A 72,089-nucleotide genomic window follows, 5' to 3' on the forward strand; every position below is an offset into this window, starting at 1 on the left:
ACCTTAATCTAATTCGAGCAGTGGAGGTCGACCGATCGATGCAGCCGTACTTGAACTAGACAAGGGTCGATAACTAGCTTATACTAGAGCTCGCAGTGGAGGTCGAACTTAACCGATGCAGCCGTACAAACCAAAGTATAAGCCATGACGGTACTTACAGACAAGCCGGAGGTCGGCCGGACCGATGTAGCCCTACTTGTTGAAGAACTCGCCGAGATCTACTCTACTCCTACTCCTAAGGGTTGGCACGGAGCTGAAAAAAAGTAACTTGTATTGATTGATTGGATGTCTATTACAATGGTCGAAGGTTTATATTTATACCCCGGGTGGATAAGAGTCCTGAAGGGACTTGTCTAACAAGATATATCTAAAACAAAGGAAAATATTTAAGATATAATGACTCTATTTCCCTTTTTGTAGAGTTCTTGCTAATAAAGTTTTCTTTGGCCGACGTGTCTTCTCTTGTTTAATTCAACCGGCAAAGATCCTCTATGCAAACACCTTGCCGAGCATGTATATGAATATGAAACCTAGCCGGCCATGTACATGCACATACATGATATACGTGTCCTTGTTCGTTAAGCAAACGGGACATAATATTTCCAAATCTTCCACAGTATATTTCTTGATTTTCTCTCCCAGGCAAATAAGTTGCACGTAAGATTATTCTCCTTGTACTTGCCTTCCATCTGCTTCCATATTCCTTTAACATCTGATCTTGCATGCACGTGATTTGTATACGAATGTGACATCAAGCTAGCCAATATATACACATACACGTATATGATAGTGTCTTGGCTTGCTTTATTGTTGATATGCACCTAGACGCTATGTTTATCCCGGGCTTCCTTCAATCTTCTTTACGCACGTACAAGCCAACTCTCAATATGGCTGGCTTTCCTTTTCTTCATGCACGTACACCATCAAGATTTAGGTAATTAACGTGATATGCATGGAATTTGGAGACCTGTTCCCTTTTCAATTGATGAATATGCTGGACTCCTTCCTAGCCTGGCCTGTACGGAACCAATCCATTGCACAGCCTGGCATATCCCAAGTGCATGAAACCAGCAAGTATCCTACCTGGACTCCAACTCCATTGTCCATAACCGATGTCCTCCCATGTTTCAGAACCTCCAGCTACCAAGCAAGTCATACGTGATGCACCTCAAAATATATCAAAGAATATATTTGGGTCGATGAGAAACTCCCCGATGTCATGTATCTCCAAATATTTTAAAGAATATTCCTCGGCCGACTCGTAAATATACCTTGATTAGGAGATTTTTCTTAATTTCAACATCATCGGCCGATCTCTTCTTTTCCAGAGTAAGCTTACCAAATTTTGGTGTCAACACCGGTCATCAACTTCTCTACACACCTATGACCGGTGAAATAAAATGCCCTAGGTTATATCTTTGTCTTGCGCATTCCATTCCATTTCCTCCAATGTCGATGCAACACATGCACCAATACCTTCAGCTATGATATGATCAACTTCATACCATCATGTGATCATATTGTCTCATTGATCTTGACTTCACTTGCTTTTCACCGTTGCCTTCGTCCATCGGTGCCAAGTGTTGCTCAAGCTTCACCACCACGCGGTCCATTGCTCCAAAGCCTTCGACTTGCCCTTCACGCTTGCAACCGGTCCATCAAGCCAAGTCATGTTTTGATCTTCTCCACCTTGATCACATGACTCCATGTCATGTCTCATGTGCAACGAGCTCCTCCATCATCACATGTGTGAGCTTTGCAACATCTCCGAGCCATTTTCTTCTTCATGGTATATGTTGCTCACACACATGTACCTATGGACTAATCACCTGTGTATCTCACATAAACACAATTAGTCCACCTAGGTTGTCACTCAATTACCAAAACCACACAAGGACCTTGCAGCAGCCACCACGACTCCATTCGGCGTGTGCCCCAAGTCTTCCCCGGCCATAAATAGCAGCCACACCGTGCCACCTCCAACCAACCCTAGAGCAAGCTTTGTCTCATCCTGCATCGCTGCGCCGCCGCGAAACCCTAGTGCCGTAGTCGAGACGTCGCGCCGCCGTGCACCGCGCCGCCTTTGTTCGCTCCGCACCACGGTAAACTGCCTTAGTGAGTTCGCCGTTTCTTTCTCTTTCTCCCGGTGCCCGCGGTTCGTCCAATCATAGCTCATAGGTCATGTTCTACGTGCACTACCGTCTGCGGCCATGGCGCCACCATCGGAGCTCACCGTCGACCACGCCGGCGTCTCTCTCCCCCTCCTGTCTGATCTGCGTTGTCGATCTTAGATCCAACGGCCGATATCACGCCATACCGATTTGGCCGGCCATTTTGCAAAAGAGCCCTGCAATTTTCTAAGTTCAAACTCATGGTCCAAAGCGTATTCCTAGACTACATTTTCTTTTTCAGAAAACGTAGTTTCTTCGGTTAGATCTAAAATACGCTTTCATCTATTTACAGTTTTGCCACTAGTCTTATTTAGGCCATAAAATTTTTGTTTTCACTCTGATTTGATCCGTTCAAGTTGTGTTAGATTCGTAATTGCGTAATCTACATATTTGTACTACTGTTAGGTATGTTTTCCACTTTTAAAATTCGAGGTTAGATTTAATCTATTATTTTACTAAAGGAAATCTTGTTTAATTCATAACTTCTTCGTTTTAGCTCTAATTTTTGTGATCTTAGAGTCTGTGTGTTCGTAGCAAGACGTAGATTTGTTTTACAAACTTTTCATCTTGATTTTATGCTGAAACAGGTAATATGTGTAAGGGATAAGTTCATGGGGGGACCCCCGTGTAAACGTTTTTGTGTATTTATGAATACATCAGTTTCATTTTTGTGATGGAATCACTTCGTAAGGGGGAGCATGTCCCATCCGTTCTTTGTTTTTACCCTAGCATAGTTCTGTTTTTATCCTTTCTTCTTCGCACCTGCCCGTTTGACCCATAGGCTACAACCTTAAGAACCCGAGCGTGGCCCGCGAGGCTCAGCTGCTCGTAACCGTAGGTCATGGCGGGGTGTGATCGGTCGGGAGTTTAAGATAAAGTTACGTAGGGTAATTTAAAGGAATGGACTATCCTTTCATTCAGATAAAAAAGTATTTACTATATGATAGTAAAAAAGAGGTGGTATCGCACCCTCGTGGAGCCCCCAAGCGACCCAGGCCAAAAGTGTTCGGGCCAGGGTGCTTGTAGGAGCAAACGTTGAATGAAAGTAAGCGGTAAGACAAAATTTTTAGGGGAAGAAACGATGTAAATGTTCGATGTTCCAAGTGTGGGTGAGAACATTGCCATTGTGATCCTTTAGTTGGTAGGCGGCCGGTCGGATCACCTCGGTCACCGTATTGGGTCCTTCCCATGGTGGAGAGAGTTTATGTTTCTCCTTGGTCGATTGTGTTCTCCGGAGTACGAGGTCTTCGACCTTGAGGATCCTCCCTCTGATTTTCCTTTCGTGGTACCCGTGGAGAGTCTACTAGTAGCAAGCAGAGCAGATGATGGTCGACTCACAGGCCTCCTCAAGTAGGTCGACTGTGTCTTGCTGAGCCTCCGCGGCTCGTTCACGGTCGAAGGCCTTCACTCTTGGGGTGCCATGATCGAGGTCGGAGGGCAGCACTGCTTTAGCTCCATAGGCCAGGAAGAAGGGTGTGAACCCTATGGATCAGTTTGGGGTCGTTCTTAGGCTCCAGAGGATCGTTGGGACCTCTGCAACCCATCACCCGGCGTACTAATTGAGTCGGTGAAAAATGCGTGGCTTGAGTCCTTAGAGGACCATGCCATTGGCCCGTTCGACCTGACCGTTAGTACATGGGTGTCCGACTGAGGCCTAGTCGATCCTGATGTCGTATCCATCACAGAAGTCTAGGAACCTCTTCCCAGTGAAGTTCATTACGTGGTCAGTGATGATACAGTTAGGAACGCTGAACCAGTAGATCATGTCAAGGAAGAACTTGATCGCCTCTTCTGAGCGAATGTTAGTGATGGGCTTCGCCTCTATCCACTTGGTGAATTTGTCAACCACTACGAGTAGGTGAGTGAAACCGCCTAGGCCCTTTTTTAGGGATCCTACCATGTTGAGGCCCCAGACCATGAACGGCTAGGTGATGGGGATGGTTTGAAGCTCCTGTGCTGGCAAATGAGTTTGCCAAGCGTAGAACTGGCATCCCAATCACCTGTGGATGACCTCCTCTGCATCTTGTAGCGCGGTGGGCCAGAAAAAAAACTTGGCAAAAGGCTTTTCTGACCAGTGACCTTGGGCCACGTGATGTCTGTAGATTTTAGCATGGACCTCGAGGAGCTGCTTGCCTTGGTTGGTAGGGATGCACTTCATGAGATCTCCCAACGGACTTCATTTGTAAAGTTCGTTACCGAATGTGACGAACGTCTTGGCACGTCGAACGATCCATCGTGCTTTAGTTCTTTTAGGTGGGAAAACCTCCTTGAGGAGATAGGTGAGCAGTGGTGTTCTCTAGTCGGTCGGATCGAGTGCCACTACAGCGACATCGGCAGGTGATGTCATCATGGGGGCACCAGGGTTAGAGCCCCTGAGCGCCGGGTCGGTGTTGGAGTGTGTCCGGATCGGACCTTCCAGGATGCAGGTGGACGGCTTGTGAAGGTCGTTGATGAAGACCCCATATGGAGACAGAACTCGCCTAGCGGCCAATTTCACAAGAAAATCAGCGGCATCGTTGTCTGTTCGGGGGACATGATGTAGTTCAATCCTGTGGAATTTGTCCTCGAGCTTGCATGCCTCCAAGCAGTATGCTGCCATGAGGGGGCTTTTGCAAGAGGACTCCTTCATGACTTGGTCGATGACCAACTCTGAGTCACCGTGGATGTAGAGTCACGTAGCGCCAAGCTCGATGGCGATGCGTTGTTCGTTGATGAGGGCCTCATATTCCACGGCGTTGTTTGAGGCCAAAAAACGGAGGCGGATCATGTAGCGGAGCCTATTCCCATCTAGGGAGATCATAACCACTCCAGCCTCTGAGCCAGGCGCCATCACGGACCCATTGAAGTACATCGTCCAGTACTCATGGGTGATGTCTGGGGTTGAGAGCTAGACGTCCGTCCATTTGTCCACAAAGTCCATGAGAGCTTGAGACTTAATAGCGGTGCGGGGGACATACCAGATGTCGTGGCCCATTAGTTCGAGTGCCCACTTGGAGATCCATCCCGTGGCGCCCGCGGCGTCGTGCTTGCAGACGATGTCTCCGAGTGGGAATGAAGTGAAGACCGTGACTTCATGGTCGGTGAAGTAGTGCAGGAGCTTCCGGGTCACCATCAGCACTGCGTACAGAAGTTTCTACACCTGGGGGTATCGAACCTTGGTGTTGGTGAGTACCTCGCCAACAAAGTATATGGGTCATTGGACCTTGAGGTGGTGTCCCGGCTCCTCCCTTTCGACGACTAGGGCAGCGCTCACCATATGGTTGCTTGCCGTGACATAGAGGAGGAGGGGTTCTCCCCGTTCGGGAGTGATGAGGATTAGGGTCGACGTCAGTGATGCTTTGAGGCTTTCTTGAGCCAGGTATGCCTCCTCAGTCCAGACAAACATGTCTATCTTTTTGAGAAGCTTGTAGAGAGGCATCCCCTGTTCGCCTAGCCAGGAGATGAACCGGCTCGGGGCGGCCAGTCATCCGGTGACCCTTTGTACGCCCTTGACGTTGCGTATAGGACCCATGTAGGAGACGACCGTAATTTTTTTGAGGTTGGCTTCAATACCACGTTCAGACATGATGGATCCAAGCAACTTCCCCTTCGGAACCCCGAAAACACATTTTTTGGGATTCGATCTAATGTTGAACCTTCAGAGGTTTGCAAACATTGTGGCCAAGTTCGCAATTAGGTCACAAGCTTGAGCCATTTTGACCACTATGTCATCAACATAGACGGCGATCGTTGGTTTTGGCCGCATGACTTGGTCAAGCTAGTCGAGTGGGTCAATTTGATCAGCGAAGCATTGCTGCATGCACCATTGATAGGTGGCACCAGCATTCTTCAAACCGAAAGGCATGGTTACATAGTAGTACGAACCTATGGGGTGATAAATGAAGTCACGAGCTGGTCGGACTCTTTCATCGCGATCTGGTGGTAGCCTGAGTAGGCATCTAGAAAGGAGAGGATTTCGCATCCTGAGGTGGAGTTGACTATCTGGTCTATGCGTGGCAAAGGAAAATGGTCCTTCAGACACGCTTTGTTGAGGCCAGTATAATCAACGCACATTCTCTATTTTCTGGTCTTCTTTTTGACAAGAACAGGATTGGCAAGCTAGTCAGAGTGGTATACCTCTTTGATGAATCCGGCTGCTAGGAGTTTAGCGACCTCCTCGCATATGGCCCAGCGCCTCTCATCATCAAAGTGACGTAGGCATTGCTTGGTGGGCTTCGAGCCCGAGACAAAGCGTAAAGCGTGCTCGGTGACCTCCCATGGTATGCCTGGCATGTCAGAAGGTTTCCATGCGAAGACTTCACAATTAGCGCATAGAAAGTGGGTGAGCTCACATTCCTATTTGGCCGGGAGCTGGGTCCTAATCCGCACTGTCTTGGTGGGTCAGTGGGGTCAATCCCCACCACCTTTGTTTCCTCAAGTGGGTGGAAGGCAGCCGAGGAGGTTGACTTGTTGTAGTCCAGGACTGCTGGGGTCGATGATTCTTCGAGCTGAGGGAGCTCGACAGAGTTGATGACGGCAGTGGTGAGCTCAAAATGCTCGTGGTTGCATGTGTAGGCGTGCAAAAAGGTGCTACCCATAGTGATGATGCCATTCGGTCCTGGCATCTTTAGCTTCAGGTAGGTGTAGCTAGGGATCACCATGAACTTGGCATAGCATGGGCGCTCCAAGATGGCGTGGTAGGACCCTAGGAAGTCCACCACCTCGAAGGTGAGGATCTCTGAGCGGAAGTTGGCTCGGTCGCCAAACATGACAGGTAGGTCGATCTGCCCGAGCGAGTACGCCTGTGTCCCTGGGATCACGTCGTTGAAGGGAGAGCTCACTAAGCGAAGCTCAAATCAGGGGATGCACATGGCATCGAGGGTGACGACGTAGAGGATGTTGAAGCCACTGCCTCCATCCATTAGCACCATGGTGAGGCGCTTCTTGCGGACGATGGGGTCAACAATGAGCGGGTAGCGGCCTGGTCTGGCGATGTGGGAGGGATGGTCCCTCTGATCAAAGGTGATCAGAGATTCTGACCAGCTAAGGAAAGAGGGGACAGCTGTTTTGGCGATGCATGCCACTCTGTAGCGCACTTTATGCTGGCACTTGGAGTAGATGCCATCAGATCCCCCAAAGATCATGATGCATTCCTCTGGATCGGGAAAGGCATCCCCGTCCTTACCCACCGTGCCTCCTTTCTTGGCTGCTGCCTCCTTGCCCTTTCCTTTTTTGGCCCACCGACCTATCGTAGGAAGCGCTTGAGGAGCTCACAGTCCTTGCAGAGGTGCTTGATGGGGTAGGCGTGGTTGGTGCATGGGCTATCCATGAGCTTGTCGAAGTGATCAGGCTGGCCCTGCTAGAGCTGCTTGCCCACGTGATCGGCCACGGCGACCAATGCGGAGTTGGCCAGTCAGCGCCGATCCTTCTTGTTCTTTTTGCCCCTCTGTGTGGAGGGGCCCTTGTCTTGGTCCTCGTGCTTGGCCTTGCCTTTGTCCTGGCCTCCACTGAAGACCGCTCCAACCGCCTCCTCGCCGAAGGCATGGTTTGTGGCGACATCGAGCAGGTCGCGCATGGTTCGGGGCTTTAGACAGCCAAGCTTGTGGATTAGGGACTCGCATGTTGTCCTAGAAAGGAATGCATTGATCATGTCTGTGTCGATGACATCAGGAAGGGAGTTGCATCATTTTGAGAACCTACGGATGTAATCCCGTAGGGACTCATTGGGATCCTACAGGCAGCTCTTGAGGTCCTAGGAGTTCCTAGGGCGGACATACGTCCCCTGGAAATTCCTAACGAAGATCCTCTTGAGGTCCCCCAAGTCGCGGATGCTGTCATGCAGGAGGAATTCGAGCCACGCTCGAACATGTTCCCCCACATAGATGGGGAGGTATTGAATGATGAAGTGGTCATCATCGACTCCTTCGGCTCGGTAGGTGAGCCAGAAGTCTTCGAGCCATATACCAGGATTCGTCTCCCTAGTATATTTGGCAATGTTGGTAGGCGGTCGGAAGCGCTGTGGAAATGACGCTCTCTAGATGCGATGGCTAAAGGCCCATGGTCCTAGGCCATCTAGGCTGGGACTCCGGTCGTCTGGACGACGACCATGCCTGGGGTGCATTTCCCCGCTCCCCTCGATGGTCTGGTCGAGGCACGTGCCGCCTGCTCTCACCGCCGCATGATGGATGTCATCATCATGCCGAGCTTGATGCTGGTTGTTGATGATGTTGTGAGCGTCTCGGTTCGGTTCGAGCCATTCGCACATAGGGGGTCGGTGTGGAGCCGGCGCCAGGTCAGGCCATGGTGTAGCTGTGGCCTCTGGGTCTACACCTGGTGACTGTAGTGGTGAGCAGATGGAGCAATTCATCTGGTGCGTCCCCATTCCCCTGGTGGGGAGAGAGGCCATGAGTTAGTGTCACGATGTGAAGCTCTCCGCCTATTGAACGGCAGCGGTTTGCAAAAGCGCCCGGAGGTTACGGTGGACCGCCTGCTCCTGAGCGTCGACAGGCTCTGGATGGCCGCACAGAAGCATTGCCACAGCGGTGATGTTCTGGCTAGCCCGAGCAAACTATGGGGGATCATTCCCCCCATCTATGATGTTGCGCTGGATCTGGCGGGCGTGACCCTGAGCACCGCTCGCTGGGTTATGTGCGCATGGTGCAACGTGCTGTGCCAAGAGCACTGGCGTAGGTGGTGGCTGGTTCTACCGCCTTTGTCGTAGCTCCTCGCCGTGCTCCTACGCACATGCCAGGGCCACCGCGTGAGGGTCCGAAGGGGTGTCGGTCTATAGAGACTCCACTACCACCGGCGGCTATCTCGGAGCATCCACCATAGTGCACTCCTAGGACAGAGGGTGGCTAGGTACATTGATGTCACCGATGCTGGAGCTGTCGCTCTCAACCTCGTCATCCGTGAGGTCATGGAAAGAGGTGGGAGCGTAGCCCGCCATCCCCTTGAATTTGGATGTGAAAGGGGGCGGCGTCAGCATTTTTCGGAGCCCCCGTGCGTACGCGTCCACGGGGGATGCGAGGCCATAGGGGAACCGATTGCATGGTGGTCTTGGTAGGGACAATGCGGTCCCTCCAGAGAGTCGATGGAAGATAGTAAATAGCGAGTAAAGAACAATATGTACGTTACTCACAGTGGGGTTTGAGCCTAGCGTAGGCTCGGAGTGAAGCGCAGGCGTCTCGTCATCAAGGTCGCCGGGCGTCTTAGGGCCAACAGAGGGCACTCCTCCTCCGATGGGCGCTGGGACAAGTGCCTCCTTGCGGAGGCAAAGCACGCCAAGCCGGTTGGTGATGAAGTCTAGGCTTCCGAAGAGGAAGGTCTGGAATGGCTTGAAGATGGGAGGAACCCACGTCCCAACCGGTGGGAGCGTGGGAAACTCCAGCGAGCCAAGGCGAATCGAATCGCTTGAGCCCATCATGGCGAAGATATCAGAAAGGTGGGCCATCCGATGACCAAAAGCGTGAACGTACAGCGTCTTCCCCACGGACGGCGCCCACTGTCGGTGCAAAAAGTGACCAACACGTAAATATTTATAGTTTTGCCTTACATTATGATCGGATGTGGCCTAGCACTCAATGACACAGCGTTTATACTGGTTTAGGCAACGTGCCTAATGTCCTGTTTGAGTCGGTCGGTGACTTTATTCTTGAGCCCAAGTGCTCGAAGTTTGTTGTGGGGTTACAAACGAGAGGGAGTAAGATGGGGGGAATGAGAGGTCCGGTCGAACTCCAGACCGAAGGGTCAAGAGTGATGGAAGCTCCGATGTGCGCTAAGTGTTCGAACATGTGCTCTGTCTGGCTTTAAAGTTCTAGAGCCAAGCAGAGAGAATCAGAATCAGTTGTCTAAATCATCCCTAGGATCGATCCTTGTGTTGTCTGTGTGAATCATTGGAATCATCCCCCTTTTGGAGAGAGCGCATCCCTTTTATAGATGAAGGGGACAGCTTTACAAGAGAGAGCGAGAGTGTGTGAGAGAGAGTGTGTGTGTGCTTCCTAGTCTTGTTGCCCACACCATCGGGTACAATGTGGTTTGTCGACACCCACAATACTGTTGACGCCCAGATGCATGTGGTAGGCTCCATCGTGTTCTTCTAGTATGGCCAATGTCGGCGCCTACCATACTATAGGACAAATGTCGGCGCCCATAACACTATGGGCTTCTCTAAAATTAAATAATTGACTATGTAATCAAATATTGAGATGATGTTTAGAAACACTATTATTTGATAATTATAGACCATTAATTAATTATCATGGAATTAAATAATCGAGACACAAATATTTGTATTATTTTACAATAAATTATATGTATTTACATGCACTAAACAGATAAAAGAAAAAACATAACCTAAACTAACATAATCCCTAATGCTAGCACAGCGGTTAAGGCCCTATAATATGGACCTTGAATTAATTAACTCCCATTCAGAGGATAAAACAAAAAATAAAACCTACCTTGATGTACTCCCTATCATAGCGCAGCGGTAAAAGCCAGCTATTATGAAGCCCGCGCCCTTGGTTCGAATCCTAGGTGCGGCAAACTTTTTTTATATTTTGTAGAATTAAATGAACCTCAACTTAAACTATAAAAATGATAACAAAACGTTTCCTAACATAAATCCTCCTTTAACGCAGCGGTGAAGCCATTAATCCGTCTTTCTCGTTCCCTTAGTTTGAAACCCAGGCAGGACAATTTTTTTTTATTTTTTTAATCCAGAGCCCGCGACAGCCGCTTTGCCAGGCCTATCACTGTTGGTTTTTGCATAAAAACCGACAGTGATACATGGAATCACTACCGGTTCTAAAAACCGGCACTAATGACCCCTATCACTGCCGGTTTTTTATCAAAACCAATAGTGATAAGAATATTCCCTCCACGGGCCAGCAGTGCTCATTCTGATCACCACAGTAGGAGCACTGCTCCCACCTACCACGACAGCTAGCCTATAAAATGGCGCCCTGTTAGGGAGTCTCTCCACGGCTAGTACTTGTGTTTATTTTGCAACTTTGTTTGTTAGCTGTTTATTTCTCTAGTTTGTTCTCTGCTTGCTAGTTTCCACATACATGGCCTCACTATGGGAGAAAGCCCTCCATGTACAGATATCGTTATGCGTCGTAGTCCACCAAAATGGTGTAGGTACTAGAAGAATGCTACTGAAGATAGAGCAATGCCGAAGATTGGAGACGCCACGAGGTTCACAAAGCCATCCGTTGCGGTGCGCTTTGGACTGTATGTCTAGAGAGACCTAGTGTGCTCTGGGCAATTTCCTGTCCCAGTGCGGCATTGGTTTATCGGTGCGGTGCCGAGCTGAATCCGGTGTGCTCTGGACTGTACCGAGAAAAAGGCCATGTACAGCAGAGGCATGGATTCATCGATGCCACCTTGCCATCTCCAACCGATATAGCTCGTAGACCACCTCGGCGCTGCTGTTTGACCCTAGTTGGTGCTAGAAGAATGCTACGGAGGTGGTTAAATTATAATGTGTTGATACACATTGATTGTAACATTGACCTGTACGCAAATAGGTCTTTGTTATTTTATATGTAATTTTTTTGTAAGGTCTTTGTTATTGTATATGTAATTTATTTCTAATATTTTTGTTATTTTTTGATGTATTTCTATACTCTATCTAAATAAATATATCGTTGTTGTTAAATTTTTACCATGGTCCTTTACTGTCGGTTCTATTTAAAAACCAGCAGTGAAATTCACTTTCACTGTCGGTTGTAACTGAAAACCGACAGTGATGTCCATGCCCCCTATATAAAACAAATCGCTGGCCACATACATCGATCCCACCCACCTACGAACTCTCACATTTGTTGGGCAACTAGAAATCTATATTCTGGTGTCGCATTGGTCTCGAAATTATTCTCAGGCTTGCACGTGCCACGGGTGAAGGAAACACCAAGTTTGGGATTTTCTGGAGATGGTTTGCTACTTTCTGAGGTATAATTGAATTTCCATGCGACATCACCGATTAATTATAGGTTGAACAGAGTCTACCCTCGAAAAGATCTGGAATGGTGCCAAACTTTTACACAGGGTCTCATGTGCCCTAGGGATCAGAATTTTGTAGAGGTCGATGAAAAAATCTAGTGGGTCAAAGATGAAATTCACCCTCTTTTGTCTCATTCAGCATAGAGAAAAATATAATAATAATAAAAATGAATAGAAAAACCTAAAATCTTGTGTGGGGCCTTAATTTTGGTATACATGGTTACCAAAAAAATTTCAAGCTATTTTGACATAGGCGGAGTATACATGCTTCACAGAGGTACATGAGCCCTTTCATCAAACCATGACTATACAGATATGTTATCAAGGTTTATGTGGTTCATATGCATTTTGGTGTCGTATTGGTCTCAAACTTTTTCTTAGGCTTGCACATGCCACGGGTAAAGGAAACACCAAGTTTGGGATTTTCTAGAGATGGTTTGCTACTTTCTGAGGTATAATTGAATTTCCGCGCGACGTCACCAATTAATTATAGGTTGAACGGAGTCTACCCACGAAAAGATCCGAAATGGTGTTAAACTTTTACATAGGCTCTCATGTTCCCTAAAGATAAGAATTTTGTGGAGGTCGATGAAAAAATCTATTGGATCCAAGATGAAATTCACCCTCTTTTGTCTCATTCAGCACACAGAAAAATATAATAAATAAAAAAACTAATCAAAAAAACCTAAGATCCTGTGTGGGGTCTTACTTTCGGTGTACATGCTTGCCAAAAAAATTTAAGCCATTTCGACATAGGAATACACATGCTTCTATTTATTCATTATATAAAAGGATTTTATATATATATAAACATCACTGTCGGTTTCAAAAAACCGGTAGTGATGCTGGTTATCACTGTCGGTTCGTTTTGAAAACCGGCAGTGAGTTATAAAAAATTTAAAAAAATTATGCAACCCTCGGGTCTCGGGGACCAGAGTTCTGAGTCTTAACCACTGCGCCAGTCGGAGGATTTCGAAAGAAAGGGAAAAGATATGCTACATAACCCGTAACCGCTGCACCTCCATCACTATCGGGTCCAGGAATGGCCCGGCAGTGATGTTGCCTCATCACTGTCGGTTTAGACATTGCAACCGGCAGTGACGAGCCATTGGAATAAAAGCAAGGTGTGGGGTGAAATTTTCCAAAGTCATTTCAAACCCGCGCCAACCCCTCCCCCCACGTTGCCGGAGCACCACCCCGCGCCGACGGGCACCACCGCCCCCCATGCACCCGTCCACCGCCCCCCGCGTCGCCATTTCCAGCCCCGCTCTCCTCTTCTTTGGCGCCGATGCCTGTGCATCCCCTCAATGCGTCCTCGTTAGTCCCGCGCCAGTGCCCGTGACGTCGTCCACCGCCCCACGCCGGAGCACCACGCCGTCCGTGCCCACGTTCCTCGTCCACGACGCCGGCCGTGCCCCTCTTCCTCCACGCCTGCACTCCCACCGCCGAGGCCTTCAAGAGTGCACGAACAGCTACTTCCCCACCCCCCACAGTGAGTGCGTGGCTCACTGCTCGCTATGTGTTTGATGAAATGCCTGTTAGGTTAGCCGAGGCCAACCTGGGCTCTGCCCCCCTTCCTTCTTGCATATGAGCTTCAATTGCATACGAGAGTGGATTGTGGTGGAATGAATTGTGCGTGTTTTCATACCGTGGTGTGAATTGGAAGTAATAGTTTGTTAAAATTTGTTGCTCGGTTAACATGCACCGGAATTCGGGTATGGCAGTTAAATCAAAGCCGCTTGATGCTAAGTTTCTGTTCTCTTTATTTTTGCATATGCTATTAGTAGTTGTCCGCAGCCAAAACTAACCACGATCATGTCACAGCCATGACTCATCATCGCCTGTTACCCCATCACCAAAGAACAGATTGGCAATAAGAAGTGGCTGATATCGCTGGGACGGGAGAGCCGCACGATCCAACAAACGGTGATGGTGTCAATCAGGAAGGTGAGAATGAGCAGCCATGGACCCCGTCCGGCATGCTCGAGCTGGGTCAAAATGACCAAGATGGCCAGGTAACTTTGGACCATGTGACTATGTAGCCACATATGACCATGTGACTAATCAATTGAGAGGGTCATAGCTTACTTGGAGTCTCCAGCAGGAGCCTCCACCGGCCGAGGAGCCAGAGGGTTCGGGTAGCAGGAAGGCCACATCCAAGCGAGACATGTCAAAGCTTCCTATTGGTAGGAATGCACACTAGCACATCACTGAGTTCGATGAATTCAGGGATCCACTCTCACCGCCTATAGCTTTGACCAAATATAAGACTATCCTTGGGTTACTTGTAAGGGACTTCATCCTGATTAGATACAGGAAGTGGATTAGAAAAGATAATGACCCATGGAGGGTTCTCGAAAGTGAGAAGGATTACATATGGGATATCAAGATCCTAGAGTATTTCACTTTCCCAACCGAGTATGACACGGAGGTAGTCAAGAAAAAAGCAAAAGAAATTATGGGGATATGCTTCAAGAATTTTAAGGGGACATTGTACAAGCATTTTTCCTCTAAAATAACGAGCCAGATTTCGATGGTGGATAGTTTAGCAAGCAGAAGGACTTCTGGTAGGATTTCAAGGAATGTAGGTTATCCGAGGAGTACTTAAAACTGAGCAGGAAGAATAAGGAGAACTCATAGAAAGCGACGAATCCTCATCATCTCGGCTCTCGTGGCTACGACAAAAAGATGCCAGAATTTGAAGCAGAACTTGAAAAGATGGATCGCCTTGCTGAGAAAGATATACAGGTTGAGACCGCCCATTGGGAGTCAAGATTGGTAATATACTATATGGGGAGGAATGTACGCCACGTGCGAGGATGGGAGCTTTGGCTCCACAAATTCACCCATGAGCGAACTCATCCAGAGGATCTCCCAGGTAACTGAGGAGGTGAGGCAAGGGACTTGCACTTCTAATAGGGAGAAAAACATGCTCACCCAAGCACTCGGAACCAAGGAGCACCCTGGTCGCACTAGAGGAACCGATGTTGTTCCTTGGAAACTAGCATTCCCTGAAGAATCTCACACTTATCGGAGCCGCTCGAGGGGTAGAGCGGAACAGGAGGCAGAGTGTTTGAGGTGACTAAAAGAGATGGAAGACAGAATGGACGCATGGATTGAGGCGACTGTTGAAGCACGAGTCCAGCAAATTTTGTTGTCCAATGGGTTAGGAGTACCACAAAATTCTACTCCTACTGCCTTTAGCCCACAGTTGAGGGGTCGCAGCAGCTGCGGATCGACCCCGCTCGACGAAGAAGATGCGAATGTGCCTCATCCGGTGGACGACATCACTGAACCTGTTAATGTCAAGTTGTACATCTGTTAGGAATGGACAAAGGATAAGGTAACACTCGGCCAGGCCTGGCCTACGGGAGACAGGACCATTAATGGCCGCCCAATTCCATAGGGGTATCCTTGCATCACCATTGACAAAATACTTGATAAGAAGTATGACAAGATACATATTGAGTACCCCGCAGCGGAAGACAGGCCGAAACTTGGTCATAACAAGGGCTCTCAAGTGGCCTGGCGCAAGCGCTTCACTAAGCTTGACCACCAATTGTCCTTTGATGATGAGGACGACTATGAGTCTTCGCCCACCCGCGATGGTCACTCACTATCTCCCAACAGAGATCACTCCCCTCCTCATCCCTTGCCATCACCCCCGAGAAGACAGATGTCTCCTTCTATTCCTCCCCGTTCGAATCCATCTTTATCAGCCCCGAGAAAAGAGAAGACTCCTCCTCCTCCTCCGTCTTCATCAGCCCCGAGAAAACAGAATTCTCGTCGTCATCCTCCTCCTCCTCCACCTCAGCCCAAAACAAGATTAAAGGCATCCTCGTAGTCGCAGAAAAGGTCCTTGGATTCGGTCGCTAATGCTCCCAAAATGGACCAACAAAAAAGAAAAAAGTCGTTCAGTGGCAGCGTTACAAACTTGATGAAAGAAAAATTTACAGCACATGTCTCGAAGGAAGATTGTGTTAGTTTCTTCAATCTCTGTGCCTCACTACCTCTGTGTTTGTTGAAGTCCGAATTCAAAAGGCAAACACAGAATCAGTACGCTACAATAAGAGCCGAAGAAATACACAATGAAGATTTAAGTAAGATACAGAAGTACGTCGAAGACAACCCCGAATTAACTATGGAAGAGGCCGCGAACATCTATTATGATATACAAGGGGCGGGAACACCGGCAATGAAGTATGAAAGGGGCAATCTTTTGGTTCCCGATGACGAGTATAAAAATTTAACAACATATATGTGCCAGTTGCATGAATATTACATGGCTCAAGCAACAGAGACGGAGGACTTTGGTTTCGAGGTTATTATCCGTTCGCCACATGTTTATCATTATCCTGAAGAAGAGAAGTTCGATGTCGAGTGGGAGTCCTTGTTCCAGCTATACCAGAAATGCTCTCTTGATTCACAAATGTTGACGCTGTGGACTATGTAAGTACCCTACATGCACGATATTACAATTAACTACTTTCTAGAGACACAAATTGTTAACTTTTGAGCACTTCCCATGATTTTATGTAGGTGTATAGCAAAATTTTGCATACTAAAAAGCAAATGGAATAACATAGGCTTCTTGAACCCCTTGCGAGTTAATGAGAAGACATGTTTAAGCCTCCATGGATGTGACGTGGAAGACCTGAAAGAGAGATTGATTGCTGTTTTTGATAAATTCAAGATAAAGAACAAAACTCACATACTTCTAGCCTATAACTGCGAGTATGTGTTCTTGGCTTTTAATGTTATGCTTCTTTTTTCGTTAAGATTATTCGATAATTAGGATTCTATGATTGCAGCAACCATTTCGTCTTCATTTGTGTCATTCTTGCTAAAAATCTGATCGAGGTGTGGGACTCGAAGAAAAAACCATTTCATCATCCGGATGCGCTGGTGGCTGTGCTGAATTAGTAAGCGATCCTAATAACATATTATTTTCTAATCACACATACCGCTTTCTAATGTTTCTCCTTTTAATGTTGCACAGTGTCCAAAGAAGACATATCGGTGGGACGCAGGTCCCATTTAAGGTTGTCGAAATGGAGGGAAAGTACCTAAAACAGCCGGCGGAAAACAATAAATGTGGGTTTTATGTAATGTGGGCAATGCTTCGCTACATCAGCGGGAAATTGAAAGAAGCAGATAAGTTAGTGTGTATAATCTCCATTTTATTTATATCTGTTAATAATTCAACAAAATGATTTACTGATTCCTCTTTGGATATCATCTTTTTTGAACGACAGCGTAAGAAATATAACTATGAAAGGCTGTTAGACATGGAGATCGTCGCACTGCAATCGGAGCTGGCAAAATTCATCTTAGCCGAGGTATTGGAAAAAGATAGAGTATTTTCCATTGCACAATCCGTGAAGTTCAAGGACTAGTATGGCCCAGAATGACTCGCTAGATTATTGTAAGAAGTCCGAGAAGCATACTTCATCTTATCGAATAATTTATTTTTTATTTTGAGGGATCGAGATCTTAATAAGAACATTTGAACTGTAACCATAATATTTGTAATGTTTAATATTGATGGACTAGTCGTCTACGTAGCGTATATAAAGCGAAACCCGATTCCACAAAAAAATTAAAATAAATTATAAAACAATAAAATGCGAACGGGCCATCACTGTTGGTTAGCAACAAACCGGCAGTGATGGCCAAGATGGGACTGTCGGCTTGAGCCACAAACAGGTAGCATTATCTTGGCCATCCCTGCCGGGTCTTGTCACAAACCGGCAGTGTTGTCGTAACCATCAGTGCCGGTTAGCAACAAACCGATAGTGATGGCTAAGATGGCACTGCCGGCTTGAGCCACAAACCAACAGTGTTGGCTTATCCATCACTGCCGGGTCTTGTCACAAACCGGCAGTGCTAGTTACGACAACACTACTGGCTAAAAACACAAACCGATAGTGATGTTCGAGGTTACACTACCAGGTGGTCTTATAAACCGGCAGTGTTGGCGGAACTGAACTTTGCCGGGTTGTGTAAAGGACTGGCAGTGAAGTTGAACAATACTGCCGGTTTGTAGATACCGACAGTGATAGCTAACCCTTATCACTGCCACTATAGTTGTGCCGGTTTAAAATCCAGCAGTGATGGGGTGTTTTGAACCGACAGTATTGTCCTGATATGGGGTAGTGCGATGCACTCTCGACGTTCTACCCTAAGCACGTCTTGTTCAACCCGTCAGGACCTCTTGCGATCCAAGTCTTCACCATTTCCAAGGACCGGATCGCCTCCTTGAAGCACCTCTGCGGTGGTGGCACGAGCACCTTCTGCGCCGTGAGCGCTCTCGTGTGGCAGTGCACATGCCTTGCGCGTCGGCTCCCACCTGATTCTGAAGCGTGCCTGGCATTCCCGGCTGACCTCCGGCATAGGATGAGGCCACCCCTCCCGAGCCGGCCGCTACTTCGGCAATGCGATGTTTTGGCTAGGCGTCACCAGAGCGTGGCGCGAGATATTGCCACGGAGGCGTTGGGATCCGTCGCTGGTCGCATCAGAGGCGCCGTCGATCGCATGGATGACGAGCTAGTGCGCTCTGCGATCGACTACTTTGAGATGGCCGAGATGGACAGCCGGCCTCCGAGGGGCACCTTGCCGCAGACGGACCTGCATATTACCAGCTGGTTGGGCAGGTCACAGTACGATGCAGATTTTGGGTGGGGGAAGCCAGAGTTGATGTCGCTGGCAGAGAACCACCGCGGGGGGTTGTGTTCTTGATGGACGATGACGATGGTGCTGGCAGCGGCGGCGTCCGTTTGCTCGTGTGCATGGAGGCTGTAAGTATATATAAAGGAGACAGAGCGGCTGCTTTATGCAAATCTAGCTCCTGCTAGGCAAGGTACTTCATGCGATGATTACCGGCCTAGGTACGGTACATCCTGACTTGTGAGGTTTTGTAATAATAAAAGGCCGGAGACAAAGAAGGACGACCTGGACGGTCGATCTGCTGGTTTGGTTGCATATCATATCATATTGTGACACTATGCAAGACCTGTAATTGTGTATGATTCTGTCATTTTTAACAAGGAAATAAAGCTCCAGCCTCTACCATCCGTGGAGGTATGATTCTGTAATTTAACGGAATAAAAAAAAAGGTTGTATGGTCTGGCATATCATTCTGTGTCCAAAAAGTGTGTCGCAATAAGCACTTTAGAATCTCAGAATTAAGGCCCAATATTAGTAGGATTAGACTATTATTAGTATGATTCTATGCCTAATACAGTGCTAAAGTAAGGCAATTCTGTGTTACGTTTGATATTAGTAATGCATCACATATACTCTCTCCATCCACGAAAGAATGCAATTATGGAAACCGTGATCAAGTTTACAATAATATATGTCTCCAAATAAATTTATTATAAAAATATATTCTATAACTAATCTAATGGTACTTATTTTGTATCATGAATGTTAGTGCTTTTTTATATAAATTACTCAAAATTTAAACTGTTTGGCTCCTAAAAAAATGAGAATTGTATTCTTTCGTGGACGGAGAAAGTATATCGCATTGCCATCGAGATTATACCAGAACTACAGCGAGTTTGTTTTTCCTTCGCATGAATCGATAATAAATATATATCATAATTAGAAAACCATGCATAATACTTATAGATCAAATCAGTGCAAACCAAGTGTCATAAAGCACAAACCAAAGTCCATAAAGTTATAATTAATTATTTTCTACTCTCAAGTTGTAGTTACTCCCATGTATATATCTCCAAATTTATGGTGTATATAGCCCAACAGAGTGTATGTAGCTGGAGTATATGATCATAATAGACCATATATGGTAGTATGTATGTCAAATATGCAAGTATACATAGTATATTGTTATACGTATTTTATATACTACTATATATAGTGGTATTGTAATAATATATTAGAACATAGGGGCTCTTTTGAAAAAATCATGTAGTAAGTTTCGAAGTATCTTAAAATGAGTACATAATAAACATTACTCAAACTGATCGATAAATGAGTATGCACCCACATGCAATGTTGTTTATTGAAGGCGTGGAAGTATTAGTGGCCGAGATGCTTCATGGCTTGATGTAGAATTGATTGAAAGCTACAAGCAGCATAGTTGAAATCATGATGCGGAATATGTAAATAGTATCAACAAATAGAATATGAGAACCATCCTCTAAAAAAAAAGAATATGAGAACCATGACATAATAATAAGTATACACTTTTAGCACCACTTTGGTTTTATTGCCTCATTTTCATTGTGCCGAGCAATCCTTTTACTTAATGTTGCCACATCTGGACTGCCCTCGTGTAAAGCTTGTATCGGAAGGATGAGAAGTAGGGCAAATAAGTATCCATTGTCCACAAGCGCCATTAAACAAGTTTTCACAACATTTCTCTCATATGATTCAGTGTGCTTCCATGTAACATAAATTTGTACAACACTGATTCCAAAAATTGATATGACACCATCGAAATTGTCCATTAAGGGATATGTTTGTCACATCATTGATTATTGTATCAACTCAGAGGAACCATAGTTAATCTTAGAGCCATTTGATGGGCTCAATTCTCTATAGTAGATGTAGATTTCAAAAGGATGTTAGGAAGGATTGCATAATAAAGTCTAAAAACATATATGGCATGCTTTCTTTGGTACCGCCGCCAGGTCTCAGAACGACATAAACTTTCTAAACAAGTCACCATTGTTCATTCAAGCAATAAAAGGGAAAGCTCCTACGGTACACTATAACGTAAATGGAAAACAATATGACATGGGTTACTATCTTGACGATAAAATATATCCAGAATGGGTAGTATTTGTGAAGATAGTAACGACCCCTCAATCGTCGAAGACAAATTATTTGCATTGATGCAAGAAGGGCCAGGAAAGATGTCGATTGTGCATTTGGTGTACTGCAATCACGCTTTGATATTGTTCGTCAACTAGCAAGGTTATGGAAGCAAGGGGGGACGTTATCAACATAATGCAAGCTTGCGTTATCCTTGACAATATGATAGTGGAAGATGAGAAGGAATCAATTAGAGAAGTTTTGGATTTGAATGAGAATCCAAGTGCGACGATAGTGCTCCCACTTGAAGTGCATACAAGCGACAACCCTAATCCATGCTTCGTAGAGGTACTTCATAGAAAGTCCGCTATTAAAGCTCGGCCAACACATAGAAACTCAAGAAGGGCTCTAATCGAGCGCATCTGGCAATGCTATATATGGAAATAAAGGGAAATAGACAAAATGCGTTGCAACTATATATAATATAATTATTATAGTGGTGGTTCTAAAAAATATTGTAATAATCATGTTGCTCTTATTTATGCTTGATACATTTTCTATCAAATAGCAACACAATGATATACAAAAATTTATTTATAGTTAATCTTAGCTACATGCAGAGCATTAAACAACTTGTAGACAATGAGATACACTATATGTTGTATGATAGATTCAAGGCGACGGTCCCCGTCTATAGGTTGTACATACCCTAAAGCTACCAAGAGTCGGAACCGTTTATTGAACTAGGAGCTAAAGCTAAAATTTTAGTTTTTACTAGATATTCTCAAAAATACTTTTTGAGATCGTTTTGTTGATCTTTTTTTACAAAATGCTTTGCCTTCACTAGAGAGGCTGCTCTATAAAAAAAACAAAGCGAAGCAAGGCAGAACAGTACCAAACTAACTCAAATCTCGCATTAGTCAATATATCTCAAATTTAATTATTTTTATAGAAAGGAGTATCAATATTTGTATCTTTAAATAAGTTACTACATTATAAAAAATATGTTTCAGAACTCATATTACGCATCATAAATATTAGCATCTTTCTATACATTTAGATGAACATGTGATTAATTGAGTAAAAAACGGAGATACATTTTTCTATAATGAAGTACTTTTTATACATGCTCTAGAATAAAGGCGACGATGCTAATTACCAGCTGTCATGCGTCACCTGCTCTAGAATAAAGGCAATGATATCTCCGTGTCTCTAAAAGAATAATGTGCACGCTGTCGGTGTGGTTCCATTCTCAGATGCTCTAGAATAGAATAATGTGCACGCTGTCGGTGTGGGTTCCATTCTCAGAATCGCACATGTCTCTGATCAGGACTCGTTCCTAGCAAATAATATCTGCGGCCTCTTTCACGGGGAGCCACACTATTTTCAGAAATGACGGTGTTGATGTTCTGATCTCAAACATACAGAGTAACTACAATAATCGATTTATAGCCAAGCTAGTTTGCTGATGTAGAAAAGAGAGAGGGGAGATATGAGAACTTGGCTCTCATGCAAGCAATAAGTTGGGCGCAGAAGCATAGACATATGTGGGTCTAAGTAAAAGTGTATGTGAGGAGGATCGAAAAAAAAAGAAAGTAAGACATGATACCACATAATAATAGAATTTTTTTTATAGACACATAGAAGACAACTACTGTATAACTGGGCTCTAATAAAGCCAAACAATTGGCTCTATTATTGCCCTTGCTCTGATAGTACTAACGTCCATCGCTGGTTGTGCTGCGGCCTATTTAATCGGTGAGTGTGAGAAGAACAAAATGAAATCGATGGATTTCAAGGTGCAGTTGGTAGAGTCGTCATTTGTAAGGCCGACCGAGCCGGCACCGAGGAAGGAGCTTTGGCTCTCTTCTTTAGACCTCGTGCAGGCCAACAAAGGCCACACCCCAACGATCTACCTGTACAGCTCCAACGATATTGCTGCTGCTGATTTCTTCAACGTGGCCAGGCTCAAGGAGGCTATGGCCAAGGCCTTGGTAGCCTTCTACCCCCTCGCCGGCCGCCTTGGCGTCAACGACGATGACGATAGGATGGAGATCAGCTGTAACGGCGAAGGTGCACTCTTTGTTGTCGCTCACGCTGATGATCTCAGTGTCGATGACGTCAAGCAATTCAAGCCATCGCCAGAGCTGAGGAGACTGTTTGTTCCACGTATTGAGCCATCGTCCATCATAATGGCCATACAGGTCCGCTACTTTTCTCTGCTTCCATGCTTTTTAATATTTTTCAACTTTCGATTTTCACGGTAGTCTGCTTTTTAACATTTAACTATAAAAGGGAGTACATAAATTGGGTCCTCTTGTTGGTTTCACAGATGGTTTTCTATTTTATACAAATATAGTAAGCAGTTGTTTTGCTATCTAAAATTCAAAAAACATTTTAAATCAGAAAAACATGAAATTAGTATGAAAATGTTATATTAATATTTATGATCTATATATAATTATTAGGAACTGAATTATTTATGTTACTATTGTTTTATTGCCTGCAGTCGTGTTTATTATTTATTTCAAAAAAATAAGAACCAAACAACTCTAAATAAAACACTAACAGATACATAACATTTTATAAGAAAATTGGTACTAGTTTTAAATTTCTCCAATTTTAAATGAATTAATTATATTTTTTATCATAATTTTTTATTTTTAGAAAATAGAAAACCATCTATGCATATTATATATGAATTGGCGTGCTTATGATGGCAGGTGACTTTCTTGAAGTGTGGAGGGGTGGCGTTAGGAACAGCTCTCCATCACGTCGCCATAGATGCTTCAAGTGCATTCCACTTTTTTCAGACATGGTCGGCCTTCTCCAAGCACGGTGACCATGCTGCCGTGGAGCTCCCGTGCCACGACCGCACCCTACTCCGTGCACGGTCGCCGCCCACAGTCCACCCCGACGCACTCTTGACATTGCACCCTAAGCTCATCTTCTCTGACCCGGAGGGACCTCTTGCATTCGAAGTCTTCACCATTTCCAGGGACCAGGTCTCCTCCTTGAAGCACCTCTGCGGTGGCACGAGCACCTTTTGCGCCCTGAGCGCTCTCATCTGGCAGTGCATGTGCGTTGCGCGCCAGCTTCCACCGGAATCTGAAGTGCGCATCGTGTTCCCGGCCGACCTCCGGCGCCGGATGAGGCCACCCCTCCCAAGCCACTACTTCGGCAACGCGGTGTTCAGGCTATGCGTCACCGGCGCGGCGGGAGAAATTGGCACGGCGGCATTGGGATCCATCGCTGCCCGCATCAAGGGCACCGTCGAGCGGATGGATGACGAGCTGGTGCGGTCCGCGATCGACTACTTCGAGATGGCCGAGATGGACAAGAGACCGGCTTTGAGAGGGACCTTGCCACTGACGGACCTGCATATTACCAGCTGGTTCGGTAGGCCACAGTACGATGCAGATTTTGGGTGGGGAAAGCCGCAATTCATGTCGCGGGCAGAGTCCGTCCGCGGCGGCTATGTGTACTTGATGAACGATGAGGGAACAACGGATGACGGTGGTGGCAGCGGCGATGTCCGCGTGCTCCTGTGCATGGAGGCTGTAAATATAAAGGAGATAGGGCGGCTGCTTTATGCAAAGCTCTAGCAAGCCGCTAGTACTGAATACTAATAATAAGGTTTTGTAACAATAATAATGTTTTGTAATAATTCCATATAAGGTTGTATGGTTGTATGCAGGAAGATACTTATATGTAAATTAAGTACTACTTGATTTGTGTAAACTGCTTGACTATTCCTACTTGATTACTCTAAATTAGAGTGGAAAAAATCTTAAGTATAGACAAGAAATATTGCCCAAACATTATTTATATTATATTTTGTCCCTTTATTTATTTTTGCACCAAACTCTTCTGCTTCACCAGGACACACGGTGTTAGGCACTGTCAGTTTGTCACGACGATAAATGTCATGCTCCCCATGATGTCCTATGACCTTTCCAGGAAGTAGAGTACGCGACGGGCATGGCTCAGATGACTTTTTATTATTTAAATTAGGTTAAATGCTTATGTTTAATTTTTTTTATTCTACCAATTCCGCATCGTATATGGATCTTGCAAGCGAAGCTGTACCAAGCATATAGCCGTGAAAAAGAAGCGTTGCTCGTGCCATCGTACGTTATGATCTGAACTTGTAATGAGTGTGTACTTGAGACAGCCCAGGATGCCTGGATTCTTGCACAGAAATTTTGGGACAAAAATTCTCCAAGTTCGACAGACAGAGACTTTTGAGATTCTGAGCAACAAGGGAAAAAAATGGAAACCGTTTTTCAAAAAAATTATTTCGTCAGCGTGTAGCATGGGATTGACCTTAACAGCAGGTGTAGTGTTGGACCGATGGATCTAGCTACAGAACTACATCGTGGTCCGTGGGCCGTCTCAACATTACGCCACGGCTGTGGGCTCATAGACAGGCGCAGAGCGCACGTTCTCTTGAGTCTTGAGGAATGGAGGGGGAAGAAAGAAAGAAAACAGCGATGTGCCTGTTCGCTTATGCTGAAATTTGACTTATTCTGACGTTTATACTGATATATTGTGAGAGAAAAACATCATTCCATGACTAAAAAGTAACTCAAGCGAACAAGGCTACTCCTGCATTGCTACTCCTGCTGCTCGTGCTATCCTCCTCGGTCACCATCTCGGCACTCACCGCCGCCGTAGAAGGCGACGAGGAGGAGGCCGCGCTGCTAGCCTTCAAGGCAGCGGCGATCAGTGGCGGGTACAACGACCCGCTTGCTTCGTGGAATCGCAGTACCACTGGTGTGGGTACTGCAGCTGGAAGGGGGTGTGGTGTCGGGGCACACACCGCCGACGCCGAGTTGTGGCATTGAGCCTCCCGTCCCATGGGCTTGCCGGCGTCCTCTCGCCTGCCATTGGAAACCTATCGTCGTTGAGGACTCGTGACCTGAGCTCCAATGGGTTCACCGGGATCATCCCAGCGAGCCTTGGTCGTCTGCACCGCCTCCATACGCTCAACTTGACTCACAATGCCTTCTCTGGCCCGCTCCCGGCCAACTTGAGCTCTTGCACTAGTCTAATGGAGATGGTCTTTGATTCTAACAATCTCAGCGGCAACGTGCCCCATGAGCTCGGCCACAACCTGAAGCAGCTCAAGGTGCTCAGCCTGCGCAGCAACAACCTTACGGGACGGATCCCGGTGTCGCTGGCTAATTTGACGTCGTTGAGTTATCTGGACCTCTCATTGAACCAACTCGAGGGTACCATTCCGACTAGCCTTGGCGTCCTCAAGGAACTTTGGTATCTTGATCTCGGCTTCAACAACCTCTCTGGCGTGCCCCCAGATATCCCTTTACAATACAATTTATCTTCCCTGGAAATGTTGCAGATTCGGTGGAACATGCTCAGTGGTAGCATTCCTACTGATACTGGCAGTAGGTTCCCCAGAATGCGAATTCTCTGTCTTTTTTGAAAACCAGTTCACCGGGACCATCCCTGCTTCACTCTCCAACCTCACGCCGCTCCAACTACTCTACCTCGGGCAGAATATGCTCAGTGGATATGTGCCTCGCACGGTGGGGAAGCTACGAGCTCTGCAACATCTACACCTGTACAGCAACAAACTAGAAGCTAACAATGGGGAGGGGTGCGAATTTATCACTTCTTTGTCAAACTGCAGCCAGCTCAAAATATTAGATATCAACAGCAACACCGGTTTCACTGGGCACCTACCAAGCTCATTAGTCACTACGGGAAACAAAGCCTTTGCCGAGTGCAAACTGTTTTGCCGAGTGTCAAAAATCGAGCACTCGGCAAAGACCTTCTTTACCAAGTGCCGCACTCGGCAAAGAATTCTTTGCCGAGTGCCAGTCTCTCGGCAAAAGCTCGGCACTCGGCATAGGCTGCCCCGTGTAACGATGTTCGGCCACGTCCTTCTTTGCCGAGTGCCTGCTGTTAGGCACTCGGCAAAGATTTTTTTTTTGGAAAATACTTTGCCGAGTGTCCCTGACACGGCGCTCGGCAAAGATTCAATTTTTTTTTGAAATATCCTTGCCGAGTGCCCACTGTTTCGGCACTCGGCAAAGAGAGGAATTAAAAAAATTACTTTTTTTTTAAAATTTCTTTGCCGAGTGCTCCTGTGAAGGCACTTGGCAAAGAGTAAATTTCTAAAAAAAATAATAAACCCTCTTTGCCGAGTGCCTATAAGTTGGCACTCGGCAAAGGCCCTCTTTGCTGAGTGCCATGCCCCGGCACTTGGCAAAGATTTTTATTTTTTTTTTGTTTTTGGCCTCCAAATTTTTTGTGCATCCCTTTTTAAGTACCAAGAACTCCTCGTTAGAATTTGGGAATTTTTTGTGGCTTTTTGCTATATTTAGTTACTTTATTTTGTTTACTTGAATTTTTTCGAAAATATAAATTTGAACTGCACATGCATCGAATAATGGAATTTAATGATTCAAAAAATAATATTCATGGTATTGAGTGTAGTGTGAGGCCGTATCCAAGAACGGACCCGAAATTTCGAACATCTTGTTCACGAAACATGACCGCGAACTTGCGTGCGAAGTGTTTTTAAATTCTATAAAATGCAAACGAAGTCCAAAAATCATGAAACTTGTCAAGATGTCCTGATATCGTATGTGGAGGATGTGATAAAAATTTGAGAAGGTTTGGTGCACGTTGTCACGTACGATGCTTAAAGTCAACGGGGCCGGCGCCGTGACGGTCGCTTTTCTTTGCCGAGTGCCCAATAAAAGACACTCGGCAAAGAGGGCTTTGCCGATCAATTTTTTACCGTGTGTTCTTTACCGAGTACCGCACTCAGCAAAGGCTTTGCCGAGTGCCTCAGGCACTCGGCAAAGAACCTACATCCAGTAGTGAGTGAATCTCTCAACAACCCTGTAAGTCCTCGACTTTGGCTATACTGGGATTTGGGGAAGCATCCCTTCGGCCATCGGCAATCTGGTGGGCCTTCAATTCCTTAGTGCTAATGATGCCTCCATATCCGGAGTAATTCCAGATAGCATCGGCAAGCTAGGAAACTTGACTGAGATTTATCTGTACAATAATAACTTGTCTGGCCAAATACCTTCATCTATTGGAAATCTCTCAAAGTTAGCTATCCTTAATGCCTTTAATAACAATCTAGAGGGGCCAGTTCCACCAAGCATTGGGAAGTTGAAGAGTTTAGTTGCCCTTGTTTTGTCATGGAACCACCTGAACGGTTCGATTCCAAGAGAGATTTTTCAACTTTCTTTCAGTTATTACTTAGACTTGTCATACAATTCACTATCAGGACCTCTTCCCTCCCAGGTCCGTAGCTTACAAAATCTTAATCTACTAAATCTATCAGGAAGCCAGCTGTCTGGCCAGATACCTGAAAGTATTGGCAAGTGCACAGTGCTGCAAGAACTTTGGTTGGACAGTAACTTATTTAGCGGAAGCGTACCAAAATATCTAAACAAGGCTCTAACTACACTCAACCTGTCAATGAATGAGTTTTCCAGTAGCATTCCAGATGCCATTGCAAGTATCAGTGGGCTGGAGCAATTGTGTCTGGCGCACAACAGTTTGTCAGGACCAATCCCTGCAATTCTACAGAACTTGACATCATTGTCAAACTTGGATTTGTCCTTCAACGATCTGCAAGGGGAAGTGCCAAAAGAAGGGATTTTCAAAAATTTGGCTAACCTGTCGATGAACGGAAATAGCAAGCTTTGTGGAGGAATACCCCAACTTCATTTAGTTCCATGCAAGACAGATTCTGTGAAAAAGAACAGAAGGGGGAAGCTAAAGTATCTTAAAATAGCAATAGCAACAACCTTTGCACTCTTATTATTAGCTATTGGTATTTCACTTGTTCACTTTATCTACAGGAAGCAAAGACAAAGGCAGAAGGGCACACTCGAACCACCAATGGTTGAGGAACAGTATGAAAAGTTTCTTATCATGCATTATCAAATGGAACCAATGGATTCTCCGAAGCTAATTTGCTTGGCAAAGGGAGCTTTGGGACAGTCTATAAATGTGCTTTTCAACCTGAGGGAACTGTTGTAGCTGTAAAGGTTTTTGACCTTGAACAATCAGGTTCTACTAAAAGTTTTGTAGCCGAATGTGAGGCACTGAGAAGGGTGCGCCACCGCTGCCTCATGAAGATCATCACATGTTGCTCAAGCATCAATAAACAAGGTCGGGATTTCAAGCTGGCATTGGTTTTTGAGTTCATGTCAAATGGTAGCTTGAATCGTTGGCTCCATAAAGAATCTACCATGCCCACTTTAAACAATACTCTCAGCCTTGCACAAAGGCTAGATGTTGCTGTTGATATCATGGATGCATTAGACTATCTTCATAATCATTGCCAGCCACCAATCATCCACTGTGATCACAAACCAAGCAACATCCTTCTCAAAGAAGACATGAGTCCCCGAGTTGGAGATTTTGGCATATCTAGAATCATTTCAGAAAGTGAAAGTAAAATTCTACAAAATTCCAATAGCACAGTTGGCATAAGAGGCTCCATTGGTTATGTTGCTCCTGGTAAATGCTATGTTTTGAATATTTTGTCTTTATTGCAAATCCCTCTATAAATATGGCATGCTGATCAATACTTCCTATTTCTTTTGCATAATAACAGAGTATGGTGAAGGTTCTTCCATCACGACTTTCTGGTGATGTTTATAGCCTGGCATATTGCTGCTCGAAATTTTTACAGGGAGGAGCCCAACAGATGATATGTTTAGAGACTCAGTGGATCTACATAAGTTTTCAGAGGATGCGCTCCCAGATAAAACCTGGGAGATAGCCGACACGACAATGTGGCTGCACACTAGCACCTATGGCAGCAATACAAGAAACATAATTGAGAAATGTTTGGTTCATGTCATTGCTCTTGGGGTATCCTGCTCGAGAAAACAACCTAGAGAGAGAACACTGATACAAGATGCGGTCAATGAGATGCATGCTATCAGAGATTCATACCTCAAGTTTGCCAGACCTCTTGTGGTGGAAGATGGAGCAGGAACGTTTTTGCAGTAATTTTCAAACAACAGTGGATAAGTAGAGCTGAAAATGGGCAATATGTTTGCAGGTGATAACTTAAATAAAATAATTAAAGGTGGCTTCAATTCTATTATCCTGCCTTTAAAAATCTGCATTTTCTTTATATCAGATTTTATGCAAATTGGTTGTTATATGAATATACAACAATCGCTACATAAATCAGATAATAGAAACTTTTTCACCTGTAGTTGGCTCAATGGTGTAGTTGAACTCTAAATCGGTTATCTTTTATCTTTGGACATTTTGTAGAGTATGGAGGGCTGTTCTGAGATCTCAACAACTGGATCAGGTGATATTGCTTGGTATGTTTACATGAAGCTCAATGGTTCCACTTGGTGAAAGAACCTTCAACAATGCTGTTTCAACAATATTATCGCTACATGTGGAGTCAAAGAATATCGTTGTGAAGAGTAGAACCAAGAATTTTATTTCTTTCTACGAATTTCTGTTTTCAGGCTTGCCATATCCTGCTCAAAGAGATGCACGACATCAAAGATTCATACCTTGTGTTTCCTGTTATCTTGAGAAAACACCAAATGCAGACATTTGCTAGAGCAATAATCACTGAAGGTAGATTAGAAATTTAGGATATGTTGTCGACTAAAACAACTAAAGCCGTACATGCAGTCAGGTTTGAAGTCTCTCCCTTTTGGATCTATAATAATGTAAATGGAAAAGTAAAATGCCATGCAAATTTACCTTCTTAAGATAAGAAATGCTTGAACTTCTACAGAAGTGGGCATATCATCCATATACACTTACTCCACATCCTCACATTATTTTGAGGAAAATGGCTGGGTGTTGTGCCTGTTCATTAAAGCGCATCCTCATATTAGTCATGGATCAAAATATGAAAAACACTTGGCTTGAAAAGTTAGACATGCATTTCAAACGAATACAGGTTCATAATAATCACCCAGAACAAAAAAAAATGATGAAGTTTCCACTGAAATTTAATCAATAAAGAAGCAGGCCACAACTCAAACTGACTATGTTTATATGGCAATTAGGGTGCATGCAGATGAGAGCATCACAAAATCTAGAAATTCAGAAAACATCATATTGTCTTCATTATTGGTAGCCAAGCTCTAGTGGCACCCCATGCACATTGTTAGGGAAACCTCCATGCAGCATACGTTCAAATCATCAACGAACAAACATGGCAGTAGGACAATGCCAGAAATTATAAAATGCCAAGCAAGTTAAACCACAGATGTAACAGAACCGACCAAATCATAAGAACGTAAGTACAAAAACAATCACCGAAGTGATCAAATTCCTGTACTTAAGCTCCCATAATCCCGGTAGTCCGGAAATCACGAAGGATTTCAACCAACTCTCGACATACAAACCAAGACCGTAGTGATTCAACACAACACATCATTCGTTACAACATTTCACAAGTAGCATTCGGATTACATCCATCAGAGTTCAAATAAAATATTACAAACCAAGTTCGAATTTGCGGAAGCAACATAGTTTAGTACATAACTTCATAGTTTCAAATACATTGCCAGGTCTTAGTCATGTCCCACAAAAGCATCATCAGGTACGAGAACTAGAAGAGACCGCGCCCAACGGTCTAGTCTTCATCCCCAGCCGGGAGAAGGCAATACTTGCAGCAACCAAAGTAGAACTGGTCATCTGCAACAGGTGGGAGATAAACCCTGAGTACGAAAAGGTACTCAGCTAGACTTACCCATCAAAAACCAGAAATAAAAGACACCAAGGGCCAAGCAAGGCTTAAGAGGTGGGCTAGCTGACACAGTTGCATAAAAGAGCTTATGAATATAGTAACCAATTTAAACTTCTCATCAAGGTTATCATCATTTACCTGTCTACTAGATTTGCACCTGTACTAGAGCACTCACTTATTAGGAGCAAACAATATTAACCATAGCAGGTATAATAAGGCTGTCATCATCATATCATCATTTCCGAACCATTATGTTATTTAATGTATCTACTTTGGAGATAAGCCCGTCAAGTTCTCACTAACCGGGAGAGACGGCGACTCGAATCGAATTACAACTTAGCTGAGGGGGTATTCCTAACTCTCACCCTAGCATACTTTGCAAGGGTAGCCGTGGGTCACCTTTGGTACAACTCAGGAACCAAATTCGCGGGTTCGATCAGCGCCAGCACTCTCAGGGATTACCCTTCTGCCAAGACGATCCAGACTTTTAAATCACCTACCCTTGGACTCATGCCTACGGCTCCCTTCCGAGGCGAACTTTATACTTATCGACTCCCGGCTTGAGGTGAGCTACTCGGCTTCGTGGTCGGTCTTCGGACACGGCCAACTAAGAGAGAGGCATGTGTTCAACATGAATAGGAAAGGCTCCAAGATTCAGTCCTTAAGCGACACAGACGGAGTCATTGCAAACCGGCAAGCCTCCGTCCAGTCTTCATTTCAAATTAAGACTGGTTCTTTTCCACGATAGCAAATATAGCCAATCGTGCCATATGTATCTTCCTATATCTCATAGGTGACAGGAAATTACCTGACTTCTACCGTGTTTAAGCAGGGCTAAGCACTACACGAACCTGAGCTACATAGGATTCAGGGTATCAATATCTAGACAAGGATTGGATAACCAATGCAGCAAGAGTTTGCATCCAACACCTAACTTAATGCAACAATATATATGTAACAATAATACTTTAATTGCATTTCATAAATTAGGAGGCTTAATATGCTCCAGGGCTTGCCTTTCACAAAGTTGCACGGACGGTGATCCGGGCACTCAACGGCGACCTCGTCTGGCACTTCTCCTGAAGGCTGCACCTCCTGAACCTCCGGTGTCGGCTGCTGCTGCTCGCTCGGTTCATCGAATTCCAGCAGTGTCACTCCTTCCGGTACACCTATTGCATGCCGATGCACAAGATAAATATTATGGATGCATAAGGAATGACATGATGCTCATGATGAATGGATTACAGTAAGTGTTTAACGAAACCTCACTGGACACTCGTTTATCGATTAAGAATAGCTCTATTCAAATCACTTTAAAACATGTATCTAACTTAACTTGAAGAACAAGATCAACTTACCTAACTTGCATAACCTAAGATAAAGATGCTCATCTTCAGTTAAAGGCCTAACACCTAGGAACATTACCACAAACTTAGAAATAGTAAAGGCATACTTAAAACAACAGTTAAAGTTTAATATGCACACGGGTAGTTCCTTAATTCAATCACAACAAGAGTTCTACAAATCCAAATGACTTGCATGAGGACATTCTGGAAAGCTTATGAAATTATCTATAATTCATTTATAAACATCAAAGCATGATTCTTACGTTAACCAAATCGAATTAAGGTAAACATAGAATCTGTCCAGAAATGACAGGTTTACTAAATTAATTAATTAGTGATAATGCAAAAGCATAATTGGACCAAACCAAGTTTACCAACTTGTTGCACATACCAGAGGAACATCATAAAGTATAGTGCCAACTTCTAAATAAATTATTTAATGCCCTTTTCTAATTTATTTAGTTAATTAGGTGATTAAAGCAATATATAGTAAAACTGCTCAAAAAAATCTACATACAAAATTACAGTAGATATCTCATGCTTCACATAGACTACCATAAAAATTTCAAAGCCATTGGGCAAGCAGAACTTGCTGTACCCAAAATAACAGGTGTCATATCTATTTCTAGCATAATTAGGAAACCCTAATGAAAAGTGTCAAGCAACATATTTCACATTTTTCCTAGCCTCTTTCTAGCATAATAATAGCACTCACCAAATTTTACCCTTACTGGATCTATAGAAAAATTATGAAAATTCACACAAGCTCCATCCATGCAAATAAGAGAATTTTCTATCTCCTTCATACAGTGTCCAAAATATATGAAAATTTAACTACAAGCTATTCATGATATGAGCAGTACACCATAAAAATCTCATGCCATTTAGAGGTACATAAAAAAAGATATAATTACCCCTATTTTCTTCATGATTAAAAGAGATAATTAGCAACTCCATTTTTCATAACAGAACATGGCATAGATTATATTTTTAATAGAAACTAGACATTATCATGAACTCAACAAAATTGGAACCACATCATTTGGATCTACCAACTGAAACAACCCCGATTTCCGTGAGGGGAAATCCACAGAGTCGAAATGTAATAAGACCGTGGTAGATCATATTACCCAAATTCTAGTCGTATATCACATCCATACACGATAATATCAGAGTGCAAATAGTGCGGAATTACATAAATTATTACATCGTTGCATTGGCGGAATCAAAAGTAGCATTCGATCAGAACAGCTTGAAGATAAGATCACCAAAACTCGAGCGTAGGCACAAATCCCTCATCCGTCAAACTCCTCGGAGCTATACTCCTCGACAGAACCTGTATGCCAAAATTTATTAGTACGATTTGTACTGGCCACTCCCAACCCTATGAGCATTGCTTTGTGGAAATTGGATGCAAGTTGGATATAGTCAAAAGAAACCTATAAGGCTGGGGTTTCCTATTTATTTAGCATATCAAGTAAATGTAAAAGTATAGTCAAGTTTTAACACCAATCTCACACACATTCCACCCTATTCCCATTCCAGAGCCAGGTTTCAATCCAGGGATCGAAATACCATCTCCATACCATCACCACATTTCCATCATACCATCCCACATCATCTCCATGCCATAACCATACCATCGCTCAGTCAACAGGCCAACTCCCTCTCGGCACTGTCTCAAGGCCCATAGCCCCTGGCTACGACCGAACACTCACTTCCAGGGGGGAGAAAAGAATGACTCATCTCACTATCTAGTTTAAGCGAAACCCAGGAAAGGTCCATAACCGACAAGTCGGCATATGTATCGATCGATCAACCAAACACTCTGCAGAGGTTTTACATACCCACAAGATAGCCATCCTCGACGGTGCCCCATCTAGGCAGATTTCGGCCGCTTGCTAGCCTAGAACGATGCCACCCTACCTCTCAGCCCTGGAACATCCTAAGTCTAGTCTGGGATGGCTGATAATGTGAGTCATAGATAGAGTCAGGACCCTCCGGATGTCAGGAGCCGGGTCCACAAGGCCTCCTAAAGTCTCGGTAGGGTGTGGGAGGAAACCGCGCACCCCATACCTCCTTGCACACATTCGCCTAGCAGTAGTGGCATCGCTCTACCAAGTAGTCCGACCGTCCCGCACCATATAGGGCGAGTGGGATGTAAGGCTTCCCGGTGAATCTGAGTACTAGTAAGTCCTTAGGGATGACCAAGCCAGAATGTCTTCATCAGGGTTTCCAATTACCGTGCCACCACAGCACCTTCACCTTGGGCTCCACCTCCCCAAGGTTCACACTAAGGCCACCTCCAATTACCATTTACCCGCCATAGGTATTCCATATCCAAGTGCCGAGGTAGCACCACATGGCAAGACTCGCCCCAGGCTCGTCGTTATTCCAGCTCAGTCGACACAACCCTTACCCTCCACGCACCCAAGTCACACACGCAGCACTCTCCCCATAGTCCAAATAACACCAGTTTCCACCACGCATCAAAGTAGTATAAGCGTAGTAGAAGTAATAAACAATGAAATATATCAGCAAGCGTGTGTCTAGCCTAACAGTAGGGTGAGCAGGGGTAAGGTTGCGTCAAGGTAAAGGCCATCAAGTAAGCATACTACCATGCAAGTCCTATCATAGTGAGATTATAACAGTAAAGCAAATAGCAGCTCTATGTTAGCCATGTGTAATAGGTGCTACGAGATTGGGTGGGATGTGGCACCTTCAGTGCAGTCATCTCCATACTCCTCACGGTACTCATGATCCTCGTCCATCCGGTTCTCCTCTGAGTCTGCAAACGATCGCATTACAGTCGCATTAGCGACATCTATAGAATAGCACAAAGAAATAATGAAAATTCAAAAGAGCCAAATGCACTCAAACATGGGTTCATCATGTAGAGCTTGATTTTAGATGAATTTTGGTCCTAGTTTCATATTTTTCTGAGGTCGTATGAATTAGTTATGAATTTTCGAAGTTTAAATCATTTCTGAAAATGGAAAAAGGCTGATTTAATCCTGGGCTGACACGTGTCACGCTGTGGTTGGTCCACGTGGCTTGCTGGTGTCAGCATGATGTCATCGTCTTGATTCTAGTACTGACAGGTGGGGTCCAGTGTGTCTGTGCCACTGACATGTGGGGCCAGGTCAACGGTCAACGTTGATCAGTCAATGGTCAACACGGGCCGGGTCTCAAATGGGCTCTGGTGGGCTCGGGTTGGGCTGGTCTAGGCCGGGCTGACCCAGACACATGGCGTGCTATGACGCAGCCACGTCACGGCCATGGGCCTCTACTGGGCTCGGCATAATTCTCCATTCACTTCGCCGGCCTCGGTAAACTGGCCTCGGCATATTTTCCGATCACTCCTCTAGCCTCGGCAAACTGGCCTCGGCAAATTCTTCGATCACTCCTCTGGCCTCGGCAAACTGGTCTCGGCATATTCTCCGATCACTCCTCTGGCCTCGGCAAACTGGCCTCGGCATATTCTCCGATCACTCCTCTAGCCTCGGCAAACTGGCCTCGGCAATATCTCCGATCACTCCTCTGGCCTCGGCAAACTGGTCTCGGCAATATCTCCGATCACTCTTCTAGCCTCGGCAAACTGGTCTCAGCATATTCTCCGATCACTCTTCTAGCCTCGGCAATATCTCCGATCACTCCTCTAGCCTCGGCAAACTTTTTTCCGTCAGACGAGGCTGAGCCCATCCCTTGGGGATCGGGCAAGGCAGAGTCGCCCGCCAGTCGTCGGGTGCGGTGAAGCTGGTGGCTCTTGGTGGACCAAGAGGCGCTGGTCTATGGACCTAAGGCAGGGTGCATGGTGGACCAAGTCCACCTCTCTTTCCTCGGGCATGGTCTACGAGCACCGGGTTCATGCGCGGGTGGCCGGCGAGGGGAATTTCCTCCGTTTCTCCCGCGGCATGCTCCTGCCGGTGATGTGCTCTCCGGTGAGCTCCCGTAGTGGCTCAGGCGTCCAATTGAGGTGGGGTAAAGCCTTCCCATGCCATGGCGACTGCAACGGTGGGGTCAAGGCGACGGATAGGGCCTCCTAGGTCACTGGCCACGGCGAACGGCGGCTCTAGCACAACCGGCGTGCGGGGGTGGTGTGGGTGCAACAGCATAGGCCGCGTCTATGGTGCGCGTGAGCATCATGATGCTCCAGCGGGCATGTTGGGCAGGTCGAGGGGTCCTCTAGGGCCTCCGGTGGCTTTGGTCATGGTGGCGGCCTTCTGATCATGTCGGCGGCATCGGTGTGGGGGCTATGGCCTTGGAGGGGCATCACAGTGGGGTGTGTAGGCTCCTTCGGATCCGTGTGGACGCTGTGAGGGCGTCTAGAGCTCAAGGCGGGACTTCTGGTCTCCAGGTGGCCGATGGGGACTTCCCGGCAGCCACGGCGACATGGTGACGATGGCGAGGCATGTAGTAGCGCTACGGGCACCGGTGAGGTGGTCACGGCATGCGCATGAGTTACCAGTGGCTCCAGCGAATAGGACAGGCGAGTCAATGAGACACCAAGCGCTCCCAGCGGTACTAGCCATGGTGGTCTGGTGCTCTGGCCAGTGGTCTGGTGCTCTAGCCGGTGGTGGCGGTGCTCTGGCTAGTGGTCTGGTGCTCTGGCCAAAGGGCTGCGGCTGACTATCGTCGACTTGGTCTACGCGGCTATCCTCCGGTCATCATGGTGACACTCTACGGCTACGTTCTAGTCTAGCGAGGTGGTCAGGTGCGCCAGTGGTGGCTGCGCCATGGCGGCGGCGTTGTGGGCGCGGCGTGTGTGTGCTCGGCTACGGCGTCCATGGGGCTAGGGGGGTCTCAACAGTGAGAGGCTCACCGTAGGTGTCGTAGACGATAGGATGGTGGTGCGGTGAAGAGTCAAGGCCTTGTAGCTCTGGAAGCAGTGCAGCACAGCATCGTGGCATCGGCTCCTGCTCCGGCGACACCAGCGGCGTCACACTGCTTCGGCACTCCCCCTTCTTCTTCCTTTTCTCCCTCTGCTCTCCTGGCTCTCTCTCTCTCTCTCTCTCTTGGCTTGGGCGTGCAGTAGACAGCCACCAAGTGGCGGTGGGGCGATGGGAGAGCGCTAGGGCAACTGAGGCCGGGCTTTTATAGCCGAACACCATGCTCCTATGGCGGATGGTGATCGAGTGGTAGAGGCGTGTTCAGTGGCATCCAATGGCTCGCGTGAGGTTGCGTGGGCATGGTGTAAGGAAAAGACAGGGCCATGCCCCAGGCGTGACCCCTGGCCCGCCCTTGCCAGCGCTATCGGGGCTTGGTCGGAGGCGGTTGAGGCGTTGGCGGAGGAAGACAACACTATGGACAGGGGTGGCTGACATGCGGGGCCAAGTGGCAGCGAGAGCAAGCGAACGGTGAGGCGCGCGGGCGTGAGCAGCGCGCTGGCTGGCTTGCTGGGCCGTGAAGCTGAGCAGGCCAGGGCCACAACGAGGCTTCCTCCCTTTTCTTCTTTTTCTGTTTTTCTTTTCTTCTCTTTGTTTGAATTTAATTTTGGTTTTGGAACTTGAATTCAAAATTGGTGCACCAAATTCATTGGAGTTGTTAAACACATCATAACTTAAATGAAAATCCAAATCACATTTTGAATTAACAATGTATGCAATACTTTATTTGTTAGAATTTAAATAAACATAATCAACAAATGACATGCCATGCTTATGTGTTGACTTTGGTTGGGGTTAGACCTAATGCATCTCTTAGGTTGGGTTTCTATACATGACACTCATCATCACATGGAAGCTTTTAAGAAAATTTTTTTGTAGTTGGTATTTTTAGTGTATGGATTTTCGGGTTGTTACAGTCCTACCCCTTAACAGAATCTTGTCCCCGAGATTAAAGCGTAACATACTCTTTAAAAAGATAAGGATAGTGTAGCCAGAGGTCAGACTCTTTCTCCCATGTTGCTTCTCTCTCTGTGTGATTGCTCCATTGAATCTTGCACATTGGAATAGTTTTGCTTCGGGTCTCTTTGGTATCTCTGTCCAGAATTCTGATAGGATGTTCTTTATACTCAAGTGTATCTTGAATGTCAAGTGTATCAGTTGGAACTACTTCATCGGGCACCCTCAAACACTTGCGTAGCTGTGAGACATGGAATACGGGATGTACACCCATCAATTCCTCAGGTAGCTCAAGTTCATAGGCGAGCTTTCCAATTCTCTTGCAAATCTTGTATGGGCCAACAAATCTTGGGGCAAGCTTTCCTTTCACATGGAATCTGACAGTTCCACATAACAGGGATACCTTGAGATAGACGAAGTCTCCCACCTTGAACTCAAGTTCTCTTCTCCTTTTGTCAGCATAGCTCTTGTATCGACTTTGAGCAATTCTCAAATTCTCTCTTACCTGAGCAACTCCTTCTTCTGCATCTTGAATCTTGGCAGAGTCAAAGAACGATCTTTCTCCCGGTTGGGACCACATCAAGGGTGTTTTACAAGGTCTGCCATACAGAGCATCAAATGGTGACATCTTGATACTGGCCTGGTAGCTGTTGTTGTAAGAAAATTCCGCATAGGGTAAGCATCTCTCCCAATCAGAGCCATAATTCAGTACACTAGCACAAAGCATGTCTTCTAAGATCTGATTTACTCGTTCAGTCTATCCATCTATCTATGGATGATAAGCGGTACTGAAGTCAAGTTTGGTTCCAATGGACCTGTGCAGGGCTTCCCAAAATCGAGACACAAACTGAGGACCACGATCAGATACAATACTAGAGGGAGCTCCATGCAACCTGAGAATATGCTCAATATATAGATCTGCTAATTTTTTGGCATTAGTCTTGGTCTTAACTAGTACAAAGTGAGCGATCTTGATCAAATGATCAACAATCACCCAAATGGAATCATTGCCTTTCTGTGAACAGGGCAATCCAACTATGAAATCCATGGATATGTTCTCCCATTTCCACTCGGGAATGTCAAGAGGCTTTAGCAAACCTACAGGCCTTTGATGTTCAGCCTTGACTCTATTATAGGTGTCACATCGTGCCACATGTCCTGCGATGTCTATCTTCATGCCCTTCCACCAGAAGTGTTTCTTCAAGTCTTGATACATTTTTGAACCTCCAGGGTGAATACAGTACTTGGAATCATGAGCTTCTGACAGAATTTCCTCTCGTAGGGCTAGATTAGAAGGTACACAGATTCTATCCTTGAACCAAATGGTTCCTTGTTCATCTTCATGGTGGTTGGTCTTGTAGGCTAGTTTCATCAGACCATGGAGATGTCCGATCTCCTCATAGTTTTTCTGAGCTTGACGGATGCGATCTGTGAGATCATACTGTATGCGGAGCTCATTCAACAAGCCGTGCGGTAGTATCTCAAGTTGAAGATCATCAATCTCTTCCTTGAGCTTAGGTGGTACGGATTCAGTGATCAAAGTGTGACAGTAGCTCTTGCGACTAAGAGCATCTGCGACTACATTAGCTTTTCCCAGATGATAGTGAATTTCTAGGTCATAGTCCTTGATCAACTCTAGCCAACGGTGTTGCCTCATATTCAAATCTTCTTGAGTGAAAAAGTACTTCAAGCTCTTGTGATCCATGTAGATATCACACTTGTTGCCTATCAAGTAGTGCCTCTAGATCTTCAAGGCATGCACAACTGCTGCTAACTCAAGATCATGGGTTGGGTAACGGTTCTCGTGTTCTTTCAACTGTCTAGACGTGTATGCTATCACTCTTCCATCTTGCATCAATACACAACCAAGTCCTTGATGGGATGCATCATAATAGACTACGAAATTTTTGCTGATATCAGGCAATGATAGCATAGGAGTTGTGGTAAGCTTCTGTTTCAATTCCTGGAAGCTTTGTTCGCACTTGGGCATCCATTCGAACTCCTTGGTCTTCTTCAGAAGGTTGGTCATTGGACGGGCTATCTTGGAGAAGTTTTTGATGAATCGGCGATAATATCCAGCCAATCCCAAGAAACTTCTGACTTCTGTCACATTACGGGGTTGATCCCACTCTTTCACAGCTTCAATCTTGGCTAGGTCAACTACGACACCTTCAGCTGATAGTACATGGCCTAGGAAGGCAACTTCCTATAGCCAAAACTCACATTTGCTGAACTTTGCGTAGAGCTAATGTTGGGCTAATTTCTCGAGCACAGTTCTCATATGATGCTCATGTTCTTCAATGGTGGGTGAATAGACAAGGATGTCATCTATGAATACCACCACGAACTTATCCAGTTCATCCATGAAAACCTTATTCATCATGTTCATGAAGTATGCGGGCGCATTCGTGAGTCCGAAGGATACCACAGTGAACTCAAACTATCCATACCTAGTCATGAAAGTTGTCTTCGGGATGTCACTCTCTCGAATCTGCATCTGATGGTAGCCAGATCTGAGGTCAATCTTGGAGAAATACTGGGCACCTCAAAGTTGATCAAGTAGATCATCAATCCTTGGCAGGGGGTACTTGTTCTTGATGGTGACTGCGTTCAAGTTCTGGTAATCAATGCACATTCTCATTGAGCCATCCTTCTTCTTAACAAACAGAATAGGAGATCCCTAGGGTGAAGCACTAGGTCTGATATATCCCTTTGAGATGAGCTCATCAAGCTGTTTCTTGAGCTCAGCCAGTTCATCAATTGACATGCGATAGGGTCTCTTAGCAATGGGTCCTATTCCTGGCAACAGATCAATGATGAACTCTACATCACGGTCTAGTGGCATACCCGGTAATTCTTCAGGGAATATATCGAGATAGTCTCTGACCACAGGCACATCATGAACTGTCTTTTCCTCTTCTTGTGATTCTGAACTTGCTTTAAGGGCACATAGGATAGAGGTGGACTTTCTAGACTAGGGTTCACATCTAATGACTTGGCCTGATGGGTGGGTCGCTTGGACGTATCTAGGTGAACATGATATGATACCTTGGTGAATGGTTAACCAATCCATACCTAAGATAACATCTAGGTTAGTGGAAGGTAACAGGGTTAGGTTGGCTCTAAAGATAAGACCCTCAATGGTAAGACTCACTCCCTTATAGATGTGGGTGCACTTTAGGTCTCCTAAAGGTGAGCTGGTGATGATAGGCTTTTCACATGGGATTACAGGCAGGTCATGCTCTCGTGCAAACTTGGATGATATGTATGAACAAGTTGCTCCAGAGTCGAATAGAACTGATGCAGTGTTGCCATTAACTAAAAACATACCGTACACCATGTCAGGGGCAGCTTGTGCTTCCTCGGCGTCCAAATGGTTAAGACGTCCTTGAGTAGCTGATCCCTTGAACTGAGACTTCTGAGCAGCTAAGTTTTGAGGGCACTCAGCAGCTTTGTGACCTAGTTGGCCACAAGCGAAGTAGGTGAAAGGAACACCGCCTATAGGGGTTGGCGCGGGTGCCTTCCAGTTTCCAGTGCTTAGTGCAAAGCAGTTCTGTGCTGTGCGTTCATTTGCTGAGCGAGGACAGTTGGAACGATCCTGAGTATTGCGGTCCTAAGCATAACGGTCCTGGGTGTAATGATCCTGAGCAGGGCGGGAGTATTTGGTGGTGTAGCCTCCACTACCCCTACTCGATCCAGGGTTGTCATCCCTGTTGTGGCGAGAGCGCTCCCTAGATGGTGCATCTGTGTGGAACCTCTTGCAATCATGTCCACGGAAGGACTCTTTAGGCTTACGCTTCCTTTCCCTATGCTCCTCTCCAGCTTCAGCACAGTCCTTCTCAATCTGGATGCAATGATCCACCAGAGCACGCAATGTGTTACTCTCAATACCGCCAAACTTCAGCTTGATGTGCGGGTTAAGTCCCTTGTGGTAGTAGTACAGCTTCTCCTTCTCAGAGTTCACAACATAGGAAGGTGCATAGCGTAGAAGGTTGGTGAAATGAGTAGTGTACTCAGTCACCTTGTCCTTTCCCATCTTGATGTTGCGGAACTCCTCAGCTTTGGCCTCCATGATACCCTTGGGAATGTGGTACTCAGTGAATGCTTCAGCGAACTCACCCCACGAGATGTTGGTAGGGTCCTCATGGGAATCACTAAAACTGTCCCACCAGGCGCGTGCTGCACCTGTGAGCTGGTGTGTGGCAGCTCCAACACACTCATCGTCGGTGAAAGTGGTGAGGTCAAGCTTCTTCTCCATTTCCTTGAGCCAGTCATCGGCTACAAGTGGATCAGGGTTGATGCCATCATAGGTAGGTGGCCTTAGCTTCAGAAATCCTTCTAGCTTCCTTTGGAAATCATTCTGCTAACCTCCCTGGCGACGGTTTGCTCCTTCAACAAGAGCTGCAAGAAGCTGGGTCTGCTGTGCCATCACTTCTGCCAGGTTTGGTGGTGGTGGTGGAGGAATGTTCTCCTCAACAGGCGGCGGGGTATTCTCCAGGTTGAAGGGTACCCCTCCACGTCCACGGCCACAGCCACGGTTGTTGCCACCACACCCTCCATTGGGTTCAACTGGTTCAGGGGTGGGCGCATGTCCTCGATTCATTAGGCGATTAGAACGGCGGTTCAGCATCTGCAACACGGGTCATAGCGAATTTAGTGTTTGTGCCATAAGTGCTTATAATTCCATATGATTACATGATTTTTACGATTTAAAGAAAAACATTTATACTATCCAACACTCATTACAAAGAAGCAATAAAATTTATAAAGATGCAATAAGATCCAAAACATTCATTACATGGGTTTTATTACATAGCATCATCTCTAGTAGCTACACTTGAAGATGTGCGAGAATCGTTCTACGCATAGTGTCTCATAATACATCTCATAAGGGGTACATCATGGGGTACAACTTACGGAAGCTACTGACATGACTCATGACCTCGCAGGGTCATCTATTCTAACTCGTACACCGCAGCTGGAATACGATTGTTCTCGATCTCGATCTCCTCGTCAGACTTGTGAAGTCGGGACACGTACTTCAGGGCCTCAGCGAGCTCCTCAGTAGGCTTGGTTCCAGGTAGGGTAGGGCAAGCATCTAGGTTGAGGCGAGTCGGGGCTAACTCAAACTCCTCTATCCTAGGCTTCGTCTTGCTGCGAATCTCCTTGGGTAGCTGATCCCACATACCCTTCATCTCCCTAAGGTGCTTCCTATCAGACTTCTACTAGGCCTATCCAGTCCTCTCACACTTGTCCTGTAGGTACTCGTTCTGTCTGAGTGCCTCAATCAGGTGACCCTGATTGCGAACGGCCTTCTTTTTGACCTCCTCCAACTCCTGTGCCATGGTCTTGTTCCGAGATTGGATTTTTAGCATATCAATCCCCTTAGATCTCTCTCTGTCTCCTCTATGGTTGAACTCGGCCTTCTTGTCGTCCAACTCTCTCTGCAACTCCAAGACCTTGCTGTCGAGGTAGCAGTTCCTATTGCCTAGGTCGGCGGCTTTGTCCTATAAGTCAGCGACCTCGCCTCTGTGGACTTCTTCACGATGGTTGAGCTCGTCCTATATCTTGGCAACTGTCTCAAGTAGACTAGCTTGCTCCTATGCTCCCTATGAGTTTCACTCCTGGTGCTCCCACAGAAGGGTCTGGTACTAACATCTCCTCTGCTCTAGCTGGGTCACGTACCTGTCCTGCTCTAATAGGTGGATAACCGAGACGCGAAGACATCTGTCCTCCTCTATAAGGATAACTCTGCTGGCTACGAAACTCTGCTCACTAGGGGTAAGGCTGAGGTCGAGGGCCTAGGGAAGTAGATGGAACTTTGTCGTCTTTAGGTGCTCGTAGTGGTCCCTCATCACTCTACGAAGTGCCTTGTGTGAGATAGCTCGCAGTCCCTCCTCGACTGTGTCCTCTATAGTCAACTCGGTGGATGCTAGGACAGAAGGTAGGGTAGTGCTAGCTGGAAACTCGGCTAAGGTGACAACTGGTCCTTCGATTCCTCCTTCCTGAGCTAGCTTTCCGGTGCAGGTGACCTTGACAAGCTTGTCGAGGACTCCTAACATGACGAGAACTCGGCAGAGGGTCTGTGCAAAACCCCCGAGCTCACGTAGGTCAAAGGTAAGCTTGGCGTGGTCCAAAGGTAGCGGTCCTAGAGGCGACCATTCAACGTTCGTTGACATCTGCATGTTTTAAGGAACATGTGTTAGCAGGTCATTAAATAGATAAGCCTTGCATAAAAGTCAAATGCAGGGTCGGTATATAACCGAAAGAAGGGCTGTCCACGTCCTATTCTATCGTCCATTTCTGAGGGTTTCGTCCTATGGTCAAGTATGGCTCTAATACCAAATGAAACAACCCTGATTTCTGTGAGGGGAAATCCACATAGTCGAAATGTAATAAGACCGTGGTAGATCGTATTACCCAAATTCAAGTCACATATCACATCCATACACGATAATATCAGAGTGCAAATAGTGCGGAATTACATAAATTATTACATCGCCGCATTGGCGGAATCAAAAGTAGCATTCGATCAGAACAGCTTGAAGATAAGATCACCAAAACTCAAGCGTAGTCACAAATCCCTCATCCGTCAAACTCCTCGGAGCTATACTCCTCGACAGAACCTATATGCCAAAATTTATTAGTACGATTTGTACTGGCCACTCCCAACCCTATGAGCATTGCTTTGTGAAAAATTGGATGCAAGTTGGATATAGTCAAAAGGAACCTATAAGGCTGGGGTTTCCTATTTATTTAGCATATCAAGTAAATGTAAAAGTATAGTCAAGTTTTAACACCAATCTCACACACATTCCACCCTATTCCCATTCCAGAGCCAGGTTTCGATCCAGGGATCGAAATACCATCTCCATACCATCACCACATTTCCATCATACCATCCCACATCATCTCCATGCCATAACCATACCATCGCTCAGTCGACAGGCCAACTCCCTCTCAGCACTGTCTCAAGGCCCGTAGCCCTTGGCTACGACCGAACACTCACTTCCAGGCGGGAGAAAAGAATGACTCGTCTCACTATCTAGTTTAAGCGAAACCCAGGAAAGGTCCATAACCGACAAGTCGGCATATGTATCGATCGATCAACCAAACACTCTGCAGAGGTTTTACATACCCACAAGATAGCCATCCTCGATAGTGCCCCGTCTAGGCAGATTCCGGCTGCTTGCTAGCCTAGAACGATGCCACCCTACCTCTCAGCCCTGGAACATCCCAAGTCTAGTCTGGGATGGCTGATACTGTGAGTTGTAGACAGAGCCAGGGCCCTCCAGATGTCAGGAGCTGGGTCCACAAGGCCTCCTAAAGTCTCAGTAGGGTGTGGGGGGAAACCGCGCACCCCGTACCTCCTTGCACACGTTCGCCTAGCAGTAGTGGCATCGCTCTACTAAGTAGTCCGACCATCCTGCACCATATAGGGCGAGTGGGATGTAAGGCTTCCCGGTGAATCTGAGTACTAGTAAGTCCTTAGGAATAACCAAGCCAGAATGTCTTCATCAGGGTTTCCAATTACCATGCCACCACAGCACCTCCACCCTGGGCTCCACCTCCCCGAGGTTCACACCCAAGGCCACCTCCAATTACCATTTACCCACCACCGGTATTCCATATCCAAGTGCCCAGGTAGCACCACATGGCAAGACTCGCCCTAGGCTCGTCGTTATTCCAGCTCGGTCGACACAACCCTTACCCTCCATGCACCCAAGTCACACACGCAGCACTCTCCCCATAGTCCAGATAACACCAGTTTCTACCACGCATCAAAGTAGTATAAGCGTAGTAGAAGTAATAAGCAATGAAATATATCAGCAAGCGTGTGTCTAGCCTAACAGCCGGGTGAGCAGGGGTAAGGTTGCGTCAAGGTAAAGGCCATCAAGTAAGCATACTACCATGCAAGTCCTATCATAGTGAGATTATAACAGTAAAGCAAATAGCAGCTCTATGTTAGCCATGCGTAATAGGTGCTACGAGATTGGGTGGGATGTGGCACCTTCAGTGTAGTCATCTTCGTACTCCTCACGGTACTCACGATCCTTGTCCGTCCGGTTCTCCTCTGAGTCTGCAAACGATCGTATTACAGTCGCGTTAGCGATGTCTATAGAATAGCACAAAGAAATAATGAAAATTCAAAAGAGCCAAATGCACTCAAACATGGGTTCATCACGTAGAGCTTGATTTTAGATGAATTTTGGTCCTAGTTTCATATTTTTCTGAGGTCGTATGAATTAGTTATGAATTTCTGAAGTTTAAATCATTTCTGAAAATGGAAAAAGGCTGATTTAATCCTGGGCTGACACGTGTCACGCTGTGGTTGGTCCACGTGGCTTGCTGGCGTCAGCATGATGTCATCGTCTTGATTCTGGTACTGACAGGTGGGGTCCAGTGTGTCTGTGCCACTGACATGTGGGGCTAGGTCAACGGTCAATGTTGATCAGTCAACGGTCAACACGAGCCAGGTCTCAAATGGGCTCTGGTGGGCTTGGGTTGGGCCGGTCTGGGCTGGGCTGACCCAGACACATGGCGTGCTATGACGTAGCCATGTCACGGCCATGGGCCTCTACTGGGCTCGGCATAATTCTCCGTTCACTTCACCGGCCTCGGCAAACTGGCCTCGGCATATTTTCCGATCACTCCTCTAGCCTCGGCAAATTCTCCAATCACTCCTCTGGCCTCGGCAAACTGGTCTTGGCATATTATTCGATCACTCCTCTGGCCTCGGCAACCTGGCCTCGGCATATTCTCCGATCACTCATCTAGCCTCGGCAAACTAGCCTCGGCAATATCTCTGATCACTCCTCTGGCCTCGGCAAACTGGTCTCGGCAATATCTCCGATCACTCTTCTAGCCTCGGCAAACTAGTCTCGGCATATTCTCCGATCACTCTTCTGGCCTCAGCAAACTGGCCTCAGCAATATCTCCGATCACTCCTCTAGCCTTGACAAACTTTTATCCGTCGGACGAGGCTGAGCCCATCCCTCGGGGGTCGGGCGAGGCGGAGTCGCCTGCCAGTCGTCGGGTGTGGTGAAGCTGGTGGCTCATGGTGGACCAAGAGGGGCTGGTCTATGGACCTGAGGCAGGGTGCATGGTGGACCAAGTCCACCTCTCTTTCCTTGGGCATGGTCTACGAGCACCGGGTTCATGCGCGGGTGGCCGGCGAGGGGAATTTCCTCCGTTTCTCCCGCGGCGTGCTCCCGCCGGTGATGTGCTCTCCGGCGAGCTCCCGTAGTGGCTCATGCGTCCAATTGAGGTGGGGTAAAGCCTTCTCGTGCCATGGCGACAGCAACGGTGGGGTCAAGGCGACGGATAGGGCCTCCTAGGTCACTGGCCACGGTGAACGGCGGCTCTAGCACAACCGGCGTGCGAGGGTGGTGTGGATGCAGCAGCACAGGCCACGTCTATGGTGCGTGTGAGCGTCACGATGCTCCATTGGGCATGTTGGGCAGGTCAAGGGGTCCTCCAGGGCCTCCGGTGGCTTTGGTCATGGCGGCGACCTTCCGATCATGTCGGCGGTGTCGGTGTGGGGGCTATGGCCTTGGAGGGGCGTCATAGTGGGGTGTGTAAGCTCCTTCAGATCCGTGTGGACGCTACGAGGGCGTCTAGAGCTCAAGGTAGGACTTCTGGTCTCCAGGTGGCTGGTGGGGACTTCCCGGCAGCCACGGCGACATGGTGACGACAGCGAGGCACATAGTAGCGCTACAGGCACCGGTGAGGTGGTCACGGCATGCGCGTGAGTTACCAGTGGCTCCAGTGAATAGGATGGGTGAGTCAATGAGACACCAGGCGCTCCCAGCGGTACTAGCCACGGTGGTCTGGTGCTCTGGCCGGTGGTCTGTGCTCTGGCCAGTGGTCTGGTGCTCTGGCCGGTGGTGGCGGTGCTCTAGCTAAGGGGTTGCGGCTGACTATCGTCGACTTGGTCTACGCGGCTATCCTCCGGTCATCACGATGATGCTCTACGGCTACGTTCTAGTCTAGCGAGGTGGTTGGGTGCGCCGGTGGTGGCTACGCCATGGCGGCGGCGTCGTGGGCGCGGCATGCGTGTGCTCGGCTACGGCGTCCATGGGGCTAGGGGGGTCTCAGCAGCGAGAGGCTCACCGTAGGTGTCGTAGTCGATAGGATGGTGGTGCGGTGAAGAGTCGAGGCCGTGTAGCTCCGGAAGCAGTGCAGCGCAGCGTCGTGGCGTCGGCTCCTGCTCCGGCGACACCAGCGGCGTCGCACGGCTTCGGCACTCCCCCTTCTTCTTCCTTTTCTCCCTCTGCTCTCCTGGCTCTCTCTCTCTCTTGGCTCGGGCGTGCAGTGGACAGCCACCAAGTGGCGGCGGGGCGATGGGAGAGCGCTAGGGCAACCGAGGCTAGGCTTTTATAGCCGAACACCATGCTCCTATGGCGGACGGCGATCGAGCGGTGGAGGCGTGTTCAGTGGCATCTAATGGCTCGCATGAGGTTGTGTGGGCGTAGCGCAAGGAAAAGATAGGGCCATGCCCCGGGCGTGACCCCTAGCCCGCCCCTGCCAGCGCTGTCGGGGCTTGGTTGGAGGCGGTTGAGGCGCTGGCGGAGGAAGACGACACAGTGGACAGGGGTGGCTGACATGCGGGGCCAAGTGGCAGCGAGAGCAAGCGAACGGTGAGGCGCACGGGCGTGAGCAGCGCGCTGGCTAGCTTGCTGGGCCGTGAAGCCGAGCAGGCCAGGGCCACAGCGAGGCTTCCTCCCTTTTCTTCTTTTTCTGTTTTTCTTTTCTTCTCTTTGTTTGAATTTAATTTTGGTTTTGGAATTTGAATTCAAAATTGGTGCACCAAATTCATTGGAGTTGTTAAACACATCATAACTTAAATGGAAATCCAAATCACATTTTGAATTAACAATGTATGCAATACTTTATTTGTTAGAATTTAAATAAACATAATCAACAAATGACATGCCATGCTTATGTGTTGACTTAGGTTGGGGTTAGACCTAATGCATCTCTTAGGTTGGGTTTCTATACATGACACTCATCATCACATGGAAGTTTTTAAGAAAATTTTTTTTGCAGTTGGTATTTTTAGTGTATGGATTTTCGGGTTGTTACACCAACTAGGAGATACATATTTTTGAAATTGTACACAAATCTATGAAAATAACAAAACAAAACAAAAATAAGAAAATCAACTCCACTGCTGGGCCGGCCCGAATAGACACGGTGGCCCATGACACGCGCGTATGCGGCCCAGCCAGGCTCCCGCCTCTGCGAACGGTGACTGACAATGGGGTCCCGCACGTCAGTGAGACAGACAGGGGTTGAAGAACTGACGGCGGCGCAACTCGTCGCCGGTGGCCTCTCTGGCAAACCCGACGGTACTACGATGTTCTCCTCGCCCGTGCGCATCTAGCAGTGCCCTCAATCGAAGCTATTGCGGCGGCTATTGGTAATGGCGACGGCCATGGCGGCGCACGGCCACGGCATGGCCGGCTCCGGCGAGACGACGGCGTCGCAGCTCTAATGGGCGACTCTACGAGCATCAGCATCGCACCTAGGACCTAGCGCAAGAGAGAGAGAGAGAGGATGGGAAGGCCACAGTGGCGGTTGGCCACATGGAGCGCCAACTCCGGCGAGGTCCAGCCATGGCGGCGGTGGAAGAAATGGCGATTTCGCCCTTACCAAGCTACAATCGCCCCGGCTGAGAGGTGGAGGTGGTAGAGGAGATCACTGCGAAGCTACTGACGAGCTAGGCAACGCATTTTTGCTATGGTGAGCGTGCATGATGACGGCGACACTCGGTCAAAAATGGGGAAGCTGCTGCGGCTCGGCACTGCACGCGGTGGAGACGAGAGAGAGGCAATGGAGCAGGCGAGTGCGTCGGGCAGGCGCTGGCCTTCTTCTAGAGCTCAGCCGCGTGACGTGGAGACTTTGGCAGTGCATGCATGCCATGCGGCGATCATCTCCTGAGCCAGTCGGCCATGGTGACTCTGAACGTTTTCTGAAACGTTTCGTTTCAGTACTCAATGATGATGACTGACAGCGCCATTTCATCGCCTCACAGCTCGTAATCTAGCCTGAGTTAGCGGTAGGTAGTAACAGCAAATTTGTAGAGCTATAGTGGTACTACAACATTGTCAATTGGGTCTTGGACTAATTCGGTCAGGATTAGGAGATACAAGGTCGCAAAGATCGGTACACGAAACTGTAATTCACTTTAAGGACTTAGAAAAATTCTAAGTATGAATTCAGCATGGAATTCTGACTTGTGGGCCATGTTTGAGCATGTTCTAGCCATTTTCATGAGATGATCATAAAACAACTTTTGTTCCTTGATAAATTGGCTACAACTTTGGTAAAGGGTGCACAGCCATGTAAGATCTCTAAGTTGGACTTTTGAATCAGTCAAACAGTGACACTCCAAGGGTAATTTAAAGTCAAACCTCCACTTGAGGGCATTTTGGTCATTTTGATCTACATGAACAATGTCCCAACAATTATCCTAAATGTAGTTAAGGTGTATTAGACTATAATCAACCACTTTACACAATTGTTATACCACTTCTAATGATCACATGTGATAAAGCAAATAAAAACAACCAATTCACTCAAAAGTTGCAATTTCATGTTTCACATGTTTCATGACCTTGTTGTTATTTTATCCTTGTCATATTAGTACCATGTTGCCATGTTTCAAGGTATAAGAAACTCATGTTACATTCACATGTTACACCATTACTATTCACAACAATCAAGTATGAAACACACACAGTTGAAAATGTTGCATATGCATGTTTCAGTAACAATGGCATGATGAGATAGATGATGCACATGTTTATGAAATGAAATGCAATTTAGTGGAAGCCAAACACCTAGGGTGTTACAGCCCTCCCCCCTTAGAAAAATCTCATCCCGAGATTTGGAAAACGTACCAATCTGTATAGAAAGCCGGATAATTTTCCTTTAAATAATCTTTCCGCTCTCATGTTGCATCCCGATCACTATGATTACTCCAAACTACCTTGTATGACTTAACTACTCGCCTACGAGTCACTCTTTCTTGAGTATCCAGAACCTGCATGGGCTTCTCCTCATAAGAAAGATCAGATTTCAGTTCGATTCTCCTCGTAGCTACTCTTTCCTTGGGAATACGGAGACACTTCTTTAGCTAGGACACATGAAATACTGGAAATATAGCTCCCATTTCATAGGGTAGATCGAGTTTATAGGCTACTCTTCCACTTTTCTCGATAATGCGGTAAGGTCCAACATATCGAGGCTCAAGCTTCCTTTTAATTCCAAAACGTTTTACTCCTTTCATAGGGGATACCTTTAGATAAACATGGTCACCTACTTCAAACTCAATAGGTTTTCTTCTCTTATCAGCATAGCTCTTTTGTCTAGCCTGGGCGGCAGTCATCTTCTTTTGTATAGTTCGGACTTGCTCTTCGGCTTCTTTTACAAAATCAATACCATAGAATCTTCTTTCTCCGGGTTCCACCCAGTTCAAAGGAGTCCTACACTTGCGGCCATAAAGAGCTTCAAAAGGAGCCATTTTGATACTCTCTTGATAACTGTTGTTATAAGAGAATTTAGCGAGGCAACCATTCCTCCCAAGAGCCTTTGCAAGAGATAAGACAAGCTCTAAGCATGTCTTCAAGAATTTGATTAACACACTCAGTCTATCCCGATGTTTGTGGATGATAGGTAGAAATACGGATTAGATGAGTGCCAAGATTCTGATGTAAGCACTCCCAAAAGTGAGCCGTGAATTGCGGTCCTCTATCTGAAACAATTGATTTGGGTACACCATGGAGACGTACCACATGTTGAAAATAAATCTCAGCATAATTGTGAGGGTGATAGGTAGTCTTGACTGGAATAAAGTGAGCGGATTTGGTTAGACGATCTACGATAACCCAGATGGAATCACAACCCCTTTTTGTAGTGGGTAACCCAACAATGAAATCCATAACAATTTCTTCCCACTTCCAGCCAGGAATAGAGAGTGGCTGCAATAATCCGAGCCTCATGTGAATAGCCTTGACTCTGCAACAGTTATCACACCTTGCCACGTAGGCTGCGATTTCCTTCTTCATCTTGGTCCACCAATAATACAGCTTGAGATCTTGATACATTTTACTGCTACCAGGATGGATGGACAATTTAGAAGAATGGGCCTCAGCCATAATTTGATTTCTAAGTTCTTTGTCTTTGGGTACTACAAGCCTATCATTAAACCAGAGAATTCCTTTGTCATCGACCCTAAAGTGCTTGGTCTCCTTCTCTTTCATCTTCCACTTGATATGAAACACACCCACATCAGTCTTTTGGAGTTCGATAATTCGACTTCTAAGAGAGCAATCCACAGTGATATTGTGGAGTACTACAGGATGAAGGAGGTGTGCCAGATGAAAGTCTTCACTAACTAAGGAATTGCAATGGGCCTTTCTGCTTAAGGCATCAGCAACCACATTTGCCTTACCAGGATGGTAGTGCACTTGAAGGTTGTAGTCTTTGATTAATTCTAACCATCATCGCTGACGCATGTTCAACTCGGGTTGAGTGAAGATGTACTTGAGACTTTTATGGTCAGTATAGATGTTGCACACATTACCTAGCAAGTAATGTCTCTAGATCTTCAGGGCATGAACAACTGCGGCTAGCTCTAAGTCATGGGTAGGATAATTGACTTCATGTTTTCGAAGCTAGCGCGAAGCATAAGCAATTACTCGGCCCTCCTGCATAAGAACACACCCAAAACCGGTGCCACAAGCATCACAATAGACATCAAAAGGCTTCTTGATGTCAGATTGTGCCAATACAGGAGCCGAAGTTAGTAAGGTCCACAAAGTATGGAAAGCCTCTTCACACTTCGGAGTCCACAAAAACTTCTCATCCTTTTGAAGTAGTCGAGTCATGGGCTTGGTGATTTTAGAAAAATCCGGGATAAAGCGACGATAGTAGCCAGCCAAACCTAGGAAACTTCGGACTTCTATGATCGTAGTAGGTGCCTTCCAATCTAGGACTTCTTGCACCTTAGTAGGGTCAACCGAAATTCCATCTCCTGATAACACATGACCTAGAAAAGGTATCTTGTTCAACCAGAATTCACACTTGCTGAACTTAGCATAAAGCTGGTTGTCACGTAATCGAGTTAACACAATTCTCAGATGTTCAGCATGCTCTTCTACATTCTGAGAATATACAAGGATATCATCAATGAACATGACGACAAACTTGTCCAATTCTGGCATGAATACTGAATTCATCAGGTACATAAAGTGTGCCAGAGCATTTGTCAACCCAAAGGACATGATAAGATATTCAAACAAGCCATAACGAGTAGAGAAAGCTATCTTAGGTATATCTTCAGGACGGATTTTGATCTGATGGTAGCCAGACCTCAAATCGATCTTGGAGAATACCTTAGCTTTGGAGAGTTGATCAAATAGAATATCGATGCGAGGAAGAGGGTATTTGTTCTTGATAGTAACAGCATTAAGGGGGCGATAATCCACGCACATGCGCAGAGACTCGTCCTTCTTCTTTACAAAGATAGCCAGACAACCCCAAGGAGAAGAACTAGGCCGAATCAAACCTTTCTTTAATAGCTCATTCAACTGACTCTTTAGCTCAGCCAACTCATTGGGCAGCATTCTATAGGGCCTTCGAGAAATAGGAGCCGTACCTAGAATGAGTTCTATCTTGAATTCTATCTCACGGTCCGGAGGTAATCCAGGCAAGTCATCAGGGAAGACATCTGAAAACTCACAGACAACGGGTATATCCCCAATGGCTTTGGCTAGGGTAGCATTGGTTGTATTGTGGATAGTGATATCACGAGGTAACTGCACTAGAAAACCCTTCTTATCCACAGGATCCCTCAACATTACCACACGGGTTGATGTATCGATCAACACTCCATTCCCGCTCATCCACTTTATCCCAAGGATTACATCGATTCCCACCCCCGGCAGAACTACAAGATCCACAAGGAACTCTTGATCCCCAATCTCAATCTTTACATCTTTAACTACTTGGTTAGTTATGATATTATTCCCAGCGGCACTAATACAATAACCCCCCTTGACAATTGTAATCACATTCATCTTATGCTTAGATGCAAAAGTAGAACTCACAAAGGAATGTGAAGCATCAGAATCAAAGAGCACAACTATAGGGTGATCATTAACAAGGAACTTACCAGCGGTGACTACTTCACCAGCAGGAATTTCCTCCACAGTAGTGTAGTGAACACGCCCCTGACAGACGTTTCCCTGAGCATTCTGCTTGGAAGGATAGGGACACTTATTAGCCCAGTGACCAGGCTGGTTACAGTTCCAGCACGGCCTGTTAGCTGGTGGGACATTGGAGCTGCCCTGCCTAGAGGTATTCTTTGGCAAGGAAATTGTGTACCCCTTGCGGAAACCAGTTTTAGCTTGATTCTTCTTCTGAGGTGGAAAGTACTAGATATTAGCATTGGGTGGATGATATTGGGTTTTGGATACCACTAGTGCCTTAGACTAAGAAGCACCTGCCTCAAAGTTTCTTTTATGGTTCTTGGAAGCAGCATACACCTTATCATTATTCTCTTGAGTCAGGGTGTCACTGATAAACTCATTGAAGGTGACACACTTGCAGTTGCCCATAGACTTCATTAGTTTAGGGGAAAGTCCCCTCTTGAAACTCGCTATCTTTTTGGCGTCAGTATCAATGAACTCAGGAGCATACCTTGCCAGGTTGTTAAATGCCTAGAGGTATTTATTAAGACTCTTGTTGCCTTGAGTTAGCTTCATGAACTCGGTATGCTTAATGGCCATGAGACCAGGAGGGATGAAATGTCCCCAGAAAGCTGTCTAGAATTGGTCCCAAACTATCTCGACATTTGCAGGGAAGGTGGTCCTGTGATGGTTCCACCAGATGCCTGCAGGGCCTTGGAGCTGGTGTCCTACATACGAGGCCTTCATACCTTCCATCAATCTGAGCAATCCAAACCTTTGCTCTATCGTACTCAACCATTCATCAGCTTGTAATGGTTCTTCTGCCTCTCTAAAGATGGGAGGCCTTGTGTCCATGAAGTCCTTAAAGCTGCTATACTGGTTTGGCTCTGGTCCCTGGTGGACATGTCGATCATCGCGGTTAGCCAGTTGGCGCATAGCCTCAGCTAGTATGCACTGGCTTTCGACGACTGTCTGCATTAGCTCAGCTGGTGTGGGCGGTGGTGGAGGAGGTGGTTGTTCCTCATCTCCCATGCTACGACCACGACGAAGATTATAAGCCATCTACAAAATGTATAGCCAATGAGCACTGACGATGTGGAAATTTTGTAGATGAATTGTATAATTATGCCAAACTGACTCCAATGGAGAAAATGAATTTATACTATCAACAGAGGCACAATCATCCATCATAATCACACCACTCATCAAGCGCATTGATTGACACATTAATGCGATGAACTTAACCAACAATGAGACTGATAGACCACACAGACGGAAATTACCAAAGGCTCACATACGTGGAGCATAACACATTTGATAGGTTATATCCAAGCCATAGAGGTTCCAAACTGACATCGAAGATAACTTAAGGTTCGATATTACATCCCAACGATTAACTTATTACAAGCTACTCGTTCATGCATGAGGATCAACAAAAAACTAGCTCTAGCACATTAGCTAAGTAGTAAGCTAAACTATGCATCGTCCTCGGAGTCAGTGTTGAAGATCTCTCCTCCATCTTCATCACTAGCAGGCTCTAACTCCTCATCTTCCTCCTCTTCAGGTGGAACGTCCTCCAGTCCATTAACCTCAATGTCATCATCATCTACAGCCATGATGACACTAGAGCCCATCTCATCCTCATCAGGGGGCAGGAGAGGGTGAAGCTAATTGTGTAACAGGTGAACCTCCTCATGGAGATGGTCATTGTACTCCTCTGTAGCTGCCAATTGCTGCTCTAGCTCAACCTGTCGCGCTCTCAACGCATTCTCTTCATTCTAGGCTTCATTCCGCTGGTTCAGCACGTGAATCAACATGCGTTCACAGTTGCGGTGAGCAACTATCAACCTCTGAACCTCTAGGGTCTCTTGATCCCGTTCCTATGTTACTTGCTCCAAACGCTGCTGAGCCGCACTCCTCTCAGCAGTCACCCGGGCTAGCTCTGCCCTCAGCCTTTCTGCCTCAGTAGGCTCCAGACGGGGCTCACGAGGAGCTAACTGGTGATGGGGCGCCCTACCTCCGACGGACTTGCGAGCAGTGCATTTCGTGCATGCCATCTGTAGCAAAAAGTTGCAACATAAGGGGAGAATCATTTAAGGGATACGAAATTTAATTAGTCGGGACCATCATATCTTAAAGGAGGGAGTAATGCAAGAAATGCCATGTATGCTTGAACATGATGCATGCACGATCCGTACGTCCTCACAAACCTAGAAAAATTTAAAGGCTAGCGAAATATACGGTGGCATACATACGTTCTCTCGTATACGATAGCTAGTCGATCTACAACAATACGTTGTTAGTGTACCTGCAGAAAATTTCATTTCAGCCCAATAATTTCCCAAAAAGGCATGTAAAGTAAGCAGTAAACTAAATACTTTCATACATACATCCCCTGATGTATATACTCTAGTATCACAGCTACCCGACAGAGATACCCACACTTAAGTACTCTCATAGATACATGATTGAACATGTAAGTATGCGAGCAACCACAACTACTCTCCCCTAGACCGATGGTTGGACGGTCATGCTCTCACAACTCCCACTTACCAGAACGTAGAGGTATTTTGATCCATACATTACCACCCAAGTGGATGGCATCCATACAATAGCACGCCGTATGGACAACGAAACGGAAACAAGTAGGAACCCCCAAGTTAGTACTTTAATAAGCCACCTAAGAGTCCTTATTTGGGCATAAAGGATATGACCACTAGCAACACTTAGTATTTAATTTAGGATTTTCACAAATACTTTTGTTTTAAATACACAAATGACATGTTTAGTGTCGAATCTTGCTCTGGTACTAGCTGTAACAGAACCGACCAAATCATAAGAACGTAAGTACAAAAACAATCACCGAAGTGATCAAATTCCTGTACTTAAGCTCCCATAATCCCGGTAGTCAAGAAATCACGAAGGATTTCAACCAACTCTCGACATACAAACCAAGACCGTAGTGATTCAACACAACACATCATTCGTTACAACATTTCACAAGTAGCATTCGGATTACATCCATCAGAGTTCAAATAAAATATTACAAAACCAAGTTCGAATTTACGGAAGCAACATAGTTTAGTACATAACTTCATAGTTTCAAATACATTGCCAGGTCTTAGTCATGTCCCACAAAAGCATCATCAGGTACAAGAACTAGGAGAGACCGCACCCAACGGTCTAGTCTTCATCCCCAGCCGGGAGAAGGCAATACTTGCAGCAACCAAAGTAGAACTGGCATCTGCAACAGGTGGGAGATAAACCCTGAGTACGAGAAGGTACTCAGCTAGACTTACCTGTCAAAAACCAGAAATAAAAGACACCAAGGGTCATGCAAGGCTTAAGAGGTGGGCTAGCTGACACAGTTGCATAAAAGAGCTTATGAATATAGTAACGAATTTAAACTTCTCATCAAGGTTATCATCATTTACCTGTCTACTAGATTTGCACCTGTACTAGAGCACTCACTTATTAGGAGCAAACAATATTAACCATAGTAGGTATAATAAGGCTGTCATCATCATATCATCATTTTTGAACCATTATGTTATTTAATGTATCTACTTTGGAGATAAGCCCGTCAAGTTCTCACTAACCGGGAGAGACGGCGACTCGAATCAAATTACAACTCAGCTGAGGAGGTATTCCTAACTCTCACCCTGGCATACTTTGCAAGGGTAGCCGTGGGTCACCTTTGGTACAACTTAGGAACCAAATTCGCGGGTTCGATCAGCGCCAGCACTCTCAGGGATTACCCTTCTGCTAGGATGATCCGGACTTTTAAATCACCTGCCCTTGGACTCACGCCTACGGCTCCCTTCCGAGGCGAACTTTATACTTATCGACTCCCGGCCTGAGGTGAGCTACTCGGCTTTGTGGTCGGTCTTCGGACACGACCAACTAAGAGAGAGGCATGCGTTCAACATGAACAGGAAAGGCTCCAAGATTCAGTCCTTAAGCGGCACAGACGGAGTCACTGCAAACCGGCAAGCCTCCGTCCGGTCTTCATTTCAAATTAAGACTGGTTCTTTTCCACGATAGCAAATATAGCCAACCGTGCCATATGTATCTTCCTATATCTCGCAGGTGATAGGAAATCACCTGACTTCTACCGTGTTTAAGTAGGGCTAAGCACTACACGAACCTGAGCTACATAGGATTCAGGGTATCAATATCTAGACAAGGATTGGATAACCAATGCAGCAAGAGTTTGCATCCAACACCTAACTTAATGCAACAATATATATGTAACAATAATACTTTAATTGCATTTCATAAATTAGGAGGCTTAATATGCTCCAGGGCTTGACTTTCACAAAGTTGCACGGACGGTGATCCGGGCACTCAACGGCGACCTCGTCTGGCACTTCTCCTGAAGGCTGCACCTCCTGAACCTCCGGTGTCGGCTGCTGCTGCTCGCTCGGTTCCTTGAATTCCAGCAGTGTCACTCCTTCCGGTACACCTATTGCATGCCGATGCACAAGATAAATATCATGGATGCATAAGGAATGACATAATGCTCATGATGAATGGATTACAGTAAGTGTTTAACGAAACCTCACTGGACACTCGTTTACCGATTAAGAATAGCTCTATTCAAATCACTTTAAAACATGTATCTAACTTAACTTGAAGAACAAGATCAACTTACCTAACTTGCATAACCTAAGATAAAGATGCTCATCTTTAGTTAAAGGCCTAACACCTAGGAACATTACCACAAACTTAGAAATAGTAAAGGCATACTTAAAACAACACTTAAAGTTTAATATGCACACGGGTAGTTCCTTAATTCAATCACAACAAGAGTTCTACAAATCCAAATGACTTGCATGAGGACATTCTGGAAAGCTTATGAAATTCTCTACAATTCATTTATAAACATCAATGCATGATTCTTACGTTAACCAAATCGAATTAAGGTAAACATAGAATCTGTCCAGAAATGACAGGTTTACTAAATTAATTAATTAGTGATAATGCAAAAGCATAATTGGACCAAACCAAGTTTACCAACTTGTTGCACATACCAGAGGAACATCATAAAGTATAGTGCCAACTTCTAAATAAATTATTTAATGCCCTTTTCTAATTTATTTAGTTAATTAGGTGATTAAAGCAATATATAGTAAAACTGCTCAAAAAAATCTACAAAAATTATAGTAGCTATCTCATGCTTCACATAGACTACCATAAAAATTTCAAAGCCATTGAGCAAGCAGAACTTGTTGTACCCAAAATAATAGGTGTCATGTCTGTTTCTAGCATAATTAGGAAACCCTAATGAAAAGTGTCAAGCAACAGATTTCATATTTTTTCTAGCCTCTTTCTAGCATAATAATAGCACTCACCAAATTTTACCCTTACTGGATCTATAGAAAAATTATGAAAATTCACACAAGCTCCATCCATGCAAACAAGAGAATTTTCTATCTCCTTCATACAGTGTCCAAAATATATGAAAATTTAACTACAAGCTATTCATGATATGAGCAGTACACCATAAAAATTTCATGCCATTTAGAGCTACATAGAAAAAGATATAATTACCCCTATTTTCTTCATGATTAAAAGAGATAATTAGCAACTCCATTTTTCATAACAGAATATGGCATAGATTATATTTTTAATAGAAACTAGACATTATCATGAACTCAACAAAATTGGAACCACATCATTTGGATCTACCAACTAGGAGATACATATTTTTGAAATTGTACACAAATCTATGAAAATAACAAAACAAAACAAAAATAAGAAAATCAACTCCACTGCTGGGCCGGCCCGAACAGACACGGCGGCCCATGACGCGCATGTACGCGGCCCAGCCAGGCTCCCGCCTCTGCGAGCGGTGACTGACAAAGGGGTCCCGCACGTCAGCGAGACAAACAGGGGATGAAGAACTGACGGCGGCGCAACTCGTCGCCGGTGGCCTCTCCGGCGAACCCGACGGTACTACGATGTTCTCCTCACCTGTGCGCATCTAGCGGTGCCCTCAATCGAAGCTATTGCGGCGGCTACTGGTAATGGCGACGGCCATGGCGGCGCACGGCCACGGCATGGCCGGCTCCGGCGAGACGACGACATCGCAGCTCTAATGGGTGACTCTACGAGCATCAGCATCACACCTAGGACCTAGCGCAAGAGAGAGAGAGAGGACGGGAAGGCCACGGTGGCGGTTGGCCGCATGGAGTGCCAACTCCGGCGAGGTCCAGCCATGGCGGCGGTGGAAGAAACGGCGATTTCACCCTTACCAAGCTATAATCGCCCTGGCTGAGAGGTGGAGGTGGTAGAGGAGATCACTGCGAAGCTACTGACGAGCTGGGCAACATGTTTTTGCGGTGGCGAGCGCGCACGACGACGGCGACACTCAGTCGAAAATGGGGAAGCTGCTGTGGCTCGGCGCTGCGCGTGGTGGAGGCAAGAGAGAGGCAATGGAGCAGGCGAGTGCGTCGGGCAGGCGCTGGCCTTCTTCTGGAGCTCGGACGCATGACGTGGAGACTTTGGCAGCGCATGCTTGCCACGCGGCGATCATCTCCTGAGCCGGTCGGCCATGGTGACTCTAAACGTTTTCTGAAACGTTTCGATTCAGTACTCAATGACGATGACTGACAGCGCCATTTCATCGCCTCACAGCTCATAATCTACCCTGAGTTAGCGGTAGGTAGTAACAGCAAATTTGTAGAGCTACAGTGGTACTACAACATTGTCAATTGGGTCTTGGACTAATTCGGTCAGGATTGGAAGATACAAGGTCGCAAAGATCGGTACACGAAACTGTAATTCACTTTAAGGACTTAGAAAAATTCAGTATGAAATCAGCATGGAATTCTGACTTGTGGGCCATGTTTGAGCATGTTCTAGCCATTTTCATGAGATGATCATAAAACAACTTTTGTTCCTTGATAAATTGGCTACAACTTTGGCAAAGGGTGCACAGCCATGTAAGATCTCTAAGTTGGACTTTTGAATCAGTCAAACAGTGACACTCCAAGGGTAATTTAAAGTCAAACCTCCACTTGAGGGCATTTTGGTCATTTTGATCTACATGAACAATGTCCCAACAATTATCCTAAATGTAGTTAAGGTGTATTAGACCATAATCAACCACTTTACACAATTGTTATACCACTTCTAATGATCACATATGATAAAGCAAACAAAAATAACCAATTCACTCAAAAGTTGCAATTTCATGTTTCACATGTTTCATGACCTTGTTGTTATTTTATCCTTGTCATATTACTACCATGTTGCCATATTTCAAGGTATAAGAAACTCATGTTGCATTCACATGTTACACCATTACTATTCACAACAATCAAGTATGAAACACACACAGTTGAAAATGTTGCATATGCATGTTTCAGTAACAATGCCATGATGAGATAGATGATGCACATGTTTATGAAATGAAATGCAATTTAGTGGAAGCCAAACACCTGGGTGTTACAACAGGAGTCAGAATTTGTGGCACAATAAATACTCAATGGCACCGTAAAACAGCTTCATACACATTCTGAAGATTCAGAACGCAAATGGTGCCAAGACTTACTTCTCGCATTGCCAAAGCAAGGCAACTGCAACAAATAAGTAATTGCCCTCTCCAGGCAGATCAGCGCAAGAATCAACAGAAAAATAAAGAACCCATTCCAATTTGCAGAATAAATAAATGCAAAGAGACATGGACCAGGTTGGCAGAGTAACTATAATTAGTGCAGAATCAACAAATGCAAAGAGACATGGACGAGCTTCGCATTCCCAAAGTAGTGTATAACTGCAAGAAGATTCAGAGTTCCAACCAAGCAATGCAATTAGCAAATAGCAATCACAACATTCTGTTTCAGAAATTGATCATATGTATCATCGTGTAGTAATAATCAATTGACAACAAAGCCCAATCCAATCATACAGATCATGTAAACAGAAACCACTAGTATCCTATATCGACGAAGAGACATTGCTCCAAAACCAGAAGCGGCACTGACGATCCCTGTCGCAACCAAAACAACACACAAACCATCAGCGTACCCCTCCCTCCCATTTCTCTGCTGCCGCTGCTACTACCGCTACCGCTTCACAACTACCGCCCCTAGCAATTGCTGTACTCGTACGAGCCCAAGGGGAGGTGGATTAGGGTTTGTTTGGATGTACGTGTATCTCCTTCAATCCACGTGGGTTGGAGTGGATTGGAATGGAATTTAGTTTAATTCTACTCCAATCCACTCCAACGTGAATTGAGATGAATACATGCGCATCAAACCAGCCTTAGTCGGCAGCCCTGGTGCCCTCGCCCCTCGAAGGCGACGAGTTTCCCTGATTAGGACAAGACGAGCGGAGGCCGGTCTGGATCTCGCTCTCGCAGGAGGTGATGGAGGCGAGGCGGGCGGCATCCTGCGCAATCATCTCGATGACGTAGGTGGTGGTCCTGTAGAGCTCGAGAGGCGGCAGGCGGTAGCGGGGGGGGGGGGAGGTGGCAGTCGGCACTTGGCAGGGATCTGAGGGCGCCTGGCAACTGGCAGCCGTTAGGAAGAAGACGCCGGATGACATCTGTGGGCCTCATGGATGAAAGGCCCAGGAAGACCGGCCCATTTGGAATTCACCACTGTCGTTCTTTTTTTTTTGACATCTCCTATTTTGCCAATGTTCAATTCGTCTCCCCCGTCGAGAAACCTGTTCTTTTTTGGCTCCTCAATATTTTACATACGCAAGTAACGATCGTGATCATGTCTCGTGTCAAGCCTGAACTTTGTGACTCTGTGTTGTACTGTTGTAAGTGCCGGCATTACCTACCTACCAGCTACTATCACCGCACCGTAGCTTAATTATTATGGGGCATAGTCTAAAAAAATGCATCTTCCTTTTATGGTTTTTTTTTTTGAACTTAACAGTATTGTTCTAAAACGAAATTTTTTTCCTTCCATGGCCTTTCGTCCAATTCAAGCTATTGAGGGTGTTAAGTGTGGGGTACCCGGCAAAAAAATAAAATGCAGAATTCAGCTCCACCTTACCCTCTATGTCACTAATGAGCTGGGCCCACACGTCAGGAGACAAAATGCAAAAAAAAAATCCACGGGCCTTTCTTCTTCCTCTGCTCTCGTGTGCAGGAGGTGCGACCTTGGCCGGCGAGGGCCGGTGGGCGGGGTGGCGCGGGGCCGGCGGCTCCCGTGGCCGGCGGTGTGGGGCGCGTGCGGGCCCGCGCGACCGACGAGCACGTGGCTGGCGTGGCCATGGCTCCGTGGCCGGAGCTCGGGCGGGGAGCTCCCAGCGGCCGCCGGCGCGGCTGGAGCTCGCGCGGAGCCGACGCGGCTGCGTGGAGCGGTGTCGGCGGGGACGGAGGCGCCCACGACGGCGACGGGCGAGGCCGGTGCGGGCGTCGTGCTCAACTGGATGAGGGGCTGCCACGAGTTGCAAAAAAAGAGGGAAGGCACAATAAGCAACGAGGGCAATTTGATCATTTCCCGTATCTGACAGTGGGGACACTCACGGTCCTGGACGGAAAGTCATAGAAGTAATAGAATTTTGTTTTGGGACTAAGTTCAAAAAAAGAGGACCATAAAATAAAGTTGTATTTTTTCAGGACTATACAAATAAATATCCCAGTTATTATCCTACCTGCAGACTTTTTGACGGTTGCATTGTTACCTTATATTAATCCTTTCCAATCAAATTCTTTTTTTTTGGGGGGGGGGGGGGGGGGGGGGGGGGGGGGGGGAATTCTTTCCAATCAAATTCGAACGGTGAACGCCGAGCCTCGCGCGTAGAAAACGGCGAACACCCAATTTGTAGCTAACTACTATCCGCACAAACAATTAATAATGGTGCCATTTCAGATGAATTGCGTGGCTGCGTTTTCTGATTCTCAAAAATCTGCAAGTTTTTTTTTATTCCAAAAGTCTGCAAGTTTTTGGCTTGGCATAGATTACAACAGCTGCATGCACTTGATCCCCGCTCCGGCTCTGCATTCCTCTGCTCGTTGACTTGTGATTTTGGATTAAGTGCGTTCCTAAAATTTTGCAAAATTTTTCAAGATTCTTCGTCACATCGAATCTTTGGACGCATGCATGAAGCATTAAATATAAATAAAAAATAAAACTAATTACACAGTTTAGACGAAATTCACGAGACGAATCTTTTAAGCCTAATTAGACTATGATTGGACACTAATTGCCAAATAACAACAAAAGTGCTACAGTACCATTTTCCAAAAAATTTCACCAACTAAACAAAGCCTAATTATGTTTGTCAAAAGCAGAGCTCTCATGGTCATGGAGGCATGGCTGTGAGTGTCAGACAGTCGTCAGAGTCTAGCGGGCTGGTAGACCTGTATCGGGGCCCCGTTTAGATTCGAATTTTTTTGGATTTTGGCTACTGTAGCACTTTTATTTGTATTTGACAATTAATGTTTAATTATGGACTAATTAGGTTCAAAAGTTTCGTCTCGCGATTTCTCACCCAACTGTGCAATTAGTTTTTTTTTTTCGTCTACATTTAGTACTCCATGCATGTGCCGTAAGATTCGATGTGACGAAATCTTAAAATTTTTTGGATTTTAGATAGGATCTAAACAGGGCCTAATAACGTATACTAATATCTTTAGAGAAATCGAACTTTCGGATCTGTCTTTTGGACAGTGGTGGTTTGTAGCTGCACACTGAGAGCTGCCAAAGGTCAGCTCCTACCACCCACGAGACCAGAGCCAGAGGTAGGTTGACAGGGTACGCTGTAGTGGAGTACATACATATATATAGAGGGGTGATACTCTAGTACGTACTCGTATTTTGTTGTAGAATTAGTTGCACTTTTCCGTGCAAAATGATGGTATGTGATAAAGTGTACTCTGTTGTAATCCGTGGCGTTCTGCGACAATGTCTCTACCGTTTACATGTCCGCGAATCCGGTTCATCACAAGAGAAGCACATCGAACTTGACATCCAAACGGGTGCAGGCCGGCGAGCTTCGCGTTCTCCACGTGCCGACCGGAGAACAGTACTCCGACATCATGCCGAAAGGGCTCACGACGAAGACCTTCGAGGCATTTCGAGACAGTCTTTACGTCACGCCGATGACCCTTCATACTGCAGGGGGTGATAAAGTGTACTCTGTTGTAATCGGTGTTTAGTTCAAAATAGGCTCGCAGAGGTTTTTCCCGCGCCGCTCTGTCCGCGGTCACACGCTGGTCAGCCACAACGTCGTCCACGTCGCGCTGCCCGCATCGTGCGCTCGGTTGCCGCGCACCTCGCGCCCAGCAGTTCCACTGCTTGTAACCTGTATAAGGTTGTGTTTAGTTCTATGAATTTAGATTTTGGGGTTACTGTAGCGCATTCGTTTTTATTTAGTAAATAGTGTTCAAACATGGACTAATTAGGCTCAAAACGTTCGTCTCGCAATTTCCCACCAAACTGTTGCAATTAGTTTTTCTTTTCGTCTACATTTAATGCTCCATGCACGGACCATAAACATTCGATTGTGACAGGTACTGTAGTAACTTTTTGGAAGTTGGGGTGAAACTAAACAAGGGCTAAGTATACTGATATCAATACAGCAAAGCTTGTTGGCTCCATTGTTTACTCTTTCAGTACGGTCACATTTGGTTTGGTGACCACTACACTACACTGGCGCTTTGTATAACACCGACACCGAACGAGGGAACGGAGCAAGGATGGGATGCAGCGCCCACGCCGGCCGTACCCTCCGCTCCAGTGCACGCAGGTACTAGAAGCAAGTGTCAGCCTGCCTGCCACCTCGCGCCGCGCTGGTTGCTGAATCCGATGGATCGCATCAGCCAGCTCTCCATCTCACTCTCACTCTCACTCTCACTCTCTCTGGTTCACACACTCTCTCTCTCTACACTCACACTCTCAAGCAAAGCAAAGAGGAGGAAGGGAAGGGGAAGGGGAAGGAGAAGGGATTGGAGGCTGCTGCAGCTGCTCATCACCATGGACATCATCTAGGGGTCGAGCTCAACAAGAGGTGGGGGTTGGAAGAGGGAGGAGCCCTCTCATCCTCACAATATTAGAGCTAGAAGGAGGAGAAAGGTAAGAAGAAGCGGAGCTCAAGTCACCAAGGGGGGATCCAACTTCTCCATCACATACAGGAGCTTGGCATCATCCTTTTGCTACCCTTGGTAAGATCATTTCTAGCACAAGCAACATTTCTTGCTTCACATTGTCACTAACATCTAGAAATCTTCACCATGACCTAGGATTTGAATGCACACAATGTAGCTTCCAATGACTAGCTAGATATGCTCTATAGGATGCTAGGACACAACTATGAAGATGAATTAGACATGCAAAAACCCTAGGATAGGATTTGCATTTCGAGATGCAATCTTCAGAACTGAACTGCATTTCACAAATCGTCCGTCCATCTTGACGGAAGGTCTCGTCAATGCCATTGCATAGCCAAAACACTTAGGCAGAACACTGAATGAGTTCACGGAGTGTCCGTCACCACTATTGGAGCATCTGTGAATTCATCCACAGAGATAGAAAAGTTAGAAGCTACAGAATGAAGTGTCCAGTGGAATTATAGCGGCTATATTTTAAAACCCGAGAGCAGCAGTTGAGGACGGATCGTCCGTCACATTTGACGGAATGTCCCGTCACAGCACACACAGGCCAGAATCACCTAGAGGCTACAGACTTAAAATCAATGGAGTGTCACATAATTGATGGAGCGTCTGTTAATACCACATAGACTTAGTCACCTAGAAAACTTAAGTCCTAAAATCAATGGAGTGTCAGTGAATCACCACATAGCGTCTGTCTAATTATAAAGAACAGTAACTCAGAACTATTTAGCTTCGGGTTCTGTCAATTAAGTTGACGGATCTTCTGTAGCCAAGGATGGGGCGTCCATAAAGATAAACACTTAGAAAGTTTCACACTTGTGTTGACAGACCGTCATATGACAGAGCGTCCGTTAGTAATGACGGAGTGCCCTTCAATGCCAGTCGACAGCACACTTACACTATACCACCTACACATGTTATATGAAGTCAAACCCAAATCAAACAACATTTTAATGCATAATATACCATGTCATTTACTTTATGCACTGTACTCATCAAGCATCATATATTCATAGGTGACGAGACCTTCGAAGGAGTTGTGGTAGAGGAGGCCCAAGAGGTTGAAGTCGTCGACGAGCCGCCACCTGAAGTTGTTCAAGGCAGGCCCCTATGCATCCCTATGCTTTGCAAATGCATTAATGAATTATGGTTATTTATTGCATCGCTATGTTACTATATGATTAGTTTACCCATGAATTCCTAATTGAGCTTTCATACCTTGTCGATACCGCCCCACTCAAATGTTGATTGTTTATGTTCATTTATCGATAACTCATGCTTAGTTTGCTTAGCCGGTAGAAGATGAGTTGATGAAGGGTTTCCCATAGCTCACGCATTATAGGGCATGTTTGTCCACTAAAGCAACATAAATGGGTTATGATCTAAAACTTGGCCAATGATGAGATAAATGATGATGAATGGTCGACGAGGGGTTGGGTCATGGCAAGATGGGTGATGGTCTTGGATGATATAGCTCACTAACCGATTAAGGACCGTGTATCCGTGGTAGCAAGTCATGAACATGATTGTACAAACCACTTGTCATGAATGGGGGTGGCAAGCCAAATATCTAATTACGACCGGTCTACCCGTGGATTCGGCATGAAGGTGACGCTGGGCAGACGACATGTTACCCGGGTACCTCTCAATCTAACTGTTCATGGGAATTCTTGGCCGGATTGGTGAAAGATTGAGACATCGAGATATCCATTTTGTACCGATGGGTCCTATGGGTGATATCCCTTGTCTTTGGTGGGGTTAACGTGTACCCCTTTGCATTGTCTTTATTGGAAAGGTATAAATTATGTACTTCTAGATATGGACTAGAGTTGAATTAAAACAAGGACTCGTGGAAGATCGAGATCCAAATGTAAAAAATGCTCATTTCAATTAACCATGCTATGCTTGTCAATGCTTAGTACAATGTTCACTTTTATGTTTCCTGAATAAAATGTGTTTATGCAAAGTCAATTGTACTCCTTGCTACTATCAAAATTGCATAATCCTTGTTTACTATATTGGTTAAGTCCTCTAGAGTACAATCGAGTAGTCACCTACGATAATCTTAAGTTTTGCAGGTAATACCGCTCCCGTGCATGGCTTCTTTTACGCTCCCGAGTCCCAGGAGGACCAAGAGTGGTGAAGAGGCCAAGCCTCGTAAATGTGTGGACGTGGCACACCCCTCATTGTTATCTTTTACAAAGCTATGTTTCCAAAGACTTCCCCTAGACTCTAATGTCGGTTATGTTGTGATGGTACTATGTGATGTGATGAACTAAGTTTGTGAAACAACTTGGTAATGTAAACTTAAGTGCTTGAATTTGTAATATGTTCTATCTGCGGTTGTGATGATACTCCTTTCTCTAGCTTGGTTCTGGATGAAGGTCGAGCATTGATTAGTACATCGTATGGGAGATGTACCAGGATGACCAATTAAATGAATTATCCAGCCTAGTAGTCAATGGAAGACTATTGAGTTGGGTATCTATAAACTCTATAAAGCTAAACCCCCACTAACAATTTCTCTAAACATGCAAGTTGTTCACCTAATCAGTCCACTATCGGATGCATTTATGACTAACTAGCATTTGCAATTATGATCTACATGTCAGCAAGACACGTCATCTACTAACCTGCATTTAGTTGTCCACATCAGCGTGCCACGTCATCCACTAACATTAACTTAAAATTGTTGATCGCTTTGTATAAGTAATTTTATTCCAAATCATCAGCAATTTCCGCGGCAACGCGCGGGGTATTCACCTAGTTTATTTAAAAGAGAGATGATCCTGACACTCATTCTCAAAGTGATTATTGCCTTTTGCATAGTAAAAATATCCAAATAGTAGGTTTTTTGTTGATAGTTGGATTCTAGAATCAAGTTTTTGGATCTTAAGTCATTTTAGATTTTCTAGATACCATAACCTTTTATTTTATATCTAGATATAGTACATATCTAAATGCATATAAAAAATTATATCTAAAAATTTATGATGACCTCCAATTTAAAACAGAGGGGTAGTAGTTTTTATCTTTTCTAATAATTCTACAAAAGTAGCTTTGTCTACACGGTGGTTCTGATTATGGAGCACTAGATTATGAACACGTGACCATCTTTCAGCAAACACCGTAAAAGATGTCAGTATAATAAATTAATAAAAGAAAGTTGTATGGTCACCAATCATTATCAGGCTAAGAAATTTCGACACAAGGTGCCATCGAGGACGGCTGCGGTCACCAATCAGTATCAGGCTAAGAAATTAATTTCCATATACAAGGTGCCATCGAGGACGGCTGCCGGCTGCGTATAGTGACTCGTCGCTGCGACTAGCACGAGACCGGAATATATATAAAAATCACAGATCTGGGCCCTGGAAGTTTTGACACTTATGGCACGGAGGGCACAGAGCCATGGCTTTTGCGTTTGGCAGTTGTTGACCAACTCAGTATTGACTTCGAGTCAACGACGAATGCTGACGTAGCGTGCAACCACATATGTGTAGTCATGGCGCGCGGCAATGATGACTTCGTTGTTAGTATTTGACTATAAATGTGGCATCAGCAGGCTTCACGTGCTTGCACACGCTTACATACACCAAAGGCGCCACCCATCAGTATCTATCCCCCAATGTGTACAAAAGCAATATGCGCGATAATGCGCTCGGTGTGCTTGCTGCTGCTCTCCGCCTCCATGTTGGTCTCAACACTGGTGACTGCAGAAGGCGACGAGGAGGAGGCCGCGCTGCTGGCCTTCAAGGCCACGGCTATCAGCAACGGGCACAACGACCCGCTTGCTTCGTGGAACCGCAGTGCCACCGGTGGGTACTGCAGCTGGGAGGGGGTCAGATGTCGGGGCACACGCCACCGCCGAGTGGTGGCGTTGAGCCTCCCGTCCTATGGGCTCACCGGCGTCCTCTCACCTGCCATTGGAAACCTATCGTCCTTGAGGACTCTTGACCTGAGTTCCAATGGGTTCAGCGGGAACATCCCCGCGAGCCTCGGTCGTCTGCACCGCCTCCATACGCTCAACTTGACTCGCAATGCCTTCTCTGGCCTGCTCCCGGCCAACTTGAGCTCTTGCACTAGTCTAATGAAGATGGTCATCGGCTTCAACAATCTCAGCGGGAACGTGCCCCCTGGGATTGGTGACAAGCTGAAGCACCTCCAGCTTCTCGACCTACAGAACAACCACCTCACTGCAGCGATCCCGGCGTCGTTGTCCAACCTATCATCATTGAGTATTCTTGATCTCGGGTTCAACCTGCTCGAGGGTACTATCCCGAATAGCATTGGCGTCCTCAAGGACTTCTGGTATCATAATCTCGGCTTCAACAATCTCTCTGGCGAGCCCCCAATATCCCTTTACAATTTGTCTTCCTGTAAAGTTGCAGATTCAATGGAACATGCTCAGTGGTAGCATTCCTACCGATATTGGCAGCAGGTTCCCCAGCATGCAAATCCATGACTTTGAGGAAAACCAATTCACTGGGCCAATCCCTCCTCCATTCTCTAACCTCACATCAGTCCAGGTACTCTTCCTCGCACAAAATATGTTCAGTGGATATGTGCCTCGCACCATGGGGAAACTACAAGCTCTGCAACAGATACACTTGTTCAACAACGCGTTAGAAGCCAACGATGGGGAGGGTTGGGAATTTGTCACTTCTTTATCAAACTGCAGCCAGCTCCAACAATTAGATATCTCCAACAACGCCACTTTCACTGGATAGCTACCAAGCTCAATAGTGAATCTCTCAACAACCCTGCATGGCCTCCGCTTGTACAACACTGGAATTTGGGGAAGCATCCCCTCCGCGATCGACAATCTGGTGGGCCTGGATATCCTTGCTATTTTTAATACTTCTATATCTGGAAAAATTCCAGATAGCATCAGCAAACTAGGAAACTTGACTATGCTTGGTTTATTCAATACTAACTTGTTAGGACAAATACC

General features: G+C 45.9%; 1 protein-coding gene and 3 pseudogenes across 1 annotated transcript; all 4 read left to right on the forward strand.

Annotated features, from left to right (window-relative positions):
* Positions 1 to 14,958: 14,958 nt before the first annotated feature.
* On the forward strand, positions 14,959 to 19,061 carry LOC136454264 (hydroxycinnamoyltransferase 4-like; annotated as a pseudogene).
* Positions 19,062 to 22,717: 3,656 nt separating this feature from the next.
* On the forward strand, positions 22,718 to 24,649 carry LOC136451567 (hydroxycinnamoyltransferase 4-like). Its single transcript, XM_066452264.1, has 2 exons — positions 22,718 to 23,143; positions 23,663 to 24,649. Exons 1-2 carry the CDS (start codon positions 22,718 to 22,720, stop codon positions 24,542 to 24,544), a joined length of 1,308 nt encoding a protein of 435 aa, XP_066308361.1. The 3' UTR covers positions 24,545 to 24,649.
* Positions 24,650 to 25,292: 643 nt separating this feature from the next.
* On the forward strand, positions 25,293 to 29,951 carry LOC136454265 (probable LRR receptor-like serine/threonine-protein kinase At3g47570; annotated as a pseudogene).
* A 40,812-nt stretch (positions 29,952 to 70,763) lies between these two features.
* LOC136451568 (receptor kinase-like protein Xa21) overlaps positions 70,764 to 72,089 on the forward strand; it is a 3,259-nt pseudogene continuing 1,933 nt past the window's right edge.

The sequence above is a fragment of the Miscanthus floridulus genome, chromosome 5, assembly GCF_019320115.1.
Source record: "Miscanthus floridulus cultivar M001 chromosome 5, ASM1932011v1, whole genome shotgun sequence".
NCBI lineage: Eukaryota > Viridiplantae > Streptophyta > Magnoliopsida > Poales > Poaceae > Miscanthus > Miscanthus floridulus.

Excerpts from the sequence above, each read along its gene's own strand:
- LOC136451567 (XM_066452264.1), top strand. The coding sequence starts at position 22,718 with ATGAAATCGATGGATTTCAAGGTGCAGTTGGTAGAGTCGTCATTTGTA. Across the intron at positions 23,144-23,662 it reads CCATCATAATGGCCATACAG|GTGACTTTCTTGAAGTGTGG; the intron begins GTCCGCTACTTT and ends TTATGATGGCAG.